The 72,089-nt window shown below is 31.5% G+C and overlaps 3 protein-coding genes across 3 annotated transcripts; all 3 read right to left on the reverse strand.

The window, feature by feature from the left end:
- Positions 1–1,821: 1,821 nt before the first annotated feature.
- Positions 1,822–15,487, reverse strand: LOC139860562 (uncharacterized). The gene is made up of 4 exons (XM_071849312.1): positions 15,458–15,487; positions 15,041–15,375; positions 1,872–3,128; positions 1,822–1,825 (listed from the first exon to the last, which is right to left on the reverse strand). The coding sequence occupies exons 1-4, from the start codon at positions 15,485–15,487 to the stop codon at positions 1,822–1,824; spliced, it is 1,626 nt and encodes a 541-aa protein (XP_071705413.1).
- Positions 15,488–25,721: 10,234 nt separating this feature from the next.
- LOC139858205 (acid beta-fructofuranosidase-like) lies at positions 25,722–28,881 on the reverse strand. Its single transcript, XM_071847058.1, has 6 exons — positions 28,376–28,881; positions 27,725–27,733; positions 26,763–27,619; positions 26,504–26,665; positions 26,169–26,404; positions 25,722–26,053 (listed from the first exon to the last, which is right to left on the reverse strand). Exons 1-6 carry the CDS (start codon positions 28,815–28,817, stop codon positions 25,789–25,791), a joined length of 1,971 nt encoding a protein of 656 aa, XP_071703159.1. The 5' UTR covers positions 28,818–28,881; the 3' UTR covers positions 25,722–25,788.
- Positions 28,882–30,318: 1,437 nt separating this feature from the next.
- Positions 30,319–43,872, reverse strand: LOC139858204 (beta-ketoacyl-[acyl-carrier-protein] synthase III B, chloroplastic-like). Its single transcript, XM_071847057.1, has 8 exons — positions 43,778–43,872; positions 39,495–39,643; positions 32,303–32,439; positions 31,567–31,672; positions 31,339–31,457; positions 31,183–31,247; positions 30,727–30,949; positions 30,319–30,627 (listed from the first exon to the last, which is right to left on the reverse strand). The coding sequence occupies exons 1-8, from the start codon at positions 43,831–43,833 to the stop codon at positions 30,406–30,408; spliced, it is 1,077 nt and encodes a 358-aa protein (XP_071703158.1). The 5' UTR covers positions 43,834–43,872; the 3' UTR covers positions 30,319–30,405.
- Positions 43,873–72,089: the final 28,217 nt, after the last annotated feature.

Consider the following 72,089-nt stretch of genomic DNA (forward strand, 5'->3'; position numbering starts at 1 on the left):
TTATAGTCGGAAAAATAAGTTACAAGTCGTTTTTGTAAAGGTAGTCATTTCAGTCGAAAGAACGACGTCTAGATGACCATTTTAGAAAACATACTTCCACTTTGAGTTTAACCATAATTTTTGGATATAGTTTCATGTTCATAATAAAAATCATTTTCTCAGAATAACAACTTTTAAATCAAAGTTTATCATAGTTTTTAATTAACTAACCCAAAACAGCCCGCGGTGTTACTACGACGGCGTAAATCCGGTTTTACGGTGTTTTTCGTGTTTTCAGGTTTTAAATCATTAAGTTAGCATATCATACAGATATAGAACATGTGTTTAGTTGATTTTAAAAGTCAAGTTAGAAGGATTAACTTTTGTTTGCGAACAAGTTTAGAATTAACTAAACTATGTTCTTGTGATTACAAGTTTAAACCTTCGAATAAGATAGCTTTATATGTATGAATTGAATGATGTTATGAATATCATTACTACCTTAAGTTCCTTGGATAAACCTACTGGAAAAGAGAAAAATGGATCTAGCTTCAATGGATCCTTGGATGGCTCGAAGTTCTTGAAGCAAAATCATGACACGAAAACAAGTTCAAGTAAGATCATCACTTGAAATAAGATTGTTATAGTTATAGAAATTGAACCAAAGTTTGAATATGATTATTACCTTGTATTAGAATGATAACCTACTGTAAGAAACAAAGATTTCTTGAGGTTGGATGATCACCTTACAAGATTGGAAGTGAGCTAGCAAACTTGAAAGTATTCTTGATTTTATGAAACTAGAACTTTTGGAATTTATGAAGAACACTTAGAACTTGAAGATAGAACTTGAGAGAGATCAATTAGATGAAGAAAATTGAATAATGAAAGTGTTTGTAGGTGTTTTTGGTCGTTGGTGTATGGATTAGATATAAAGGATATGTAATTTTGTTTTCATGTAAATAAGTCATGAATGATTACTCATATTTTTGTAATTTTATGAGATATTTCATGCTAGTTGCCAAATGATGGTTCCCACATGTGTTAGGTGACTCACATGGGCTGCTAAGAGCTGATCATTGGAGTGTATATACCAATAGTACATACATCTAAAAGCTGTGTATTGTACGAGTACGAATACGGGTGCATACGAGTAGAATTGTTGATGAAACTGAACGAGGATGTAATTGTAAGCATTTTGTTAAGTAGAAGTATTTTGATAAGTGTATTGAAGTCTTTCAAAAGTGTATAAATACATATTAAAACACTACATGTATATACATTTTAACTGAGTCGTTAAGTCATCGTTAGTCGTTACATGTAAGTGTTGTTTTGAAACCTTTAGGTTAACGATCTTGTTAAATGTTGTTAACCCAATGTTTATAATATCAAATGAGATTTTAAATTATTATATTATCATGATATTATCATGTATGAATATCTCTTAATATGATATATATACATTAAATGTCTTTACAACGATAATCGTTACATATATGTCTTGTTTAAAAATCATTAAGTTAGTAGTCTTGTTTTTACATATGTAGTTCATTGTTAATATACTTAATGATATGTTTACTTATCATAGTATCATGTTAACTATATATCTATCCATATATATGTCATCATATAGTTTTTACAAGGTTTAACGTTCGTGAATCACCGGTCAACTTGGGTGGTCAATTGTCTATATGAAACATATTTCAATTAATCAAGTCTTAACAAGTTTGATTGCTTAACATGTTGGAAACATTTAATCATGTAAATATCAATCTCAATTAATATATATAAACATGGAAAAGTTCGGGTCACTACATATAATTCCACGAATTGCGATAGGAATCATCTGGGTCATTAGTACATGACAATCATGTGACTTCATACCAAGCAACTTCAAATCTTTCATCGAAACCAACTTCCTAATGTTAGCAGAGTATCCTGATGGAACCTTAATACCATGTAAGCATTGACAAAATTTAGTTTTCTCGACCTTCGACATAGTATAACAGGCCGGAGGAAGAAACTTGGTGGACCTTCCATCAATATCTTTAGGTTGTAGCTCTGGTCTGATATTCATTAATTCCATGTCCCTTCTTACTTTAATTCCATCTTTTGTTTTTCCAGGAATGTTCAACAGTAACCCTATCAAACTTTCACACACATTTTTCTCAATATGCATAACATCAATACAATGTCGGACTCGTAAATGCTTCCAGTAGGGTAATTTCCAAAAAATAGACTTTTTCTTCCAAATACCTTTTGGAGGACCAAAACCTTTCTTTCCCAACATAACATTTATATTAGCAACTTTGGAGAGTGTAGTTTCTCCATCCAATGGTGGTGGTAGTTTTCTATCCTCTATAGTACCATCAAATATATCCGCCTTTTTACGATACGGGTGATTCTCAGCAAGCTCTCTCCGATGCCCCATAAATGCCGGTTTCTTACAATTTGTGAGCCATATCGAGTGAGTATTTTCCTCACAAATAGGACATGCCTTTTTCCCCTTCGTACTATATCCAGACAAATTACCATAAGTAGGAAAATCATTAATGGTGCAAAAAAGCATTGCCCGTAGTTGGAAGTATTCTTTATTGTATGCAAAATAAACGTGTATGCCGGTACTCCATAATTCCATCATTTCATCAACTAATGGTTGCAAATAAACATCAATGTCGTTTCCAGGTTGCTTTGGGCCTTGAATCAAAAGAGACATCATTATGTATTTTCTTTTCATACATAGCCAAGGCGGTAGGTTATAAATGCATAGAAGAACATGCCACGTGCTGTGAAGGCTACTCAAATATCCGAACGGATTAATTCCATCTGAACTAAGTCCGAACCTTATATTACGTATCTCATCCCCAAATTCTTCAAAATCTTTATCAAAATTTTTCCATTGATGTGAATCGGCCACATGTCGCATTTTACCATCATTTTTACGATCTTCAGCATGCCAACGTAATAATTTTACATCTTTCTCATTCGCAAATAATCTCTTTAATCTTGGTATGATAGGCAAGTACCACAATAATTTTGCAGGAGGTCCATTTTCCGACACATCACTATCAACATTATCAGTCAGTTTTCCACATTTATACCTAGATGTACTACATACCTTACATTGATGAAGGTCTTTGTCTTCATTCCTGTATAACATACAATCATTTGGACAAGCATGTATTCTCTGTATTTCCAATCCCAAACATTAATTTCTTTGCTTGGTATGTTGAAACCGGCAACTCATTACCTTCTGGTAGCATTTTGTTCAACAACTCTAACATGCTAGTGAAACTTGTGTCGCTCCAACCATTGTTTGATTTTAAATTAACCAGTTGTATCACGGCGGAAAGTTTTGTAAAATTCATACAACCTGTATATAAAGGTTTTTCAGCGTCAACAAATAGTTGTTGTAATCTGTCATGATACTTATCAGCAACATTATCTGTAATGACCCGGGAATTTCCGACCAAATTTAAACTTAATCTTTACATAATTCCAACACGATAAGCAAAGTCAGTAATGTTGAGTCTTGAAATTTTTGAAAATATGTTTATGTATACATTTGACTTTGACTATTTTCGACGATTTACGAACAGTTGTGTGCAAATAAATATGTATATATATGGTATAAATATAAATATAAGAATATATATATAATATTTTAAATTAGTAATGTATACTCTATGTAATTGAAATATAAAATGTAAAATGGTACTTAGATTAAATAAGCTATTGTTAATATAATATATATATATATATATATATATATATATATATATATATATATATATATATATATATATATATATATATATATATATATATATATAACTTGTTATATCTTAATTGCTATTCACATAATTATCAGATATTATTATTACCCTTATCGTTAACAGTCATTAATAGTGTTAATAATATTATTATTATTATTATTATCATTTTTATTATTATAATTATAATTATTTATTATTAATATTTGTATCATTAATATTATTATAACATATAATATATAGATATAAAAATTTAACCATGTAAATTTATATTACTAGTATTGTTATTAAATAATATCATTAAGAATCATTATTACTAAAAATTATTAAGATTATCATAATTATTTTTATTATTGATGTAACCTATTAGTAACATTATTTATACTACCCATTTATTAATTGTAATATCATCATTATATCTATAATTATTTAATAGTAAAATTTATATCAATTAACATAAATATATAAATAAAAACGAATCCTATGCCATACCTAATTCATTTATCTATTCTATATTTTTTTTTGGTTTTCTTCTCTGCTCGTGAGTTACCAGTGGACTTCCAACCACAACCAAACAAAATTTTTGTTAATTAATATTGCTAATTCCTTCAATCAAGTGATATATACCCAGCTAGCCACTCGTAAAAAGGGAAGACAGCAATATTTATTTATTTTTATCGGCACCTCTATGTGCTACACTTTTTTTGGCCAAAATTAAATATCGAATCAATTATCAAAATCTGGAAATACAGTTTTGTTAGGAATGGTACACTTAAACTTTCTTCAAAATATCATACTCCAATTCGTTATATCAAGCCCGAATTTCGGAGTCAAAGTTTAAACTTCAAAAAGTCAAAATATTGTTCTTCATGAAATTCGAATTCGTTTTAAAGTTTCTGGATTAATTAATGATTTAGGAAGTTTCTATGGACGAGTTATTACATATTTCATGTATTAAGTTTTGTCTAAAAATGTTCGGATTTCATAATCAAATGTTAAGTTCATCATAATTTTTTTTTATGAACCAGCTTCTGTCTGTTTTTAATATTATTATTATTTTTTTTTGGCGTCTGATGGTTTGAAATCCCAAATACAAGTCGTAAATATATGTTTCAATATCCAATCCTAAGTCAAAACATTTAATATCTGTTAATTTGGATTTTGGTTCGTGTCAAGTTAAGATTAGTGAGGAAGAAGATGAATTCGAGTTATGGGTTAAATAAAACTGAGAGGGAGATATATTCAGAAAATAGGCAACAGCCTAATGGTTTGAGTGAGGTTTTGGTGAGCGGGAGGTCTCGGGTTCGATTCCGGTTGGAGAATTCTTTTTATAAAAATTTCATAAAGAGGGTATATTCCTTAAACTTTAATATTATTATTATTAATATATTATTATTATTATTAGTATTATTATTATTATTATTATTATTATTATTATTATTATTATTATTATTATTATTATTATTATTATTATTATTATTATTATTATTATTATTATTGTTAATACTAATTATTATTATTATGATTGTTATTATTATTATATGTATTATTATTATTATTAACATTTATTATTATGATTATGATTATGATTATGATTACGATTATTATTATTATTAATATTAAGTATTAGTATCTTTATTATCATTATTATTATTGTAAGTAATATTATTAATAACATTAGTATTAACGTTATTAGCATTGTTGTTGTTAAAAATTATTATTGTAACAACTATATTAGTATTATCGTCGGTATTACTACTAGTATCATTATAAGTGTTATTATTATTATTATTATTATTATTATTATTATTATTATTATTATTATTATTATTATTATTAATATTAATAATATTAAGATTATCATTATTATAATTATCATTAGTGTTATAACTATAATTATTATTATTACAAATATAAGTATTAAGATAAAAATTATCATTTATTATTATTATAATGATTATAATTATTATTAGAGTTATTATGAAAATAATAAAAATTTCTAATTATTTTTATTAATATTAGTATTAGTATCATTTCTACTAGTATTATTAACATATTTGAAATTTTAATATCATTACTATCATTATTAGTAATATTAAGTATTACCAAAATTAATATTTTTACATGACAAATATCATTTAAGCATTATAATAATTACGAGTTTCACAAGCAAATAATATATATATATATATATATATATATATATATATATATATATATATATATATATATATATATATATATATATATATATATATATATATATATATAAACATATGTAATATACATAACCTAATTATACTAATATTTCTATATACAAAATGAATACATTTAATAATGAATATATATATATATATATATATATATATATATATATATATATATATATATATATATATATATATATATATATAAGTTATTAATATAAACATTATATCACTAATAATAATAAGTATATTTATTCGATTATTATATATATATTAATGAATATACAAATGATATAGGTTCGTGAATCCGAGGCCAACCCTGCATTGTTCTGTTGTTCAATATAGTCATATGTATTTTTACTACAAAATACATTAGGTGAGTTTCATTTGCTCCCTTTTTAAATACTTTTGCAATTTGCAATATATATTTTTGGGACTGAGAATACATGCGCTGCTTTTATAAATATTTTACGGAATAGACACAAGTAATCAAAACTACATTATATGGTTGGATTATTAACCGAATATCGCCCTTCAAGTCTGGTAACCTAAGAATTTAGGGAAATGGCCCCTGATTGACGCGAATCCTAAAGATAGATCTATGGACCTTGACAAGTCCCATTCGGGTACGAATGCTTTAGTACTTCGAGATTATTATTAAACAGATGAGAGGTTCTGTTTGGGGATATTCTATGCATTAAAGTTAACGTCGGTTGCTAGGTGTTCAATCCATATGAATGATTTTTTTTTTGTCTCTATGCATGGGGCGTATTTTTATGAGAACTGGAAATAGAAATCTTGTGGTCTATTAAAATGATGGAAATGATTATTTATGTTAAACTAATGAACTCACCAACCTTTTGGTTGACACTTTAAAGTATGTTTATTCTCAGGTATGAAAGAAATCTTCCGCTGTGCTTTTGTTCATCTTAAAGATATTACTTGGAGTCATTCATGACATATTTCAAAAGACGTTGCATTCGAGTCGTTGCGTTCATCAAGATTATTACTAAGTTAATTATAGTTAGATATATTATGAAATGGTATGCCTGCCGTCAACTTTTGATGTAATGAAAGTTTATCTTTTCAAAAATGAATGCAATGTTTATAAAATGTATCATATAGAGGTCAAGTACCTCGCGATGTAATCAACTGTTGTGAATCGTTTATAATCGACCTGGACTTCGTCCGGATGGATTAGGACGGGTCTCTACAGTTGGTATCAGAGCGGTGGTCTTAATGAACTAGGTCTGCATTAGTGTGTCTAACTGATAGTCGTTAGGATGCATTAGTGAGTCTGGACTTCGACCGTGTCTGCATGTCAAAAGTTTTGCTTATCATTTCGTTTCGAAAATCATCCGCTTATCATCCTTAGGAAATTACTTGCTTAGCATTCTTAATCTAGACATATCTTACTGCCTGGATTGCATGATTAATGTATAGACAAAAATTCATATCTTAGCGTATCTGTTACTGTAAACTTTGCCTTACATATTCCGTAGATTCCTCCGTAACTTATGGGATTTTAGTATTATATATGCATATGTAAATTATGTATTGCAGGGTACTAATCTACATCCTATAATCTATTTCTTATCAAAAATCCTTCATCTGATCGTACGAGATGAGTCCCTCAACCAGTTCGAGTCTCTTGGATTCCGATAACTATTCCGATAGTTATTCCGACAGCTATTCCGATAGCTATTCCGACAAGGATATTCACCTAAGCTCCGAAAGCAGTGTAAACGAAATGGGTCAACCAACTAGACATCTTAAATTCATTTGATGGGTTCGTAGTCTACTTAATCATTGGAGACAAGAAGAAGCGATCCCTTCCATCCGTTATATTGTCCGCCGGGCGAAGAACATGAAGCATTTACCAGCGAACCAATCCGAAATACCATTTTCACTCTCATTTCCCAAATATCTCGCCACGAGTATATTCTATTTAAAATTCTAAACCTTATTCATCCGCTCATTCCAACCGACAATCATCCCGGGATAATAGAAGAAGTCAACGAATTTCGCGCTCGAGTAATCAATTTGGAGAATATGGTGCAAAACTTACCAGCTTCAGCAACGTCACCAGCACCAACAGTATCACCAACATCAATACCAGTACCACCAACAACCCAAGTTTCAACATCACACGCCTCAATATCACCATCTGTACTTCGAGTATGATCTTCGTTCTACGTATCGTTCTACATCATTTATCTTCGTACGACATGACGATTATGTAATCTCTAATGTTCTAGAGATTATATATTCTTGTTTTAACGGTAAATCAAATGAGTTTAATATCATATTGACTCATTAAATCCATGATTACATCTGAAGAAAATATATATGTATATATATTTTCATAAAGATTGTAATTAAAAATTCTTTCGTACAAACTGTTAATGATGAAAATATTTTAACGGGTAGGTAATACCCGAGGAATATTTAGATTTCACATTAATAAGTTACACTGTACATTCTTCGAACCTGATTCAACGGTCAATTACCATCCTACTTACATCCACAGATATACGAATCTGATTCACCACAGAATAACCATTTTCATTCAATTTCATATTTGGATTTTGACCTATCAGAATCCAACAAGTGGCATAATGAAGAAATAATGGACACAATAAAAATTGATTAGAAACAGACTAATTAACAATATGAAATTTTGTTAAGAATCCACGCTAACAAGATCCTAGCTAACTGTTCCTAGCTAACTGTTTATTCCGTATTACATTTTATTTTATCGCAATTTATTTATCGCAATTTAATTATCGCAATTTATTTATCGCAGTTTATTTATCGCAATTTATATTCTCGCAATTTTATTTATTGTCATTTAATTTCTGTTATTTATTTTACGCACTTTAAATATCGGGACACGTATACAAGGTTTTGACATATCATATCGACGCATCTATATATATTATTTGGAATCACCATAGACACTCTATATGCAGTAATGATCAAGTTCTCTATACAGAGTTGAGGTTGATTCTAATAATAATATATATACTTTGAGTTGTGATCGAGTCTGAGACGAATACGGATCACGATACGTATTAATTAATTCGAATATTGTATATTAAACAATATATGAATTATTGGACTGTTAATTGTGGACTATCGACTGTGGACTAATAAAATTGGACAATTAAAAATGAATTAAAATATTGATTATAACATATAAAAGTAAACAATTCTTCAAGTTTGCCACTTGATTTCATCTTAAACTTCATTTGTATCTTGACGATTACAATTCGCGTTCAAACCTTTCATGATTCTTGAAAACACCTCAATCGAGAGGATGAACCAACCGCACTTCAACTATGGAAGAAAAGATTTGGTACATATAGTTATACACCTGAAAATACTCGGAACCTGAGTAAACATTTAACGCGCATCTGTGCTAGCTCCTTCGGCATTGCTATTACCGAAAATAACCATTCAATTCCTTTTCAAAGTAGCCAATTATGTCACAACTTCAGCAAACTAATTTCAACTTTTCATTTGAATAAACCTTATTATAACTTTGATATATAAGTTTACCGTTCGTCATCATTACCAGAGAACTGTTTATATTCCACCACATTAGAAATAAACTTGCCAGCAACTCCATTGATCTTTGATTTTTTGAAAAAACATTATAATCATTGAAACTCTATCAAATACTCATTCACATCTTATACCGAGAATTGCCATTCTAATTACCGAGAATTTGCAATCTGTATTTTGAAATCTCGCAGCATGTCTACATCAACAGTTATATGTATCCATATAACATTTATCTCTTAGAATTATGATCTTTTATTCTGAAATTCTGAAAAGCACCCAGCCTACGAATTAATACTCCAAATTTTGGGGAAGCTGAATGAAGCAGCAGAAACCGTAGACAACCGTAAACTACCTTAACCGTCGAAAGTTTAATGATAAATAATAGAGTATTGGAAACACTCAATAGAAAATTTAGTACCGAAAAGCGGATTATGGGAAACTATGAAGGAAGCCATGGACAAATCACAAAGAATAAGTTTGACTTCAAAGAATCCAAATGATTCAATGACTGCTGAAGTCTTTAGCGAATATCTTGCTCCTTACTCTAAACCCTTGCGGAAAATAGTTTCCATCATCCTCTGATCTTAGATATTCAAAGATATTATCATATCTTTCATTACAAATATCCTCCATATTTCTGAAGATATTTTCATAACTATTCGTATCTGAAATCATTAATCTCTTCGTGCTATCAGTGGTACATCATATAGAAACTGTTAGTTTCTATATTCTGTAAACTTTCGAATTTAAAATATGAATGTTTTTGAAGTAGTGTTAGTAACTGATGCATGAGTTAGTATAATATAATGACACTTGATCAACGTGATTATATTACAGTAAGTCATGCTGAGTTTCTAAATGGAATGTGATGATTCACAGATCATAACGTCATCATATGCCATATTACACGACTCTTACGTTCTATCTAATCTATAAACATATCAAGAACATATTTTCTTGATAGTCTTATCTTCTCCTTAAATTCTGGCAATTTGACAAGTCAGATTGTGCTATTACCATTTTCTTCTTAGAACATTAACAATGTTCATTCCGAAAATTTATATCTGCGAATTCTGGACCATTACAAGAGATGCCTAACCGCAAGAAGGAGAAACGAAGGGACAAAGCTCCGAAATAGAAATTGGAGTATAAATCGCAGCAAATCGGAGGGAGTATTAACTGTGGATGACAATGATTATAGGAAACAGAAATAGGAACATTGAAAAATAAGGGGAGATACAAAGCCCGATAACAACGTATAAATTACAAACCGTGGATATTAATAGGAATAGCAATATAAAGACACGGTATAATTAAGAATAGTATCACCTCAAGGTTACATTAAAAGTAAACAGATTTTTCTAGTGGAAGATTGAAGAGAAGGATGACAGAAATGATAATTAGGAAAATATTAGGGATTAGAACTGGACTAAGCATTTTCACAATCTTTTAAATGTATGAACTAAGAAAGAAAGTATAGGAATGGTGAAAATTATGGAACGGGAAGAGTTTAATTTATAATGGAAATATCAGACGGAGAAATCGAGGCAGATCACCGTATTTAATTATAGAGATCTTAATTTCCTTATTCGCTGAAGAATCAAATCTTTTAGATTTCGAAGATTTTCTTTAAATCCCTTGAATTCCGAAATTCAACCAAGACAACGTCAAAAGTTAAAACGAAACTTCATTCATTCATTTCACTCTTTTGTGATAACTTCATTCGTGCTCTTCGAATAATTGAATTATTTTATCTGTATTATTCAATAATGATAAAACTCTATTTATCAGCTCATATTCGTCAGGAAAACATATTTATTGTTAGTCATGACGACCTCACTCAAATTTTGGGACGAAATTTCTTTAACGGGTAGGTACTGTGATGACCCGGGAATTTCTGACCAAATTTAAACTTAATCTTTACATAATTCCGACACGATAAGCAAAGTCTATAATGTTGAGTCTCGAAATTTTTGAAAATATGTTTATGTATACATTTGACTTTGACTATTCCCGACGATTCACGAACAGTTGTGTGCAAATAAATATGTATACATATGGTATAAATATAAATATAAGAATATATATATAATATTTTAAATTAGTAATGTATACTCTATGTAATTGAAATATAAAATGTAAAATGGTACTTAGATTAAATAAGCTATTGTTAATATAAAATAGATATACATATATAACTTGTTATATCTTAATTGCTATTCACATAATTATCAGATATTATTATTACCCTTATCATTAACAGTCATTACTAGTGTTAATAATATTATTATTATTATCATTTTTATTATTATAATTGTAATTATTTATTATTAATATGTGTATCATTAATATTATTATAACATATAATATATAGATATAAAAATTTAACCATGTAAATTTATATTACTAGTATTGTTATTAAATAATATCATTAAGAATCATTATCACTAAAAATTATTAAGATTATCATAATTATTTTTATTATTGATGTAACCTATTAGTAACATTATTTATACTACCCATTTATTAATTGTAATATCATCATTATATCTATAATTATTTAATAGTAAAATTTATATCAATTAACATAAATATATAAATAAAAACGAATCCTATGCCATACCTAATTCATTTATCTATTCTATATTTTTTTTTGGTTTTCTTCTCTGCTCGTGAGTTACCAGTGGACTTCCAACCACAACCAAACAAAATTTTTGTTAATTAATATTGCTAATTCCTTCAATCAAGTGATATATACCCAGCTAGCCACTCGTAAAAAGGGAAGACAGCAATATTTATTTATTTTTATCGGCACCTCTGTGTGCTACACTTTTTTTGGCCAAAATTAAATATCGAATCAATTATCAAAATCTGAAAATGAAATTTTGTTAGGAATGGTACACTTAAACTTTTTCAAAATATCATACTCCAATTCGTTATATCAAGCCCGAATTTCGGAGTCAAAGTTTAAACTTCAAAAAGTCAAAATATTGTTCTTCATGAAATTCGAATTCGTTTTAAAGTTTCTGGATCAATTAATGATTTAGGAAGTTTCTATGGACGAGTTATTACATATTTCATGTATTAAGTTTTGTCTAAAAATGTTCGGATTTCATAATTAAATGTTGAGTTCATCATTTTTTTTTTACGAACCAGCTTCTGTCTGTTTTTATTATTATTATTTTTTTTTGGCGTCTGATGGTTTGAAATCCCAAATACAAGTCGTAAATATATGTTTCAATATCCAATCCTAAGTCAAAACATTTAATATATGTTAATTTGGATTTTGGTTCGTGTCAAGTTAAGATTAGTGAGGAAGAAGATGAATTCGAGTTATGGGTTAAATAAAACTGAGAGGGAGATATATTCAGAAAATAGGCAACAGCCTAATGGTTTGAGTGAGGTGTTGGTGAGTGGGAGGTCTCGGGTTCGATTCCGGTTGGAGCATTCTTTTTATAAAAATTTCATAAAGAGGGTATATTCCTTAAACTTTAATATTATTATTATTAATATATTATTATTATTATTATTATTATTATTATTATTATTATTATTATTATTATTATTATTATTATTATTATTATTATTATTATTATTGTTAATACTAATTATTATTATTATGATTGTTATTATTATGATATGTATTATTATTATTATTATTATTATTATTATTATTAACATTTATTATTATGATTATGATTATGATTACGATTATAATTATTATTATTATTATTAAGTATTAAGTATTAGTATCTTTATTATCATTATTATTATTGTAAGTAATATTATTATTAATAACATTAGTATTAACGTTATTAGCATTGTTGTTGCTAAAAATTATTATTGTAACAACTATATTAGTATTATCGTCGGTTTTACTACTAGTATCATTATAAGTGTTATTATTATTATTATTATTATTATTATTATTATTATTATTATTATTATTATTATTATTATTATTATTATTATTATTAATATTACTAATATTAAGATTATCATTATTATAATTATCATTAGTGTTATAACAATAATTATTATTATTACAAATATAAGTATTAAAATAAAAATTATCATTTATTATTATTATAATGATAATAATTATTATTAGAGTTATTATGAAAATAATAAAAATTTATTATTATTTTTATTAATATTAGTATTAGTATCATTTATACTAGTATTATTAACATATTTGAAATTTTAATATCATTACTATCATTATTAGTAATATTAAGTATTACCAAAATTAATATTTTTACATGACAAATATCATTTAAGCATTATAATAATTACGAGTTTCACAAGCAAATAATATATATATATATATATATATATATATATATATATATATATATATATATATATATATATATATATATATATATATATATATATATATAAACATATGTAATATACATAACCTAATTATACTAATATTTCTATATACAAAATGAATACATTTAATAATGAAATATATATAAAAGTTATTAATATAAACATTATATCACTAATAATAATAAGTATATTTATTCGATTACGATTATATATATTAATGAATATACAAATGATATAGGTTCGTGAATCCGAGGCCAACCCTGCATTGTTCTGTTGTTCAATATAGTCATATGTATTTTTACTACAAAATACATTAGGTGAGTTTCATTTGCTCCCTTTTTAAATGCTTTTGCAATATATATTTTTGGGACTGAGAATACATGCGCTGCTTTTATAAATATTTTACGGAATAGACACAAGTAATCAAAACTACATTATATGGTTAGATTATTAACCGAATATCGCCCTTCAAGTCTGGTAACCTAAGAATTTAGGGAAATGGCCCCTGATTGACGCGAATCCTAAAGATAGATCTATGGACCTTGACAAGTCCCATTCGGGGTACGAATGCTTTAGTACTTCGAGATTATTATTAAACAGACGAGAGGTTCTGTTTGGGGATATTCTATGCATTAAAGTTAACATCGGTTACCTGGTGTTCAATCCATATGAATGATTTTTTTTTGTCTCTATGCATGGGACGTATTTTTATGAGAACTGGAAATAGAAATCTTGTGGTCTATTAAAATGATGGAAATGATTATTTATGTTAAACTAATGAACTCACCAACCTTTTGGTTGACACTTTAAAGCATATTTATTCTCAGGTACGAAAGAAATCTTCCGCTGTGCTTTTGTTCATCTTAAAGATATTACTTGGAGTCATTCATGACATATTTCAAAAGACGTTGCATTCGAGTCGTTGCGTTCATCAAGATTATTACTAAGTTAATTATAGTTAGATATATTATGAAATGGTATGCATGCCGCCAACTTTTGATGTAATGAAAGTTTGTCTTTTCAAAAACGAATGCAATGTTTGTAAAATGTATCATATAGAGGTCAAGTACCTCGCGATGTAATCAACTGTTGTGAATCGTTTATAATCGACCTGGACTTCGTCCGGATGGATTAGGACGGGTCTCTATAATATCCTCCATATCCAAATCGTCAAACATGTCATCAAAATTAACATTATTGTCACTATTGTATGAATTTTCTTCATTATCGGTATCGTTATCCGAAACTGACGGGTTAAGGTCAGCTAATGACTCACCATGAAAAGACCAACATGTGTACCCTCTCATAAATTCGCGTGCAATTAGATGACTTTTGATATCGGTTGAATCAGCATACCACCGTGCATTTTTGCATTTCTTATAAGGACAACTAATTGCGGTGTTTCCTTTTTCTAGTTGATCAGTCTCAGCAACTGTAATAAATTCATCTACACTATCCATAAACTCAGAGGTAGCGCGACCTATCTCGTACATCCAAGTATTCCGATCCATCTACAAGCAACATTGAAAAAAGTTAATACATTATTAATAATTAAGAATGTAAAAAGTTGGAAAAGGGACTAGAACCCACGACCTCCTCTCTACCAAGCAACATCCTAACCATCTAAGCAATTGTGTTAACCTGACTGATTTACATTTATTTTCTATAAAAATATCACGTATCGTCTACTGTTAAAAAAAACCCCAAATCAAAATCAATTGAGTTTTTATCGATCATAATCCCATTACCTCATTATCATTTCTCTTTTGTTACGTCAATTGAGTTTTTATCTGTCCGTGTTCTAAAAAAACCGCGAAGTTACCCAAATCACTTGAATCTGTAAACCCTAATTGTTCGATACCCTATTCGATTTCTGTTCTATTTTAGATTCGGTCTCTGCACGATTCTACTTTGCTACCATTCCTTACACGAAGCAACTTATTACAAGAGAAAAAGAGTGTATTTCAAAGGTTAATTCCTATCATTAATTATAATTAATAATTAATTTTGTATATTTGATAATCTAAATTTATTACTTTTTTTTTATCAGAAAAAAACGTGAATATTATTGTCGCGCATTTAGTCTCTAAAATGGGTTTGGTTATGAGTTCGGTCAATTTCCTTGTTATTGCATATTGTGTATGTGTGATATGTTTGCTGGGTTATTCATAACACAATAATAAGACTGCATATGTTTGAAATGATATTAAGGTGTATAAGCATGTGTTTGTTGTACTATTATCTTAATTTGTATATGCAGGTGCTTAGATGTGTATCTTTTCTATTGCATTTGATGTGTATCTTTTCTATTGCATTTTGTGTACAGATGCAACAAAAAAATAAAAAAAGAAGTGTAAATAAACTGAAAAAGAAGTCAGCGGTTGTTCAGTTGAAGATTGAATTTGACGAGTTTGGCCAAGCTATTGAAAAAACCCAAGCTATTTTGTCGAGCAACATTGGCGTCTTAACTAGGAGCACTTGTGATTTCCTTGTAAAGGATTGGAAGCATGTGTCTCCTGATCAAAAACAAACTTTATGGAGCAAAATAAAGGTATTAAAATCTAAGATTTTATTTAATTACTTTTTATTTATATATGTTACAACATTCAACACTTACATTAGATTACGTTATACAGGAACTTCATAATATTGAAGACGATTTTGCACGAAAAACAACACTGCAAAAATGCAACACAGCATTTACGAGATTCAAGCACAAGTTAAGAACGTATATAGATGAAGGCAAGCTTCCTTATGTGGAAGTAAAAGATTACGATTTCATAACTCCAGAAAAATGGGAAAAAATTGTGAAATCGAAGATTCGCCTGCTAGACGAGTAAGTGCTATTCAACCTGATTTGTATCAGGTTTGGAGGTACATTGTGATATTGTAACGCTTTGAAAAAGGCATTTAATCGCATTAAAACTGTGTAGGAACTAAGTGAAAAAGGCAGGAAAAACGCTTTACCGAAAGAAAAAGAAAAGTATGCTCGAGTTGGTCGTTCGGGATATCGTGGGAAAAAAGCACAATGGGATACAGAAGCAAATGATCCTCATAAACGTACACCATACCACAATATCAAAGATCCTGCAGCGAGGTATTACGTGCTGGGTAGGATGAAGCCGGATGACAAAAGGAAGACGGCAGTAGAAACATTCGCGCAGCTTATAGAGAAAATTGTAATATATTTATATTTGAATTTTTAGACTAACCAACTCATACTTTTTCTATAATTGATTACTTGTTTTTTTTTTCCAGGTTAGGATGGATAAAGAAGGCGGGGATGCCTTGTTAACTCATGTGGGGAAGGAACACGGTGGTCTAAAAAGGGGTATAAGTAGCACAATAGGATACAGCAAAATCACAAAGAAACAGAAATCAGACGATAAAGGAACGAGGGTAACTGATTTAACTGATGTTATGTTTATTACAATATTTAAATGCTTACTTACTACATTTTATATTTCATGTTTGCTAATCAGAAGTCTCAGGAAAACCAAAAGCATGATGATGAAGAGAATGTTGTTGATGAAGATAATGATGATGAAGAAGAGAATGATGATGAAGAAGAAGATGTAGATGATGAAGAGAAAGAAGATGATGAAGAGGATGTTGATGAGAATTCTGATCATGAAAATGATGTTGATGATGAAGAGAAGTCTGATGATGAAGATGATGGTGATAATGAAGTGGAAGGTGATAATGGAGTGGAAGGTGCTAATGAGAAGTCTCAGGAAAAGGAAAAGCTTGATGATGAAGAGAATGATGATGATGATGATGATGATGAAGATGTTGATGATGAAGAGAATGATGAAGATGAAAAGGATGTTGATGAGAAGGCTGATAATGAAGATGAAGGTGATAATGAAGTGGAAGGTGCTGATGAATGGGCTCAGGAAAATGAAAAGAGTGATGATGGTGAGGATGTTGATGATGAAGATAATGATGATAATGATGAAGAAGATGTTGATGATGAAGAGAATGATGAAGATGAAAAAGATGTTGATGAGAGGGCTGATGATGAAGATGAATGAAGAAGATGTTGATGATGAAGATGAAAAAGATGTTGATGAGAGGGCTGATGATGAAGATGAAGTGGAAGGTGCTGATGAATGGGAAGTTGATAATTTAGTGAAAGGTGCTGATGAAGGGGAAGGTGAAAATGAAAAGGATGTTGATGATGATGAGGATGTTGAACATCAGAAATTCACCAAAAAAAATAGTGAAACAATCAAAACACATAAAGGTAACTGATTTAACTAAATGTTGTTTTTTTTCTAGACTTTTAAATTACTTACCACATTTAGTTATTCATGTTTGTTAATGAACAGGATGTTGAAAAATAAAAGCCTGATGAAAATTTAAATGTTCATGACAACATCAATGAAAAAGAAGATGCAATGATTGAAGAAGATGCAGAGTATGTTTCATATGATGATGTCCAGATGGTGATGAACGAAGACAAAGAAGAAAATGTGGATAAAGAAGAAGATTGTGTGGTTCAAGAAATAAAAGATGGAGTGTCTAAAAATATTAATGAAGCAGAAAAAGTTGCAGAGTTTTCTGACGATGTTGATGAAGAAATGTTGATGGAAGAAGTTAATACAGAGCAAGATTCACTGATTAGACATATTGATGCAGAGCTAACAAATTTCAGAATGAAATCCAGTCCTCCACCAAGAAGAAGGAAGTCTAAAAGAATCTTATTACGGAAGCTTTCAAAAAATGTTTTCGTCAAAGATGGCACAGGTATGAGTGAGAACAATCCAATAAAATTGTAATTTGTGATGAATATTATTGATGCTATTATAACTATGTTTGCTAATGTATATTTGTGATTCTACTTTATGTTGGAGCTAATGAATATTTGTGATGCTCCTTTTGTATGAAGTTTTGATCTGCTAATATAACTGTCTTTGTTTATGGTAATTTGCCAATGCAACTGTACTTAGGGTTATGATTAGGGTAAAGATTGTACTTTGGGTTATGATTGCCACTGAAGGTGGTTATAAGGTCAACATTGCTTATCATATTAGTTATTGGGTCTGATTTGACATGTATACTACCTCATGGGTTTTTTTTCTAAATTGGAGTGAGCTTTGAGTTGTTATTACTTCACCAAACGTAGGTTGGTTTCTGAATTAGGCATATATATATATATATATATATATATATATATATATATATATATATATATATATATATATATATATATATATATATATATATATATATATATATATTAGAATAGGTTTATATGTTTGGTTTTCTTTTGGTTGCCATATTGTGCAGCAGGTAAATAATCAGGTTATCCAGGTTTTGTTATCCAGGTTTTGAGTTGTTATTACTTCACCAAACATAGCGTTGAGTTGTTATCCAGGTTTTGTTTAAGCTGACCCGATTGGTATTGCTACTACTATCAGGTTGTGTATGCCTATTGTTACTATATAGTATAACTTTATTTCATTGCATAATAAGGGTTTATATGTTATAGGTTACATATAGTGTGTTTATATGATGTTAATAAAGTTAATATGTTGTTAATATAGTGTTGTATGATGTTTAGAATCGTGTTGTGTAATCTGGCGTGTTAAAACAGTTAGATGGTTGTGTGTCGTTTGTTTGTCCAGTTCTGCTCCAGGTCTGCACTACATGTCTAGAATCGTGTTGGGTAATCGTATGAATCATGGTGTGTTATATAGTCAAATTTTTGTACTATAGATCCAATCAAACATGTGTTATAAACCTGATTTATAAGCCTGATTCAAACATGTGTGAATCATGTGATATATTTATACAAACTTTCAGAACAAACGCCCAAGTGTATTAAAAAAATAAATATTCAATTACCTCTGATGATTTTGAAGCCTCCATTATCTTTGAATCCTGCGACGAAGCTAAACAAGCAAACAAGAGCAAGCCGGAAAAAAAAACTAAAAAATGTGTGTTTTTATATTTATGAAAAGATTTTTTATATTTTATATTATTTATAACTTCAATATAAATCTTATTTATTTAAGGTATATAAAATTTTATAATATTATAATTATATTATATATACTTATCAAAATCTTTTGTAACTAACTAACTTCCTATTAATTAGACATGCCTGTTTATTAACCCGTTCAATATGGAACCCTAAATAACCCGTTACATTGTTTGTTTAATTAGACGTGTTCGGTAATTTAGGTTGACTAATTAACAGAACTTTAAGGGTTAGGTTGATTAAACGGAGATCGTTAACATATATATCACGTTAACTTATTTAGACGTGTCACATGTAGTGACCCGAACTTTTCCATGTTTATATATATATATATTAAATGAAATTGTTATTTATATGATTAAGTGTTTCCAACATGTTAAGCAATCAAACTTGTTAAGACTTGATTAATTGAAATAGGTTTCATATAGACAATTGACCACCCAAGTTGACCGGTGATTCACGAACGTTAAAACTTGTAAAAACTATACGATGACATATATATGGTTATATATATAGTTAACATGATTTTATTATAAGTATGTATCTCATTAGGTATTTTAACAATGAGTTATATACATAAAAATGAGACTATTAATTTAAGAAACTCGAAAACAATATATATAACGATTATCGTTATAACAACGTCTTACTAGGTACATATGAATCATATTAAGATATTGATATACTTGGTTAATTATGTTAAATTATAAGTAAATATATTATTAAGTGTATTAACAATGAAATACATATGTAAAAAATAAGACTACTAACTTAATGATTTCGAAACGAGACATATATGTAACGATTATCGTTGTAACGACATTTAACTGTATATACATCATACTAAGATATATTATATATCATGATATCATGAAATATAACAATTTAACATCTCATTTGTTATAATAAACAATGGGTTAACAACATTCAACAAGATCGTTAACCTAAAGGTTTCAAAACAACATTTACATGTAACGACTAACGATGACTTAACGACTCAGTTAAAATGTATATACATGTAGTGTTTTAATATGTATTCATACACTTTTGAAAGACTTCAATACACTTATCAAAATACTTCTACTTAACAAAAATGCTTACAATTACATCCTCGTTCAGTTTCATCAACAATTCTACTCGTATGCACCCGTATTCGTACTCGTACAATACACAGCTTTTAGATGTATGTACTATTGGTATATACACTCCAATGATCAGCTCTTAGCAGCCCATGTGAGTCACCTAACACATGTGGGAACCATCATTTGGCAACTAGCATGAAATATCTCATAAAATTACAAAAATATGAGTAATCATTCATGACTTATTTACATGAAAACAAAATTACATATCCTTTATATCTAATCCATACACCAACGACCAAAAACACCTACACACACTTTCATTCTTCAATTTTCTTCATCTAATTGATCTCTCTCAAGTTCTATCTTCAAGTTCTAAGTGTTCTTCATAAATTCTAAAAGTTCTAGTTTCATAAAATCAAGAATACTTCCAAGATTGCAAGTTTACTTCCAAGTTTTCTAAATCCATTCCAAGTAATCATCCAAGATCAAGAAATCTTTGTTACTTACAGTAGTTTATCTTTCTAATACAAGGTAATAATCATATTCAAACTTTAATTCAATTTCTATAACTATAACAATCTTATTTCGAGTGGAAATCTTACTTGAAATTGTTTTCGTGTCATGATTCTGCTTCAAGAACTTTCAAGCCATCAAAGGATCCTTTGAAGCTAGATCTATTTTTCTCATTTCCAGTAGGTTTATCCAAGGAACTTGAGTTAGTAATGATGTTCATAACATCATTCGATTAATACATATAAAGCTATCTTATTCGAAGGTTTAAACTTGTAATCACTAGAACATAGTTTAGTTAATTCTAAACTTGTTCGCAAATAAAAGTTAATCCTTCTAACTTGAATTTTAAAATCAACTAAACACATGTTCTATATCTATATGATATTCTAACTTAATGATTTAAAACCTGGGAACACGAAAAACACCGTAAAACCGGATTTACGCCGTCGTAGTAACACCGCGGGCTGTTTTGGGTTAGTTAATTAAAAACTATGATAAAGTTTGATTTAAAAGTTATTATTCTGAGAAAATGATTTTTATTATGAACATGAAACTATATCCAAAAATTATGGTTAAACTCAAAGTGGAAGTATGTTTTCTAAAATGGTCATCTAGACGTCGTTCTTTCGACTGAAATGACTACCTTTACAAAAACGACTTGTAACTTATTTTTCCGACTATAAATCTATACTTTTTCTGTTTAGATTCATAAAATAGAGTTCAATATGAAACCGTAGCAATTTTATTCACTCAAAACGGATTTAAAATGAAGAAGTTATGGGTAAAACAAGATTGGATAATTTTTCTCATTTTAGCTACGTGAAAATTGGTAACAAATCTATTCCAACCATAACTTAATCAACTTGTATTGTATATTATGTAATCTTGAGATACCATAGACATGTATACAATGTTTCGACCTATCATGTCGACACATCTATATATATTTCGGAACAACCATAGACACTCTATATGTGAATGTTGGAGTTAGCTATACAGGGTTGAGGTTGATTCCAAAATATATATAGTTTGAGTTGTGATCAATACTGAGATACGTATACACTGGGTCGTGGATTGATTCAAGATAATATTTATCGATTTATTTCTGTACATCTAACTGTGGACAACTAGTTGTAGTTTACTAACGAGGACAGCTGACTTAATAAACTTAAAACATCAAAATATATTAAAAGTGTTGTAAATATATTTTGAACATACTTTGATATATATGTATATATTGTTATATGTTCGTGAATCAACCAGTGGCCAAGTCTTACTTCCCGACGAAGTAAAAATCTGTGAAAGTGAGTTATAGTCCCACTTTTAAAATCTAATATTTTTGGGATGAGAATACATGCAGGTTTTATAAATGATTTACAAAATAGACACAAGTACGTGAAACTACATTCTATGGTTGAATTATCGAAATCGAATATGCCCCTTTTTATTAAGTCTGGTAATCTAAGAATTAGAGAACAGACACCCTAATTGACGCGAATCCTAAAGATAGATCTGTTGGGCCTAACAAACCCCATCCAAAGTACCGGATGCTTTAGTACTTCGAAATTTATATCATATCCGAAGGGTGTCCCGGAATGATCGGGATATTCTTATATATGCATCTTGTTAATGTCGGTTACCAGGTGTTCACCATATGAATGATTTTTATCTCTATGTATGGGATGTGTATTGAAATATGAAATCTCGTGGTCTATTGTTACGATTTGATATATATAGGTTAAACCTATAACTCACCAACATTTTTGTTGACGTTTAAAGCATGTTTATTCTCAGGTGAATACTAAGAGCTTCCGCTGTTGCATACTAAAATAAGGACAAGATTTGGAGTCCATGTTTGTATGATATTGTGTAAAAACTGCATTCAAGAAACTGATTTCGATGTAACATATTTGTATTGTAAACCATTATGTAATGGTCGTGTGTAAACAGGATATTTTAGATTATCATTATTTGATAATCTACGTAAAGCTTTTTAAACCTTTATTTATGAAATAAAGGTTATGGTTTGTTTTAAAAATGAATGCAGTCTTTGAAAAACGTCTCATATAGCGGTCAAAACTTCGCAACGAAATCAATTAATATGGAACGTTTTTAATCAATAAGAACGGGACATTTCATCACAGTTAAAGGCATTAGTTACAAAGTATTTAGACGTGTGTTTTGAAACTTATTAGACGTGTTAAGCATTTAGACATGTTAACAGCAAATCTAATTAGACGTGTTGTCAATTAGACGTGTTGTTGTTTCATATAGACGTGTTCCTGGTAGACATAATTAGACGTGTTAGTTGGAATACTTTTTAGACGTGTTGTCAATTAGAGGTGTTCCCGGTAAAAGTAATTAGACGTGGTTACCAATTAGAGGTGTTAAACTTATTTAGACGTGTTGAAGATATCTAATTAGACGTGTTGCGAATCTTAATTAGACGTGTTCCGTGTTTTTTTAGGTAGAAATCTTAATTAGACGTGTTCCGTGTGATAAATTAGACATGTTATATAGTGAACACGTCTAAATGACGGGCTCTAAATGAGCCGGAATGTAGTAGTGTATGTCTATTGTTTATTATACATGTATTGATGTATTAATTGTAATTTGTCACCGAGTGTGACTTCAATTGAGAAAAGTACTTTATAATATATATATATATATATATATATATATATATATATATATATATATATATAAACCAATCTAAATGTGTAACGTTTAATATTATTAGTAACAATTTAATAATTGTAACTTTTAAACCCCATATTTTTGTTAAACTTTAAACTTTATAGGTTATATGTATATGTATATCGATATGTAGATTATATCCATATATATTTTAGTACGTATATATGTATGTATAGATGTATTTAAGATGATAATAGATATATCTGTGGATGATAAATTGTCATCAATATTCGATTCACAAAATATTTAGATAATGCATATCTATATCCATATCCATCATTCGTCCATTTAGATCGTCCGTATCCGTTATATATGAATGATCGGACGAACATTCATGAACGAAACATCTATTTCCATCCATAACCACCCCCACCCACTCACTGCCTCCGAAAAACCATACACACCGCCAATGACGGTTTGAAAAATGTTACACGCTACCACTGCCCACCCACCGCAGGGAAACCTACAAATCGATGGTTGTTGCTCCCAAAATTTCGCTACGATTTGCTTTCAATTGTCAAGAAAAAAGAGGCGTACCCGTTAGAATCGAAGTTTGAAGCAATCGATTTGAGCTTTCGGGTATTCTTCATCGGATCTGATCGGAGAGAATCTGAAACAATCGCGTTCGAATAGAAGATAAACCACCGCTCTAAAAGTTCGAAGGTGAGTATTCTTTCGGTTTAATTTGAATTTAGGGGAGTTGATGACAGTGAAGTAGGTGGTTTGAATGATTAAACTTGTTTATTAATTTGAGGGTAGGATTGTCCTAATATAAATCATAAGGCTAAATTTTTTTGATAATGAGTGTTTAATTTTCTTGAATTTCCTTGGTTTGAACCACATGAACATAGTATGACTTTCTTGAATTTCCTTGCTACTTGACGTGAAGTGGTATTTAAGGCTATGAAATGGAATCTTGCTAAGATTTATAAAATGGACTCATATTTGTATAAATGTTGTTGAACATGTTGTGAATTTGTGTTTGTGTGAATTTGATGGAAGTTAAGGTGTATAATTTGATATGGATAAAGGCCAAGCTAATGTCTGAGATCATAGTGTATTTTGTTTATAAGTTGTGATCAAATGTGATCGTTTTAAAGTTTCATTCCTATTCCCTTTTTATAGAAAGTTTTGGACCAATCATGAAATTTTTAGTTAGTAAAACTCATTGTGGGCAACAGTCTTAACACTTTATTATTTTGGGCCTTTTGAGTTCTCATAACCCACTAAATTAAATCAACATGGGCCACCACTGGTGTCTCAGTCCATCAGTAAATGGCAGCAGCAAGCCAGCAAACTCACTTCATGTCCCAGCCCAACAATCAGTGTTGGAACGATAAAGATGCTTGCCGGCGACCGGGCGACGATGCACGCCGGCGATTGGAAACAGGTAAATGTTTTGTCATTTTTTTTTTACATTAAAATTACATCTTATTATTTTCTTTTAAGTTTTTCTATTATTATTAATTAATTACGGTTAAAAAATGGTTGGCATTAGATTATAGTCGATGAGAGGTTTGTTTCAAAAAGTAAGTGTCACAATAAACAGCGTAATACTTTTACTATATACAAAATACAAGTGAAATGAAATGAAAAAGTGGTTAAAAGAAAACATATATAATCATATGCAAAAACATATATAATCAAATGTGAGCAGAATTCATCTGCCATAAATTAACTGAAGCTGTAACTTTTGATGCTGTAGCGTTGTTAAACAAGAACAACTGAGCGTCATTGTAAATGGCTTTTGTTGGATAAACTCTTGAAGTGATGCATACTCTCCCCTCTTGTGCAAAACTTTCAATTATCGAATGATCCACCAATATTCTCATACTTAATTTTTCACCTTTCAATACCGGAACCACGCTTCCATATATTGATTTATCCACATCAATTGCAGCAGATGACCTTCAAATTAAATAACATACAAACCAACAAAATAATTAATAATGAACATGTTATGTCAAAATAAATGTCAATCAAAACATTTTAAGCAAAAATAGAAAAAGGATAGAAAATAAACCTTGATTGATCAGAACAAAAGAATGTTTTAAGATTTCCGTCTACGTTTTTGGCAACGTAGAAATAAACAGGGGTGTGCTCAACGAGGACCTCATGTGCAAGTACTGAAAAGCCGAATGGCCCTAATGCGCCCCGTTTTGCAGCTCCACCACTTGTTGCACAATCGTACGCAACATCAGCCTCATTCAATCGTTGTACCGTCTCTTTGTCAAGCTCAAATTCAGCCACAATGTCCAACTGTAAACAATTTCGACCGAAAATCTTGTAATCAATAACATAAGTGCTACAAATAGACAAATTGATATCAAATTGGTCATCTGAAGACATTGTAATAACCTGAGATGCTGCAGGCAGGTTAAGTGGCATGAGTGAACCGGCTTCTAGTACAACATCCTTAAAAACTGTTAGGTTCGTTCGCAATCTGTTGATCTCTTCAACCGGCCATTGGATTATATTGCTTTGAGTCTTTTTATCCAACACAATTGTTCGAGGAACACCCTGTTAAATATATATTCATTTTATTAGTCTATATGCATATTGTTAAAACTACAATCACTGTATTAACTAATAAACAATGTTAAATGTTGTAGCATACCATTAGAGAAGCCCAACCCTTTCTGATGTCTGATGTTTCTGTATCGGTCTCCTTAATCCAACTCCAAAGAACCCTTCGTTGTTTGTTTTGGTCGTAAAATGTTTTGGAGGCGTAATAAATTCCGTAATCATATCTTAACCCAATCCCGACGTCTAATGTAGGATTATCGGGGGTCCATTTTCCGTTATACGCATCATAACTACCAATGGCATAATAGTCATTTCTATCATCATCCATACTAGCCTTCACTACATGTTTCACCTCGGGCCCATCAATGGACGTATCGAGACCATTTTCGCCACGTTTTGATACCGGGTAAAAATCCACGCATTCCCACATACCCGTCCCCGGGACCGCATGAAGCAGACCGTCTAAAAGCTCAAAGGTTTTAAAATTTTCAGTGTCGTAAACTAATGAGATACCGGTTTTGTTAATTTTGGAACCGATTGTAATCCGCCATTTGCCCTCAGGGGTCTTCCACGCGGTTGTGGGGTCACGAAAATCCTTGGTGTCAATGCCAGGTGGCGGGACAAGGACTGGGTTTCCGGGGTATTTGATCCAGTTGATTAGAAGCGGGTCAGACGGGTCAGCTGGATATGCTAGGTTTTGGACTTGGACTGACTCGTTGGTGGACCCGGTGTAAAGGACCACGAGTTCACCGTTTGGAAGGATGGTGGCTGAACCGGTCCAGACCCCTTGTTCGTCGTACCATTGGTCGGTTTCCATGGCGATCGGGAGGTGATGCCAGTTGATAAGCTCCTTTGAGACAGCATGACCCCACACAATTTTGCCCCACACGGGTGCATCCGGATGATATTGGTAAAACAAGTGGTACCATCCTTTGTAGAAAACTGGACCTGAAATATGATTTTAACATCAAACAATTGGATTCTGTTATGTGAAAGAAATTGAAAATAAATAAACATAAAGTTTGAAACCAAATAAAGTGACACAAGCCTTACCATTAGGATCTGTTAGACATTAATATCACCATGAGGAGCAAGCAACGCCAACACAAGTCCACATAAACAAGAAAATATATCAGATCAGATATAATAAACATAAACATCAAATTAAAAGTGTCAGAAACTCAGAATCTTATACAATAAAGATGTTCAAATGTTTAACCTTTAAGAAATAGAGTGGGGTAAAAAAGTTGAGTTAGTGTTTTATTTTTATTTTTTATTTTTTTCTTTTTCTTTTCTGTCAACAAAATCTGTGACTTTTAATTTTTTTTCACATTTTTTTACTAATTCATAATCCCTCCGTCCCAATTCAACTGTTATGTTTTGCCTTTAGGGGTCTTTTGTTTTCAACTTCGATTTTAAATAGTTGGCATTATGATATTTCACAAAATGTTTTAGGATCAACCTCACTAGTAGTACATTTTGGATTGACTAGGGAAAAAGTAGTCACATGATAAGCCGACTTGTACGTGTACATCTAAGTAAAATTAGTGACCCTCACGGGAAACCCCCTTCATTTTAGCCATTTACCTCTTAGCAAAACTATAGTGTCACACTTGTAAATGTTTATTAGGAAATGAAACTTTCACAGTCATTAACCATGTAAATTCAGTACAATATGAAGGGGTTTTATTAAATGTTACATACCATTCATCCAGTTTTTGGTTGGGTGGAAGTGAAAAGCGGTTCTCTGCCAATCTAACATGTTGGAGCTCCATGGATACGAATTATCCGCTTCATCACTAACCAACAATGACGACAGTGGATGAAACGTTTTTTCCGACACACCTTTCTCCACACCACGTGATAATGGGGTTACCTTTTCTGCCGCCTTCTCATAATCCAAAGAAGCCACGTCAATGGTGTCCAAGTTGTTCAGAAAAGCAAGCCGCCCTGTTCCAGCTATCATGCCCACTAGTAACACAACGCCCAAGATCACAGACACCAGCAAAAAAACTATCTTTCTGGGCCGGTAGACTGTAAGATCATCTTTGGAAGGATGTTCGCCGTCAGGCAATGGTGCGTAAGAGTTTGGAATGGTTATTGGATATCCAAAATCCGAAGAAGAAGAAGAAGAAGAAGAAGACATTCTGTAAAGAATATATTTAGCGAAATTTTGATGATTAATTTTGTAAAAATTAAACTAAGTAGAAGCTAGGAAGGATTGTTGAATTGAGATACATGTTTGATTTCCTATTTATAAGGAAGTTTGTGTTTAGTCACTAATGCTGATGTGGAACTCTGGTAGTTTTTATATTTGGATATGAGTGGCCCTGGGCCAGTCATGTTTATGAGAAGAAGATGTGTGAAATATTTAATTACAAGCTATGATTAAACAATTAAACAGATTCTGTCTCTGAATAATACAGTTAATCAACAACATGTGCACCGTCTACTCTGTGTCGTCAATTAACTTCTAATTTAACTTAAATAGTGAAAATAATGATGAAAATTTGTTACTAATAACCTCATGCATGGTGGATTATGAAGGCACTTAACTTCTGCCAAGTAAATTTTGTAGTCATTGTTTTCACCACTTTTAAGTAATTACCAGATGTGTGTATTATTTATGCTAGACTTGCTAATAATTGTATGTTTATTTTTCAATATATAAACACATTAACTTGTATTTCAACAAAATAATTTGAATTATATACTTGTTGAAAAAATTAAAACTAATACTGTAAAAACTTAAGAGTCACATGCAATGGCTTGTTAACCACAACTTATGGTTATAGGTAGTTAGATCTCAATAACATTCATTGTACGTGTGGATGAAAATTTATGTGGCCACAGTTTGTAGGAGTTGTAAGCTTTGTATTTAGGCTATATATGTTTGGCTGTTGATCTCCATCAATTCAATGGTACCATATATAAATACGCTTTAATACGACATTTAGGCAGGTGTACGTGTCTTGAGCGATTGTTTGTCAACTGAAAAACCTAACGTATATGATGATATATACAATAATAATGAATAACGATGCAGCATTTGGCGTATTAGTAATGACTCATTGTGCAAACTTTATTAGTTAGCTTTTGGATTAAGAAACTAATTCGGTTTTAGATGGATAAGTGTACGTTTATGTGAAACATGAATTTAATTAAGAATGAAGCCGTGTCCAATTACAACCACAAATGGTGGAAGAAATATGAAGCAAAGAAATGAATCAAATGATTGTAATCACAAATCACAAATTTGTGGTTGTGAATTCACAATCAGCAAGAGGTTACCTAATCCAATGTGTCATTTGGATTGATTAGTTTTCTCATTATGTTTGGTGATAACCCTGATTATGTACTTCAAACATCGGGCATAAACAAACAAAATTGAAAATTTCATGACTTGAAAATCGTAATGTAAATTGTTATAATCGTAGCATGGATTGGAACGGAACTAAAAAAAAAAAAAGCATCAAAATAAAGGCCCAACCTTATAACTTTTTAGGCCCAAATAATATTATAGTAACCCAGTCCACAATAGCTATTAGTAAAGATTATATAAACATCACAATAAGTGATATACCTATTCCTCATATCTATATTTCTTCTTCATGGATGCAATATAAATGAAAAATCATAAACTCGAGGTATCTAGTAATCTAATTCATATTTCTTATTTATTTATTTATTTATTAAGTTAGTGATGATATATAAAAAGCAAAAGTGGAGTACAGTTAGCCCCATCTAACAATGGCTGAACCCCATGTAAGACCAGCACCAAAACCAGCAGTCATGATGATTTCACCTTCCTTCACTTTCCCACTTCGGACAGCTTCGTCTAACGCCAATGGTATCGAAGCAGCGCTAGTGTTACCGTAGTTTTCTATGTTACATATCACTTTATCTTTTGGGAATTCAAGATTTGCCGCTATACGATCAATGATCCTCTTGTTAGCCTGTGCACACCAATGCTAGCTCATAAACCAATATGAGATCACAATTAAGTTCAACATAAAACAGTACTAGAGTAGAATAGAATTGAGTAGATACTGAACCTGATGGACAAGTAACCAATCGATATCAGACACCCTAAGATCAGCTTTTGCTAACGACGATCTAATGGTCTGTGGCACAGCTTTATCGACAAAACGAAAAAGCTCTTGTCCATTCATTTGCATATCTGAAATAGATGTGTTTGTAGGAGAAAATCCTAAGGTTGAACCGTCAACACCCACTGCAAAATTTGTTTCAGTTTGTATTATACCGGCATTCAAGTACCTACAGTTCGAAAGGAATATATTAATGGGTGATGATTCGTACACAATCAATTTTTATCCATACACAACCAAACATGCTTTGAAGTGTTGTACTGTACAACATCATAAAGTATGTTAAGTTGTGTATGAAAGATTTGGTTGTGTACGAATCAATACCCTATATTAATCTATAATGCTATGATCATGTTAACATTTTTCCAATATAGGATCAAGGTGGTAGTGGTGAGGGCTAACCTGAGGCCATCTCCATCAGAGTGTAAGTCAAAACTAATTAGACCATCTTCATCACCATTGCACGACTGCACCAACAGAGTGATAGACGGTTGTTATTTAATTAGTAAGCAAAATCAGTTGCATAAACATACATACACAACGACCAATTAAAGGAACCTGGACCAAGATAGCACCAGCAGCATCACCAAAGAGAATACACGTCTTTCTATCCGTCCAATCGACATAACGCGACAAACAGTCAGCTCCAATCACAAGGACGTTCTTGAAACCGCCTCCTGCAACATATATATAGGAGCACGTTCATTAATCATTATGCTCATGAAAAGTATTACTATAAATCAAACATACTTCAAAAAATTTTATTATAACTAAAAATCTTTTTACCCTGAATGTGACAGGAAGCTGAAACTAGGCCTAAGAGAAACCCGCTGCAAGCAGCTCTAATGTCATACGCTGGTGGAAATCTTGTACATCCAAGTAGTTTTTGAACCTGAGGAAAATATGATTAAAAAAAAAATCAATGAAGAAATAACTTAAGCCAATATCTATATGTGATAATTATGTACACAATCTCGAACCTGAGACCTCTTGCAGGAACTCATGGGTCTCAATCATTGGGCTATTTTGTGATGGTTCTTAAGTGTAACTCATTGCTTATATGATTGAAACTTTCAACTAATTTAAGGTAGTCAACTAGAATAATTGTGCATTTACGCCACTATGATTTTCGTTTTTTAGTTATCATGCAGTGGTGTAAAACCTTAATTAAGTTTTGCTATATAATCATGAACTAAACAAGTACTTGTTCCCCTTCAAGATCAATTTGTTGTTATTAGAGTATTAGTATTGGTCCAGCCCCATTGCATTGTGGAGTTCGGTCTATTAGGATTTTACCATTAGGGTTTCGCTATATAATTTATAAATACGCATCAATAATAAAGTAATCTTGACAGGTTCCATTATCTAACAGTTGTTTGCATGATACTTAGTTGAGCAAATGCAGTCAACAATCATGTTTCATCTATGAATACATAATAGGATCTTTTGTTACTTCACATTTCTATAAATAAATTACAATAATGAGTATTAACTAATTAATTATAAGTATTAATATATGTACCTGCGGTCCACCACCAAACAGATCGTCGGGTGAGGATGAACACAACAAGATGAGATCAACATCATCAGCTTCAACATTTGCCATTGCAAGCGCCTTTTTAGCAGCCTCCACAGCCAGACCCGTCAAGCTTTCGTTACCTGTAATTAATTAAGTCACTTGCTACAATATACTAATACCATCAAGTTTTGGTATATGAATTTAATATACGCTCTTAGCCACTTTTTGGGTGCATTACACTCTTTGTTAACAAAATCTTCTATTCTGATCATCATAGTATTATCCCTGATATCATGACATAATAGCTGAACTTGTCTCTGCATCATATCCCCCTCTTGTTATTTACCCAATTATTATTATCATCATAGTATTATCCCTGATATCATGACATCGGCTTGTTTTCACCAAGGCTCTAAGGAAGATTCTGTCGGAGCACAGTTAGGAACTGTGAAAGCTCATCGGTCAGGGACCAAGCTTATTGGACGTTGAACGTCATGATGGCAGATCTTGCAAGTACGAGCAGTGGAATCAAGAGTCTCAATAACCACAACTATGGTTATTGGCGGACTTGCATAGAATCCTACCTACAAGGACAGGATTTATGGGAAATAGTTGCTGGCAGTGACACAACGCCTCCACCGAAAGAAAATGCCGAAGCCTTGAGAAAATGGAACATCAAGGCCGGGAAGGCTTTATTTATATTGAAGACTACAATCGAGGATGATCTATTGGAGCACATCCGTGACGAGAAAACACCAAAGGCAGCTTGAGAAACTTTTGAAAAGTTATTTTCAAAGAAGAATGAAGCACGCCTCCAGCTCTTGGAAAATGAGCTCGCAGGTATCTCACAAGGAAGTCTATCTATTTCTCAGTATTTCACCAAGGTGAAATCTATTTGTCGTGAGATATCTCAACTTGCTCCTGAAGAGAAAGTGAGTGATGCAAGGATGAAGAGAATTATCATCCACGGCTTAAGGTCCGAGTATAATGGATTTATAGCCGCTGTGAGAGGATGGCCTACTCAACCATCATTAATAGAGCTGGAGAATTTATTGGTTAATCAAGAGGCATTAGCCAAGCAGATAAATGAAGTAACCATAAAAGACGGAGAAGATGCACTCTTCATCAATAAGAAGAAAGCAACATCTCGAAGACAAGATGCGATGAAAGAAAGTTAGACATATGGATGGAAGAGTCACCCAAAGTCAAAAGGCAACACTTCAGGGGGAGCTCGGGGAGCTCAACAAGGAAGAAGAGATCATCGCCAACAATACGGGCAAAATGATAAGAGAAATAATGGTGAATGCTTCAATTGTGGCAAGAAGGGTCATTTTGTTCGAGATTGTAGATTCCCCAGAAGGCGAACTTTTGAAGGAAATGTGGCTGCCGCAAGAGATGAGAATAAAGAGGTCACATTCGAAGCAACCATTAATGAGGAAACATGGGATGCAGAAGCAGGACTCTCCGTTGAAGCTGACATGGATGATCAAGCTCTTGCAGCAACCTTAAAGTCAAAAATAAACTACAAAGATGATTGGATCATCGATTCTGGGTGCTCAAATCATATGACCAACGATGGGACGAAGCTGCAAGAAATGGAGGATTACAAAGGAAAGAGAGTCGTGTTGACAGCCAACAATTCAAGGTTGTCTATTTCTCCCATTGGAAAGACAATAATTCCAAATGAAGGCGACTCTCATAAGCTCCAACTCGAGAAGGTGTATCTTGTCCCTGGCCTAAAGAAGAATTTACTGTCAGTACCACAATTGACAGCAGAAGGGAACTATGTGCTCTTTGGACCAGAAGATGTGTCCGTATTCAAGAGAGTAAAGGTGGTTAGCAATCCAGTTATGCATGGAAGAAGAATAGAATCGGTCTATGTATTATCTGCTGAAACAGCTTATGTGGATAAGACTCGAAAGAATGAGACGGCTGATCTGTGGCATGAACGTCTTGGGCATGTGGGATACAATAAGTTAAAGGAGATGATGGTGAAACGCATAGTAAATGGGCTTCCTCAAATTGATATCCGAACAGATACAATATGTGCTGGATGTCAATTTGGCAAAGCTCATCAATTGCCATTCAAGGAGTCAGAGCATCAGTCCAAGGCACCACTAGAGCTCATACACTCAGATGTCTTCGGCCCAGTGAAACAAACCTCACTTGGAGGTATGAAATATATGGTGACATTCATTGATGACTTCTCAAGATATGTGTGGGTTTACTTCATGAAGGAGAAGTCGGAGACTTTTCTGAAGTTTAAAGAGTTCAAGAACAAGGTAGAAAGTGAGCTCAATACTAAGATTCGATGCTTACGCACAGATAATGGAGGAGAATATTTATCAACCGAGTTCAATATCTATCTTGAGAAGCACAAGATCAGAAGGCAATTAACTTGCCCTAATACTCCACAACAGAATGGAGTGGCAGAACGTAAGAATCGTCATCTTGCTGAAACCTGTCGAAGTATGCTTCATGGTAAGAATGTACCAGGAAGATTTTGGGCCGAATGTATGAGGACGGCTTCATACGTGATTAACAAACTCCCACAAACAAAGTTGGGATATATTTCACCATATGAAAGATTATGGAAGATCAAGCCAACCGTCAACCATCTCAAGGTTTTTGGATGTGTATGCTACGTCTTCGTACCAGATCATCTACGAAGCAAATTTGATAAGAAGGCAATTCGGTGCATTTTTGTCGGTTATGATGAATCAAGAAAAGGATGGAGATGTTGTGATCCAAATACTGGGAAGTGTCATACTTCAAGAAATGTGGTATTTGATGAAGCTTCTTCATGGTGGTCATCTCAAAAGATAGAGCTTCCAGAATCTCATGGATTAGAAGAAGTTCCAGAAGAGAAAGAAAAACATAAAGAGCACATATCGGATCCAATTAAAGAAGGAGATGGATCGTACTCTAAGGAAACGAGTCCATGGAAAACTGGGGTACATCAATCTACATCCGAAGAGGTTCGTCCAAGCCAAATGGATGCCGAGGAGCATGTGCAAGAATTACGGAGATCAACAAGGCCGAGGCAACCTAATCCGAGGTATGCCAATGCTGCTCATGTGGATGAATCAATACCTATTGAGCCTTCCACTTATGAAGAAGCAGCACAAAGTCAAGAATGGCGAAAAGCAATGGAAGAAGAAATTAATGCATTAAAAGAAAACCAGACATGGAGTTTAGTTCCAAAGCCAAAAGATGTAAAACCAATATCTTGTAAATGGGTTTACAAGGTGAAGACTCGATCAGATGGCTCCATTGAAAGGTATAAAGCTCGACTTGTTGCTAGAGGTTTTTCTCAACAATATGGGCTGGATTATGAAGAAACGTTTAGTCCAGTGGCGAAGATCACAACAATTCGAGCTCTACTAGCTTTAGCCGCTAGCAAATCTTGGAAGCTGTGGCAGATGGATGTCAAGAACGCTTTCTTACATGGAGAACTTGACAAAGAAATTTATATGGAGCAACCAAGAGGCTTTGAGAACAAGTCCCATCCTGACCATGTCTGCAAATTAAAGAAAGCACTATACGGCTTGAAGCAGGCTCCAAGAGCTTGGTACGGGAAGATTGGCGAGTTCTTAGTACAAAGTGGTTTCACAGTTGCTCCTTCAGATTCTAGTTTATTTGTGAAACAAGATTAAGGAAAACTAGCCATAGTGCTAGTATATGTGGATGACTTAATTATCACGGGAGATCACTATGAGGAGATCCAAAGAACAAGAGAGAATCTGTCTATCAGATTTCATATGAAGGAGCTTGGAGAACTCAAACATTTTCTTGGACTCGAAATAGAGCAGAAAAGAGAAGGATTATTTCTGGGACAACAGAAATATGCGCGAGATCTTTTACAAAAGTACGGAATGTTTAATTGCAAACCTATCTCAACTCCGATGGATCCGAATATAAAACTACGAGCAGATGAAGGAAAAAGTCTTCAAGATGTTACCATGTATCGAAAGATGGTCGGAAGTCTTATTTATCTCACATTAAGCCGGCCAGACATATCTTATGCAGTTGGAGTGGTTAGTCGATACATGAGCAATCCGAAGAAGCCTCACCTTGATGTTGTACGACGCATCTTAAGGTATGTTAAAGGCACTATTAACTTTGGCATTTTGTACAAGAAAACAAAAGAATGTCACGTGACTGGATATTGTGACGCTGATTACGCTGGAGACTATGATACACGACGATCAACAACTGGATACATGTTTAGTCTTGGATCGGGAGTAATATCATGGTGCAGCAAGAGACAACCAACTGTATCCTTATCAAGCACCGAAGCAGAATATCGATCGGCATCATCAGCAACACAAGAAATTACTTGGTTGAAGCAGCTAATGGAAGATCTTCATCAATCAACAGATTATCAAGTAAAGCTTTTCTGCGATAACTTATCAGCTATACGTCTAGCAGAAAATCCAGTCTTTCATGCGAGAACAAAACATATAGAAGTGCACTATCACTATGTTCGCGAGAAGGTCCTTGAAGGGAAGATCAAGATGGTGCCAACAAATACAGATGAACAGGTTGCAGATATATTCACCAAGAGCCTAAGTAAACCGAAGTTTACAAAATTCAGAGAAGCACTTGGAATGGTCTGCAAGACATCGTTGGAAGAAAATTTGCATTGAGGGGAGTGTTAAAATACAATGCAAATTTAGAATGATATGGAATTAGTAAATGTATATGGGTAAAATATCTAGATATTAATATGTATAAGAAAATATCTAGATATTAGAATATGAGAGAAAAATCTAGAAATTGAAATGTAAAAGAAAAATCTAGATATTTGTAGGTTGTAGAAATATCTAGATATTTATATATCCATGGAAATATCTAGGTTCTAGAATGTTCCATGGAGTAGTATAAATATGGGAGGAGATTTCATTTGTGTTGTGTGAAGTTGTGAGAGTGAAATAAGAAGTGAGTTGTGAAGAAGAGAAGAAGAGTGTGAGTTAGCGAAAGTAGAGAAGATAAAGCTTGTAAGTAATATTGTAATTGTAATTTAATATAAGTGTTTTTGTTAAGTTTCCCGATCAAGCCTTAGTTTGTGTTTAAGTTCTTAGTGCACTTTTGTTGTTCTTATTATATGGTCGGCTCTGCCGCCTAAGTAATACATGGTCGGTTATACCGCCTAAAGATATATGGTCGACACTGTCGCCTAAGTACATTGTGCACTAAGGATTTATAAAATTAAAGGCTAACCAACGTCAAAGTGTTGGTGTAGTGAGTCTAGTATAGTCTAGATCCTCTATAGTGGTGTGTTGGGCTCGTCGAAGCTTCCAACATATAGGATCTTATAAATATGGAGTTGGTATTAGTCTGATATTATATATTAGGAGTAATTAGTTTTCTAATAAAGTGTGATTTGGAGAAGTTACACTTACTAGTAATTTGATAAAAAAAAATTTGGCAAAAATTATAACATCAAAATAGAGTCTTTCATCAATAAATGAAAAAGACGAACAAAGTTATAATTGAATCAAAAGTACTACAAAGTTCCAAAACATTAAACAACTCTATCTTAAAACACGGTAATCTGATAATTGATAATCTGATTTGTAATATAATAAGTATTTTTGCATCTCAAAATAACTGTATGAATTTAATTTTTAATTTTTTACTTTTTTATTTTAACTTTCAGTATCTTATTTCGAATATATAATAGTTGATTAAAAAAAAAAAAAAAACTGTACCAATAAATTCATGTTTAGTACTCAATACATTTTTTAAAAATTCATCAAGTATAATATAGTACAACCAAAAATTTTAATGTCAAATTTGAAAAATTAAGATTTTCAAAAATTGAAAATGAGACTGTCAATACATTTTTAAACCGTTACTTTAGAGTGTAGTGAGTAAATTATTGCGACTTCGTGTCATATATGATATATGGCTTCTATGATTTAATAATGACGGTGGAGAATTTTGATAGTGTATTCTAGTGTTGAAAGTTTCGTAAGCATATTCAAGTGTATCGAGAATTAAAATCATCAACTTGTAATATTCTTCATAAATTGCAATTTTAAGTGACCTACAAATAGTGCGGCTTTTACAAATTCTTTGAGAGGTTTTCCACATAGTAAGTGTGCATGTATATTTTTATGTTTCATTCGTTCGTGTTTAACTATTGACTTTACCGTTGTGTGATTTATTGTTGAAGTAATTAATCCCAGTAATTGATATAGATTGAGGTTCAAATATAAAAATTGCATAATCAGGAATAGGTAGAAACCCTCATTATCAAAAAAAATAAAACAAAATAAAAAATACATAGGTTAAATTCTAGCATATATTTATGGCAAGTCTAAGTTCTTAGCAATGACTATAAGTTGTTACCACTTTTCATATTGTATTACTCGAATTTGAGCAATGTTGTAATTATATACTCTTAACATATTACGCGCTCTAATATGAATTTCTAGCTCAGCTTCTAGATCCGTGCATTTTTTTTCTTCCCTAAGATGCCTAATGTCATTTTCTTAACGACAAGAAGTGGTCTTAGTAATTTTTAGACATGATTACACAGATAATCCTTTGGTATATTCAAATTTACGAATATAGTCCTCAAACTTCTTTTGCATCGGCAGTCTTTATAGTTTGTAATTCTTGCGTGGATAGTCCCCCGGCCTAACGATCGTTAAATGTTTACGTTAACTTCAGTCACATGCTAGGCACATGAGAGTATTTTTGTCTTTTTACCATAACCACTTCCCTTTCCCATACTTACCTCCTTCATTCACCATCTTCTCCATTTGACATTTACTACCTTCTTTTATCCCCAATTCATAAACCCCGATCACATATATATCAAAATCAATTTCTCCAACAGATTAAAGACTATATAAGAACCTATTTACAATTTTTGTAATGAAAAACCAATTCAATTCTAATAAGTTTGAAATCTAGACAAGAATAAGATTTAACAATGCCTTTACAACCAACTTTCAAACACCGAAAACGAATTGAAATCACCACATGTTCAAAAAATGAAAACCATAATGACTACCAATGCAGGAAAAGTTAAGGGATTATATCTATAAATTTGAACACACCATAGGGATTATATGCGTAATTATTTCTGTTTTTCTATGTAATGTACATATTGTAGTGGGTAGTATTGGTAGTAGAATACGGAGTAATAAAATTCATTGGCAGTTGAAGATGAAATCATAACCTGTAAGAATTCTGCGATTACGAATTCCTGTTCGACTAGATATCCATTCATCATTGGTATCAGCAATCTGAGCAAGCTCATCATTAGAGAACGTAATAGCTGGTACAGCTGAGCCACACCCAACTAGTTTGCACCTCTTGCCATTCACGCTGTAACGTTTTAGTTATATATAAATATAGAAGTTTTCTAATGACAACCCTTCATTAAGAAGTAATTGATGCATAAAATAGTGGTATAATTTGATTGTTGGAGGTGGTTATTTTCATGGAATGGGTGGTTAATTATAATGTACAAATACATTAAGCATGTCTTAATTTCTTAAAGACAACCCTTAGGGTTGTCATTAGAAATTTTCAATAAATATATACTCCATTAATTAATATATTAATATTAATAAATACTTAAAATTAAATATGTTACATTTTTTGCATAATAAATTGTATTTTGACAAACAATTCTATAAAAAACGGTTAGATGTTTATTAGGTATCTTCCTTTATATCATTAATTAATATAAATCGTATTTTCAATTGTTAATGTTATAAATTTTATTTATTAAGGTAATCTTTTAAAACTATTAATCTAATGTAATGTGTATTTTAACTATTTAAGTATTTAAATATAAATTAAATAATGAAAAGTTAGAGGTAATAGGAATGGAGGAAGTTTATTGAATGGTTAGTGAAAGGGCTGATACAAATGTGACGATGATATAGAAAAGAGAAGTTAAGTGAAACTTGTGAAAAAAATATGGAGTAATAATCTAACCAAGTAGAATTGTATAGTGTTTTGGGTAATCTTGTCTCACATCAGAATTAAACCAAACTAATATGTAAGTATTGAAGAATTAAACATCTCTATATTACTTACCGGTTTTAGAGTATTGGTGATCAAACTCATGAGCTTATATATTTGACATGTGATTGAGCTAAGAACGACCCAACAAATAGTATAAATCATAGCATAAAAAACAACACCGGTCAATTGGATAAGATCTTGGTATCATACAAAGTTGATTCTGGTTCGGATCTCTATCTTGCTATTTCATTTGATATATATTTTGTATAAAAAAATACAAGTCTCTCTCTAATCTCTATAGAAACCCTAAAACAAAAAAATCAGCGGCCGCCACCTGCTATTCCTCTCCTCCGGCAGTCGGTTTTTGCCGGCGGTCCGGAGTACCTCTCTCATTCTCCCTTCATCAGTTATATATGTTCTCTTCTATCCTTTTTCTTTTTTTCGCTTGGTAACTTTTTTAGGTTTTTTTTTAGTTCTCGAATCAAATTGGTAGACTTGTAGTTCGGGTCTGTTGTTTTTTGAGCTTTGGGTGGTAGTTACAGGGGTCTTAATTTTTGGTGATAGTATTTCAACCTCCTCATATTTTCAATCGGATGTTTTCGGGTAGATTAAAGTGATACTGAAATCAGTCGAGTAGTCTCATCAAGTATGAAGCTACAAAAGGATATCTAAAGTACTCTGTACTTATCTAGTAACCATTCTCAAGTACACGAATGTAAGCTACAATATCGATCGAGTAGTTCCATCAGGTTTCGTGGGTGGTATTTGGGTGGTTTTCATTCTTGTTTCGAGTAGTATTCGGATGTTTCCGGGTAGTTTCGGGTTGCTTTTCGGTAATTTCGGGCCGCTTTCGGGTTGCTTTCGGGTAGTTTCGGGTTTCTTTCGGGTAGTTTCGAGTAGTTTCGGGTTGCTTTCCGGTAGTTTCCGGACGTCTTTGGTTGGTTTTTTATGTTGCGATGCTTACTAACATATTGTCATCGTGTTCCTTCAAGTTATGGCCATTAAATTGAAGATGTGAGTTAGTTATTTTGCCTGATTATGAAAGCCATTTGAAAATTTTTATGATTTCAAGTTGAAACCTTTCTTTCACTGCTGTCTATATGCATTGAGCCACCTACGATTCTGTTGGTTATATTGTAGTAGCTACGAGTTAAAATTAAATTAATTGCTAACATGTGCTTTGGTTTTACTAAATAGCAGTTGATGCAGATTGTGTTGGGTCGTTTATAACGTGGTTTCAGATGATTTTGGATTGTAGCTTCGGATGAGTTTAGGTTGTGATTTCAGACGGTGACTACAAAAGGTTTGTGTTGGTGCGTTCGGGTTGTTTTAATGCTTTTTTGAGTCATAGTGTTAAGAGTGATCCGGATCGAGATGTGAGATTGTTATGGCTATAATCAAGGTTCGTGAACATTGTTTTTTGAGATTTATGGTCGTGATATTAGATTCGTGGCTTCAGGTTATTTCTATGTTTGGTTTCAAGGTTATTTCATGATTGTGGTTCTTGTTGATTCGGCGTTTAGGGGCAGAAATTCAAGTCGTGGGTATTGGTTATAATTTTGCATTCGTAGTTTCTTTCTCCGCTAACATTTCTACATTTCGCTATACCACCACTTTGTTAGATTGTGTGATCGACGGGTTTTATCTCAGTTTCAGTTTCGTGGTGTTAGTCGTGGTTAGTTTCTTTATCCGATCTCATGTTCTAACTAGTGTTGCCCTTATGTGGACTAGTGTGGTGTTGATTTGGGCGGCGAATAGAAGCTTAGATTGTTGAAATTGTAGTCATATGTGTTGTATTTTTTCGAGATTGGTAGAGTTGTGGAATCTTGTTTATTGAAGTTATTAGAATTGTTGTAACTACTAGCTTCTTGCTAGTTTTATTATATATATAAATTTATTGCCTTTAAAAAAAAAAAAATAGTATATATCATAGCTACGGTTGTAACCCGGATGTAGATGGCGCAATATCCATATTGGTAGCATGTTGAACGGAAGGAGATCAGGGGCGGATCTATAGCCTTAGCATCGGTAGCACGTGCAACCAGTGAAATACGCAACCTAATAGAAATTTTTTGGGGATTTTAACTAGTTACACCTTTGTGTAGTGTAAATCATATAGAGTGACACCAGTGGATCTGATGACTAGATTAGGAAATTTATTGAACACAATATAAATCTTATATTGGGTTTAATGGATTATTCTGGTTTTAATGGAAGAAAAAAGTTGCAGAAAGTGGTTGTGAGTAAGAAGATGTATTTGGGGAACATAATTGTATTGTGTGACATGTAAATACTTTTCCACTAATTAATATTGTTAGTATTTGGTTGAGTCTTCGTTTGTATACTTTTTTTCCTAATTAATATATTTTACCTTGTTTTTCAAAAAAAAAAAAAAAAAAAATTACTTTTCCACTAATAAAATACGGAGTATACTTTTTCTTTGTTTTAATATAATTTACCTCGCTCCCTTCCAACATATTGTTTATATTTAACCCTAGTACTATATGAAGTACAATTTAGCCCCCTATTTTTTCTTAAATTAATAATTTTAGGAACATTGTCATATATTCTTAGCAAATCTTATTTTGAATTAATATACAAAAACTTGAATCTTATTTTACGTTAAGTAATTGGTTTATGACTCTTAAAATATATATTTATATATTTGAAGAAACATATATCATGAACTATAATAGATAGATTCAAATGATATACTTAAATTACATATTGACAAATATTGACAACATTTATCGATTTATCTAATTATTTATTGAACACATTACTAAACAACAATGCACAAACTGTATACAAACATCAAATATACAATTAACATAAACCATTCCATCTTTGGTAGATAACTAGACAACCATTAATCCACAAAAAAAAACAAAAAAAAAAAAAAAGTTTACTTTTCAGAACCAATAACAACTTACGGAGTACTAGTTTTTCTTGTGGTAACGAAGTAAACAAAAAACAGACTTTTTAGAACAAACAAAGAGGAAGGATTGAGGGTTCATGACTTATTATGTAAAATCTAACATTAATGGGTCCAAAAAAGCCAATAAAATAAATAATCCGGAAAAGAAAATTGAGTTATTAGTGACACCAGTGACTATCATTCATAGATCCGCCACTGAAGTAGATACAATGCATAATATATTACCAATTAGTTATAGAGTATTTAGAAACATAGGCTTATGTATGTTGGACATGTTGGTTGACTTATTGGGCTAAAATTAAAACGATAGTACACATAGTATATGCAAGAGACTTTATTTTCAACTTATCTAATAAGATGATGATGATGATGATGATGATGATGATGATGATGATGATGATGATGATGATGTACCCAGTGCAACGTTCAAAAATCTCATACATGTAACTAGTGAGTAGTGTTTGACAGTAATACATATTCCTAGCTTTTTACTATATATATCAAGCTTTAATTCACGTACAATCGGTGGAATAAGATCACTAACTAACCTGTAGGGTGCTTGAGACATGTTGGAGCAACGGACGACGTCCCTTTTGGAAACCATATTACGAAAATAAAACTCACCAGATCGACTAATGCGTGATGAACCATTCATAGTTGGTTTCAAAATCCCATATGAATTTGCCATTTTGAAAAGAAAAAAAAAGAAATGCGAAATGAATTTCTAGGAAGGTTTATTTAACTTTTTAATTAATTAGTGAATGTTGAAGACGATATATACAGAGTATATAGTTTATAGTTTATATATATTTATTCATGGGGGCAGCTTAATTTGAACAGCTACCATGCCCACCTCTACGCTACATGAAGAATTGTCGTGTCGTAGGAGCACCTACCATAGTAACATTATAACCAAATTCTCCATTAAAAACATCTATCAAATTTAGTCTAGTTTCATTGGATCATTTAATTTCCAACCGTAAAGTCTGGTAACAGTAACGTGAGGTCAGATAGTGCACTTATAAAATCTGATAATAATGTGGAGTTAGAGAGTACACTTTTTAGCACCGTGACGTGTTAAATGTCATGGTGTGACATTCTCTAGTGGAGAACATCAATTTTTGAGTGAATATACCCTTCGAGTCTCTTTAATCTCATTTGAATTTTTTGATAATTAATTCGTGCTTTATAAAATAAGTGTGATTATATATATATATATATATATATATATATATATATATATATATATATATATATATATATATATATATATATATATATATATATATATATATATATATATATATATATATAAGCTCTAATTTGATAATGTTATAAAGATAACAATTCCCAAGCTTAAAAATAAAAAGAAAATTTCTAAGATATCCATGATAATGTCGTTAAAGTAGTTATTTATATTAAACAAATGTACAATATGGGAAAGATTATGTACAATCTTATTGTAAAACACCATCATTACCATATGTATAATATTTGAAACATTATGTACAACCTTATGGTAAAACATCCTCATAATCATATGTACAATATTTGAAACATTATGTATAACCTTATGATAAAAGACTCCAATGATCATATGTACATTCCTTAAAACAAATTGTACAATCTTTTACAAAACACTCAATAAACACGTATACAAACTTTGAAGCATATTGTATAATATTCATTAAATAATTGCATTTTATTTTTTAAAAAAAATTTCAAGACGCATTTGTTATTACTAATAAATCTTGTTAAAAATATAAATATTTAATTCTTAAGCAAACTTTATTATTATTATTATTTATTATTAATTATTAATTATTATATTTATAATTATAATTCTTATTATTAGTATTTAAATATAGGTTCTTTTTATGAAATTAACTATGTTACATATGTATGCTAAGTAAATATCTCAATAAAAGATTGTAATGTAGGTTTTTTATGACAATGAAAATAGTAATTGTGATAAAAATTGGAAGATGGTGGTGCGAGAATGAAGGTAGTTCATTTATTTTAACAGCGATTGGGATCACCCGAGGGGGACTAAACCACCCTTGCGATCATCTCCCGTTTTGACTATGCCGATGCATCGATAATAACCCGCCCCCATCGCTGCCCGGGAGAAAACCTTGAAACCGATCCAAATGCAAGGCCAAGTAACCCCCACCCCCACCCAAAACGTTATGGGAAAGGTGTCATGGGTGGATACTTCATGGCAGGGATGAAATTGTGTTTTTAATATATAGCCAACGGGGGTCGAACTCCTGACCTCCCCTAAAGGAGGCAGGTCACCAACCGCCGGACCACATCACAACTTCGAAGGTAGTTCATTTACCCCATCCAAGTTAAGTACATCAATATGTTATATGTTTGTAGTTTATCTTTGATTATTTCGGATGTATATGTTTCACAAAAAATATTTGTGGTACGTTTTCGTTGTAATTATAATCTATATGCATTTTATAAACTTTAGTGATTTAGTTCTTTTTCCCAGTGATTTGGTAAGTATTCTCCATAAAAGTATGTTTAAACTTGTATTATTTAATAAACCCGTGATTTCACGGGTTATTTAATTAGTATATATATATATATATATATATATATATATATATATATATATATATATATATATATATATATATATATATATATATATATATATATATATATATTGGTGATGTGCAAAAATGCAACCTAAAATAACTAGACAATTTGTCCTAAAACAGCAAAGAATACAGGCAACTAAAACTCGTTCGTATAGCACATAATAAGTAAAAGACTAGTTCGTTCTACAGAGAGTAGTTGAATTTAAGAATTTAAAAATTAATGATTATTGTAAGTAAATTAGGGAAGTTCAGCTCTCGTTTATTTTTGTCTTTTTACTTTATTTTGCTCATTTGATGCCCAAACTTGCCGAATTCGTCTGAAACGCTCTCCTAACAACCTCTTGAGCTGAAAACATTCTTTCTAACATAATCACACACCAAAATCTTCAATTCTCTCGAATATATAACCAAAAGAACCCAATATCGCGAATAAATAAATGCATAAATGAGGCGATATCAATTGGGTAAAGGGTTGTGTAGTTTATTACAAGTCTTAGATTATTAGCGTAAGTATATAAGCATATAAATAGTTAGAAAAATATATTAGCTTTTAAAACCGTGTTTACATGTCGAATTTAAAAACATTTTAATTTGTATTTTAGTTTGTGTTTGATTTTTTAAAATTTTATATACATTAATATTTATCCCTCAGTCCAAATTTATTTGTTCATTTTTTTAGTTGTGCAAATTATATGCTCATACTCATACATTAGAAAAATTTATAAATCTTTTTTTTTTTTTTTTTTTTTTTTGAAAAGCAAGAAATTATATTAATTCAAATAAGAGTGTACAAGAATGGTCAGGCCTAAATCGAGCCCGAACCCATAATACAAAGAGAATCCATCACACTATAGGTTTGTGAGTGGACAAACCTATGAACAAAAACATGCACCCACAATTACAATATCAATAGCAAATTACAAGGATCTAAACTATGAAAGTGTTAGATATGAATTCGGATTATTCAACCACGTGAGCCAATCCAACTTTTTCTTCTTTAGTCGGTGAGATATCCAATCAAAAGACTTGACTTTAATCTCATTCAACAAAACCGAGGTTGGACAATATTTCCCACGAAAAACTTTATTGTTACGATTTTTCCATAGATAATACACACATACCCATTCCGTTGCTTGCCAAATATTTTTCCCCGAGGAAGACATAGCCGCACCATTGTTCCCTTGAAGAGTCTCGGACACACTTAGATTAGAAAAATTTTCAAGATCCCACCATTGATACACCCGACACCATAGATCCATCGAGTATTTGCAAAAGATAATCGAGTGGTCCACCGTTTCCACGTCATCGTCGCATAATGGACATCTTACACTATGGAGGTCGATTCCTTTTTTATCAAGCTCACTCCTAACCGGAATTCGTTTTTTGATTGCTCTCCAAACGAAGATTTCCACTTTATTAGGAGCGAGATGATTACGAAGGGTTTCAGGGGTTGACCCGCTTAGTGCAATAAGTCCATCATCAATGAGAATCGAAAGAGACTTAACAGTAAAATTACCCGAAGAAGACAAACGCCACGACCAAGATTCACAGCTGCTCCGATTAAGCTGTAATGACTCGAGGATAGCGACCAGCTGATTGAATTCAGTTCCTGTTCGGCCCACAGGCTCACGGGCCCAATTCCACAAAAAAAATTCTTTCTGCTCCATTGTTGCTGACCCGATCTTGTACACAGCAGCACTTTTCGACTTCAAGTCTGTAGAGACGAGGAAATTTTCACGAAACTTGAAATCTCCAGCCCACTGTTCATCCCAAAAGAGAGTTGTCGATCCATCTCCAATAGTCTTCGCAAAAGAATTCTTGAAAGGGATGCCCAAATCTTCAATCATGTTACCTGCTAAAAAAATGTTATACCAAAGGTTCGAAGCCGGAGAGTGAAAAGAATCACGCCCCAACTCCAAACCACCAAAAGAACCATGAATGCTTTTAATGACCTTGACCCAAAGAGAGTTGGTTTCGGTTTTAAACCTCCACCACCACTTTCCTAAGAGAGCCACATTTTTACTTTTGAGTGACCCGAGGTTAAGACCCCCCTTTTCAAATGAGGAAATAACATTATCCCATTTGATCCAACACATTTTTTTCCCATGACCCGACCCACCCCAAAAGAAATTTCGTCTCACACACTCAAGTAGTTTTAAAACACACGGCGGGGCACGAAAAAGAGAGAAGTAATACAACGGTAGACTATTGAGGACCGATTTGATTAGCACAACTCTTCCTCCAAAAGGCATCATTCGCATTTTCCAATCCGCAAGCCTACATTTTATCTTTTCAATGACCGATTCCCAATCTTTTAATTTATTCATTTTAGAACCAACCGGCAACCCGAGGTAGGTGAATGGGAATTTTCCTACTTGACAACCAATACGATTCGCCACATGACAAACATCATTGTAATCAACCCCAATCCCATAAAGACAACTTTTTTGAAAGTTAACTCTTAAACCCGAAGCAAGTTCGAAACATTATAGAAGATTCCGAAGACTATATGCATTTTCCCTACTCCATTGGCCTAAAAACAAAGTATCATCCGCATATTGGAGATGCGAAATGAGAATATTATCGTTACCAATCTCCACACCCTTAAAGAGTCCATGATCCGTAGCCGCTTTAGTTAGTATATTCAATCCTTCTGCCGCAATAATAAACAAAAAGGGTGATAACGGATCGCCTTGCCTAACCCCTCGACTTGGTGAGAACTCCTTAGTGGGTGACCCATTAACAAGAATAGAAATCGAAGCCGAGCTTAAGCAAGCATGAATCCACTTTCTCCATTTTTCACCGAAACCCATACTTTTCATAACCTCAAGAAGAAAGTTCCAATTAAGACAATCAAAAGCCTTCTCAAAGTCAACCTTGAAAAGAATCCCTTTTTTCTTTTTCGCTTTTAAGAAATCAATACTTTCATTGACAATGAGTGCACCATCAAGTATGAATCTTTCCTTCAAGAATGCACTTTGCTCAGGACCAATCAAGGATGGAATTATCTTGCGAAGGCGATTTGACAAAATTTTGGCAATTATTTTATAATAACTACCAATTAGACTAATTGGTCGAAAGTCTCCAAGACCGAGAGGGTCGGTTTTTTTTGTACCAAAGTGACGAAAGAGGCTTTGCAACCCTTTGAGAATTCACACTTGTTCCAAAACCACTCAATTGCACTTACAAGATCACATTTGATAACGTCCCAATATTTCTTGAAAAACACATATTAAAACCGTCCGGTCCCGGTGCCTTCGTGCTACCACAGTCTAAGATTGCGTCGTGAATTTCTTTTTCATCAAAAGGTAGTTCAAGGGCCGCTGCATCATCACAAGAAATCGAAGGATAGTGTAAATCCTTAAGGCTCGGTCGATCACCATCCGGTTCGCTGAATATTCTGTTGAAATGGTTGAAGGCAGCAGCCTTGATGTCAGTTGGGCTGTCGTTCCAAACATCATCAATAATTAACCCTCTGATATTACACTTACTATTTTTCCTTCGAATTATAGAGTGGAAGAAGCGGCTGTTTTCATCACCGTCCGTTATCCATTTGATTCGAGACTTTTGTTTAAGCATTTTTGTTTTGATGGCTTCCTTATGTAGCCACTGTTTCCTTGAATCTAACCATAGCTTATGACCATTCTCGTCTAATAATCCAACTTCAGCTTGTAATTCCAAGTTGAGAGCGTTAGATTTCAGTAATTCGATTTCTCCATCTAGGCAATTAAATTTACTGTTACTCCACGCTCTTAACGCCTATTTGACATTTTCTAGTTTGTTCCGATACATACAATCTTTTCGATTAATGTTTGGAACTGGTTTTTCCCATGCTTCTTTAATGATATGATCACATTCAGGTTCATCGAGCCAGGCATCGAAAATTTTAAAAGGCTTTGGACCATAATTTTTCTCAATGTCGTTGATCATTAATGGATAGTGGTCAGAATGTTTTCTGTCCAGGGCCGTAGCAGAGAGATTGGGCCATAGACAATCGAATTTTTCACAGATAAGAAAGCGATCCAGCTTGCTGAACTTCAATCCATCATCACTAACTCGCGTAAAATTCCTGCCACCCAAAGGGATTTCCAACAATCCATTTTTTTTTAATGAAGTCCTTAAATCTTTGGGCCCTAGCAGAATTGAATTCACAATTGAATCTTTCGCTTGAACACCTGACCTCATTAAAATCTCCATACAGTATCCAAGCTTCATCATCACTGTTACCTAAGAGCCTAGTCAAAGAATCCCATAGGATTTGTTTTTTCGAATCATCATGAGGGCCGTAGATATTAAGAACATTAATTCTATCACCCGAATTTTGCCAAACACCATGAATCCCAATTACACAATCAAAGACGATAGGACTGATAGCTTCGAATTTGGTTGAGTCCCAGATGAGAAGCTGTCCCCCAGATTTCCCCACCATGGATTTTTGTAAAAATTTGCAATCACTTGATCCCCACAATGAACATGCCCATCTAAAATCAACCGAGTGGAGTTTTGTTTCTTGAATTGCAAAGAAGACAGGGTTTTCTTTACGAATCAGACTTTTTACCCACCCGAATTTATCTTCATCACCCCCAATTTTGAAGCTTCTAATATTAAAGGTAATTATCTTCATTGGAAACTAGGTTAACGAAATTATTTGGCCAGACAATACAACTTACAGAGGGGGAGGAGAAGATTTCTCCTTCCACTTTAATCCAATTCTTGACCCATATTCTTTGATGATGGCAGAGTCTTTTGAATTGAAGGAATTGCTTGACGAGCTCCTACCTTTACTTTGGCCAGAGGATTTACCTTTGGGAACTGTTTTCGCTGCACAGGTTGAACATGTCGACTTCAAAGGTTTATCTTCAATCCTCTGCTTTCGTGCTGAATTCTTGATATTAACCATTCATGATGATGATTTCCACCGGCGAAGACTAGACCAACAACAATCACGCTTCTTTGAAACTCCTAAAGATTTCGATTTTCCAGAGCTAGGTCTTTTTCTTTTATTATTGCTTTTACTTGTTTGGGGAGCCAAACTTGGTTCAGGTAATTTTTTAACAGGATCGTGATGGTTATTGTAATGACCCGTCCTAATCCATCTAAATGAATACATTACATTTGGTTACATCGCGAGGTACTTGACCTCTATATGATACATTTTACAAACATTGCATTCGTTTTTAAAAGACAAACTTTCATTTCATCGAAAGTTGACGACATGCATACCATTTCATAATATATCCAACTATAACTGACTTAGTAATAATCTTGATGAACTCGACGACTCGAGTGCAATGTCTTTTGAAATATGTCATGAATGACTCCAAGTAAAATCTCTATATGAGCAAATGCACAGCGGAAGATTTCTTTCATACCTGAGAATAAACATGCTTTCAAGTTTCAACCAAAAGGTTGGTGAGTTCATTAGTTTATCATAAACATTCATTTTCATCAATTTAATAGACCACAAGAATTTCATTTCCAGTTCTCATAAATATACGTTCCATGCATAGAGACAAAAATAATCATTCATATGGTGAACACCTGGTAACCGGCATTAACAAGATGCATATAAGAATATCCCCTATCATTCTGGGAAATCCTTCAGACATGATAAAAAAACGAATTCGAAGTACTAAAGCATCCGGTACTTTGGATGGGGTTCGTTAGGCCCAATAGATCTATCTTTAGGATTCGCGTCAATTAGTAGATCGGTTTACTAATTCTTAGGTTACCAAGCAAAAGAGGCATATTCGGCTTCGATCATTCACCCATATAATGTAGTTTCAATTACTTGTGTCTATTTCGTTAAACATTTATAAAAGCGCATGTATTCTCAGTCCCAAAAATATATATTGCAAAAGCATTTAAAAAGGGAGTAATGAAACTCACCTAATGTATTCTGTAGTAAAAATACATATGACTATATTGAATAACTGAACAATGCAGGGTTGGCCTCGGATTCACGAACCTATATCATTTGTATAATCATTAATACATATAATCGTAATCGAGCAGATATTTACATTATTATTAGTGTTAATTTCTATATTACTAACTTTTATATTTTATTATATATTCATTTTGTATATTTTAAATAAAGTATTTATATATTTAGGTTATGGTTATTATATTTATTTTTATATACATAATCTTTTGTTTACAAAATAATAGTTATAGTAATACTAGAGTAATATTAATAATAAAAATGATAATAATTATAATACTTAATACTATTAATTAAGATAATAATGGTTATGATTTCATTAGTGATAAAAATAATGATATTAATACTAATAATATACTTATTTTAATAGTAATGGTTGCAATATTTATAAAGTGATAATAATACTAATATTTATGAAGATAATTATAATTTGTATTATTTTCACAATATTAATAATAATAATAATAATAATAATAATCATAATAATGATAATAATACTAAAATGATAAAAATTAATAATAATAATAATGATATTAATAATACTTATGAAAATTTCTAATATTAATAACGTTTCTATTACTTATAAACATAATTATGATACTAGTAATAATAATAACTATAATACTAGCAAAGATAATAATCAAAATAATAATAATACTACTTAGAATGATAAATTAATCATAAAGATATCACTTGTAATATTTATACTAATAATAATAATAATGGTTATAATACTTATTATTATGATAATACTAATAATAATGCTTATAATACCAATAATAACAATAATTGTAATTATATTAATAATAATAATAATAATAAAATTTGGAATTGAAATCTACCTCAAAAACTAGCTTGCAAAAAGAAACGTCCAAAACGGGACTCGAACCCGCGACCTCCCACTAGTTCGACCAATACCTAAACCGTTTGGGCTGCAGCCCCTTTTCTGATTTATATCAGAAACAAAAATGTATTTAAACCGTATCAACTGTATTCCCCTTCTTTAATCATCTAATTTAATCACAACCTTATCAAATCATTATTGTGAATTTTTGTTTTAGGTTTAGGAATTAAAAATGAAATAGAAATGATATATTATCAGAAATTTGATTTAAACAGCAATAAAAAAAATAAAAAATACATATACAGACCATAAAGAACCCGTTAAGAACTGGAATTCAAAATCGAAGTTAGAGATTGTTATAGCCTACGACTTCTATATGAAAAATGTTTTAAATCTTTATTAGAAACTATCTGGGTCATTAATTAAACTTGAAACATCCAGGTGATTACGAATTTTGCAATGAACATAACGTTTGACCTTTTTGAACTATAACTTTGACCTCAAAATTTAAACTCGATATGAAAAATTGTACCTTGAATCTTTCCAGATAGTTTTAGTGGAAGATTTCTAATAAGACTGCATTATCAGATTTTAAAATAAGACTCTAATTCGATGAATTGATAAAAATAATGAAGAACAGAGTGATACGATGCTTTTACTTAAATTTCTGTTTAATTCTTCGTAATGTAGTGAATTGGAAATTGATAGTTGATATTGATGATAAAAGAACTGAATGTTTTTATCAATATCATTGAATAATTCATTTGCTAAATACAAATAACTGGTCGACCGTTTTCAACCTCCAGGACCGAAAATAAAATAAAATAAAGCTGAAAACATGAGTAACTGGATTTGATTACATCCGTGATTTTTGATTTTTGGCATATACTTCAATTGAGTCGACAACTAGTACAGAATAGGTAACGATTTTCCTACTAATTTGTAGTTATGTGAATTTGATTTATATTATCAATTAATGTGTTAATAATATTAATAATAATTATCTTCATTATATTTATAATCTAAATTTTTAATTCCTAATGTGTATCTGTTTATAACAGCACAAATATATATACCTGTATTTATGTCCATATTTTTTATACTGCTTATATTTATATATTTATATTTAAAGTTTATAATTAATTTTATTAATAAATATAACTATAATAGTAATAATACTCTTAATTATTATAACTAATAATAATACAAAATTATAATAATACACTAGTAAAAATAATATTACTAATAATAATGATAATATTGACCATATAATGGATATTGTTAATAACAATAATTATAATAATACTAATATTATTAATAATCACAAAAACATTAATAATAATAATATCATAATATCATATCAACTTTCATATTTATATATTATCTTTTGATATTAATAATATATTTAACACTAATTTTCAATAATGATAATAAAAATATTAATATCATTATTGGTACTAACAATATTAATTTTACTAAAAATAAACATATTATTAATAATAATAATATAACAATTCATACTTATCTAATTTCACATATATATATATATATATATATATATATATATATATATATATATATATATATATATATATATATATATATATATATATATATATATATATATTATATAATAATATTAATGATAAAAATATTAATCTTAAAAATAATAGTGAAAGTAATGGTAATAATATTAATATTACAATTATATTTAACTTGTAATTACATATAGTGTATTATCTTTTATCATATCATATCTACCATTTATATAATTTATTGAATCTTTAATATTTGTATATTACATTATATATAATATTACATATGTATAGAATTTATTTATACATATATTTTTATATTTATTTACAAACAATAGTTCGTGAATCGTCAGAAATAGTCAAAGGTTCACTGAATCCATATATATACAGTTCAAAATTTTAGGACTTAACCTTACAGACCTTTCTTATCGTGCCGAGATCATATGAAATTAAGTTTAAATTTGGTCGGAAATTTCTGGGTCGTCACAGTACCTACCCGTTAAAGAAATTGCGTCCCAAAATTTGAGTGAGGTCGTCATGGATAACAATAAAAATATTTTCATGACGAATATGAGTCGATAAATAGAGTTTTATCATTATTGACTAATATAGATAAAACAATTCAATTTTGTGAAGCGTACGAGTGAAACTGTTGAGATAGAGATTTTAACTTTTGACGTAGTCATGGTGGATTTCTGAAATTTAAGGAATTTAAAAGAAAATCTTTGGAAACCTATAAGATCTGATTCTTTGGCGAATAAGGAAATCATGATCTCTCTAATTAAATGCGGAGATCTGCCTTGATTACTCTGTCTGGTATCTCCATTATAAATTAAACTCTTCCGTTCCATTATTCTCACCATCCCTATACCTTCTTTCTTAGGTCATACATCCAAAAGATTATGAAAATGTTTAATCCAGTTCTAATCCTTGACATTTTCCTAATTATCATTTCTGTCATCCTTCTTTTCAATCTTCCACCAGAAAAATTGATTTACTTCTACTATTGCCTTGGGGTGATACTACTCTTAATTATACCGTGTCTTTATATTGCTATTCGTATTAATATCCACGGATTGTAACCTCCGTGTTGTTATTGGGCTTTATATTTTCTCTTATATTTTGGAGCTCTTTGCCTTTTTATTATCTTCTCGATCTCTAGTAAAGCGAGTAATGATCCAGAATTCGTAAGTATGGAGTTTTGAATGAACTTAATGTTCTAAACAAGAAAGAACGTAATAGCACGATTTGATTTGTCAAATTACTAGAATCACTGAGAATAGAACTATCAAGAATATACTTTCTTGATATGTTCAAAAGTTAAGCAGAATGAAAGAGTTATGTAACATGGCACATGATGACGTTAGGATCTGTGAATCATCACGTTCCATTAGAAACTCGACATGACTTACTGTAATATAATCACGTTGATCAAGTGTCATTATTTTATACTAACTCATGCATCAGTTCCCAACATTACTTCAATAACATTCATATTTTAAGCTCGAAAGTTTACAGAATATAGAAACTAACAGTTTCTATATGATATAACACTGAAAGCACGAAGAGATTAATGATTTCAGATAAGATTAGTTATGAAAATATCTTCAGAAATATGGAGGATATTTATAATGAAAAATACGATGATATCTTGGAATTTCTAATATCGATGGATGATGAAGAAGATTTGTCCGCAAGAGTTTGGAGTTAGAAGCAAGGTATTCGCTAAAGATTTCATCAAAAACAGAATCATCAGGATTCTTAATGTACAAGTTTAGTCATTGTGATTTGTTCAGAGACTCCTTCGTAGTTTGCTCAATCAGTTTTTCAGTACCAAATTTTCTATCGAGCGTTTCTAACACTCCTTTCTTTATTATCAACTTTTGGCCATTTAGACCATCTACAATTTTGCTGTTTCCTCTGCATTTAATGCTACCATATCTGAATCCTCATTTATCAATTCGAGGTGATTTCAGGAGAATTGTGTTTTTAGATGATTAAACGCTGATGGTAATATGGTGGAATATAAAAGGTTCTCCGGTAACAATAAAAGAGCACATATATATCAAAGTTATAATAAGGTTGTTTCGAACGAAAAGTCGAAGTTGACTTGCTGGAGCTGTGACAAAATTGGCTACTTTGAAGAGGGATTGTAAAGTTATTTTTGGTAATAACAACGCCAAAGGAATTAGCACAGCTACGCGTTAAACGTTTACTCAGTTTTTGAGAGTTTTCAGGTGCATAACTATACGCATCAATCTTTTTTTTCTGTAGATGAAGTGTGGTTGGTTCATCCTCTCGATTGAGGTGTTTTCAAGAATCATGAAAGGTTTGAACACAGATTGTAATCGTCGAGATACAAATGAGGTTTAAGATGAAATCAAGTGACAAACTTGAAGAAATGTTTAGTTTCATATGTTATAATCAATATTTTAATTCATTTTAATTGTCCAATGTCATTAGTCCACAGTCGATAGTCCACAGTTAACAGTCCAATAATTCATATATAATTTAATATATAATATTCGAATTAATTAATACGTATCGTGACCCGTGTACATGTCTCAGACTCGATCACAACTCAAACTATATATATTATTGTAGAATCAACGTCAACTCTGTATAGCTAACTCCAGCATTACTGCATATAGAGTGTCTATGGTTATTCCAAATAATATATATAGATGTGTTGATATGATATGTCAAAACCTTGTATACGTGTCCCGATATTTAAAGTGCGTAAAATAAATAACAGAAATTAAATGACGATAAATAAAATTGCGAGAATTAAAATTGCGATAAATAAAATGTGATAAATAAATTGCGATAAATAAATTGCGATAAATAAAAGGTAATACAGAATTAACAGTTAGCTAGGAACAGTTAGCTAGGATTTCGTTAGCGTGGTTTCTTAACAAATTTTCTCATAGTTAATTTGTTTGTTTCTAACAAATTTTATTTTGTCAAATGTTTTCTTCATTATGCCACTCGTTGGATTCTGATAGGTCAAAATCCAAATATGAAATTGAAGGAAAATGGTTATTCTGCGGTAAACTGATACGTATATCTGTGGATGTAAGTAGGATAGTAAATGACTGTTGAATCAGATTCGAAGAATGTACAGTATAACATGTTAATATGAAAGTTAAATATTTCCTCAGGTATTACCTACCCGTTAAAATATTCTCATCATTAACAGTTTATACAATAGAGTTTTTAATTACAATCTTTATGAAAATATACTTTCATATATATTTTCTTCAGATATAATCATGGATTTAATGAGTTAATATGATATTAAACTCGTCTGATTTACGGATAGAACTAGAGGACATAATCTCTAAAACATTAAAGATTACATAATCGCCATGTCGAACGAAGATAAATGATATAGAATGATACGTAGAACGATGATTATACTTGAGGTACAGAATGAGATGTTGAGACCTGGATTGTTGATGGTACTGGTGCTGTTTATTGATGGTACTATTGGTGCCGGTGATGTTGTTGAAGCTGGTAAGTTTTGCACCATATTCTCCAAATTGATTACTCGAGTGCGAAGCTCGTTGACTTCTTTCATTATTCCGTAATGATCGTTAGTCGGAACGAGTGGATGAATAAGGTTTAGAATTATGATAGAATATAATCGTGACGAGCTACCCTGGAAATGAGGCTGAAAATGGTGTTTCGGATAGGTTTGCCGGTAAGTGCTTCAGGTTCATCGTCAAGAGGTAAATTCGGTTGGTGAAAAGGATCGCCTTCTTCGCGTCTCCATTGATTAAGTTGACTACGAACCCATCAGATGAATTGGGGATGGATGATTGGTTGATTCATTCTGATGACACTGCTTTCGGGGCTTAGGTGAAACTCCATATCGGAATAGATGTCAGAATCCGAGGAATTCGAACTGGTTGAGGGATTCATCTCGTATGATCAGATGAAGGATTTTCGATAAGAAATAGATTGTAGGATGTAGATTAGTACCCTACAATGCATAATTTACATATGCATAAATAATTCTAAAATCCCATAAGTTACGGAGGAATCTACGGAAGCTGTCAGGCAAAGGTAACAATAACAGATACGCTAAGATATGAATTTATCTATACACTGTCTATGCAATAGAGGCAGTAAGACGTGTCTAGACTTTAAGGATGATAAGCAAATAATTTTCGACACTAAATGATAAGCAAAACTTTTGACATGCAGACACGGTCGAAGTCCAGACCCACTAATGTATCTAAACAACTATCAGTTAGATAAACTAATGCAAGACCTGGTTCGCTAAGACCACCACTCTGATACCACATGTAATGACCCGTCCTAATCCATCTAAATGAATACATTACATTTGGTTACATCACGAGGTACTTGACATCTATATGATACATTTTACAAACATTGCATTTGTTTTTAAAAGACAAACTTTCATTTCATCGAAAGTTGACGACATGCATACCATTTCATAATATATCCAACTATAATTGACTTAGTAATAATCTTGATGAACTCGATGACTCGAATGCAACGTCTTTTGAAATATGTCATGAATGACTCCAAGTAAAATTCTATATGAGCAAATGCACAGCGGAATATTTCTTTCATACCTGAGAATAAACATGCTTTCAAGTGTCAACCAAAAGGTTGATGAGTTCATTAGTTTATCATAAACATTCATTTTCATCATTTTAATAGACCACGAGAATTTCATTTCCAGTTCTCATAAATATACGTCCCATGCATAGAGACAAAAATAATCATTCATATGGTGAACACCTGGTAACCGACATTAACAAGATTATAAGAATATCTCCTATCATTCCGGGAAATCCTTCGGACATGATAAAAAAATGAATTCGAAGTACTAAAGCATCCGGTACTTTGGATGGGGTTCGTTAGGCCCAATAGATCTATCTTTAGGATTCACGTCAATTAGTAGATCGGTTTACTAATTCTTAGGTTACCAAGCAAAAGGGGCATATTCGGCTTCGATCATTCACCCATATAATGTAGTTTCAATTACTTGTGTCTATTTCGTAAAACATTTATAAAAGCGCACATATTCTCAGTCCCAAAAATATATATTGCAAAAGCATTTAAAAAGGGAGTAATGAAACTCACCTAATGTATTCTGTAGTAAAAATACATATGACTATATTGAATAACTGAACAATGCAGGGTTGGCCTCGGATTCACAAACCTATATCATTTGTATAATCATTAATACATATAATCGTAATCGAGCAGATATTTACATTATTATTAGTGTTAATTTCTATATTACTAACTTTTATATTTTATTATATATTCATTTTGTATATTTTAAATAAAGTATTTATATATTTAGGTTATGGTTATTATATTTATTTTTATATACATAATCTTTTGTTTACAAAATAATAGTTATAGTAATACTAGAGTAATATTAATAATAAAAATGATAATAATTATAATACTTAATACTATTAATTAAGATAATAATGGTTATGATTTCATTAGTGATAAAAATAATGATATTAATACTAATAATATACTTATTTTAATAATAATGGTTCTAATATTTATAAAGTGATAATAATACTAATATTTATGAAGATAATAATAATTTGTATTATTTTCACAATAATAATAATAATAATAATAATAATAATGATAATAATACTAAAATGATAAAAATTAATAATAATAATAATGATATTAATAATACTTATGAAAATTTCTAATATTAATAACGTTTCTATTACTTATAAACATAATTATGATACTAGTAATAATAATAACTATAATACTAGCAAAGATAATAATCAAAATAATAATAATACTACTTAGAATGATAAATTAATCATAAAGATATCACTTGTAATGTTTATACTAATAATAATAATAATAGTTATAATACTTATTATTATGATAATACTAATAATAATGCTTATAATACCAATAATAATAATAATTGTAATTATATTAATAATAATAATATTAAAAATAATAATAATAAAATTTGGATTTGAAATCTACCTCAAAAACTAGCTTGCAAAAAGAAATGTCCAAAACGGGACTCGAACCCGCGACCGCCCACTAGTTCGACCAACACCTAAACTGTTTGGGCTGCTGCCCCTTTCCTAATTTATATTAGAAACAAAAATGTATTTAAACCGTATCAACTGTATTCCCCTTCTTTAATCATCTAATTCAATCACAACCTTATAAAATCATTATTGTGAATTTTTGTTTTAGGTTTAGGAATTAAAAGTGAAACAGAAATGATATATTATCATAAATTTGATTTAAATAGCAATAAAAAAAATACATATACAGACCATTAAGAACTCGTTAAGAACTGGAATTCAAAATTGAAGTTAGAGATTGTTATAGCCTACGACTTCTATATGAAAAATGTTTTAAATATTTATTAGAAACTATCTGGGTCATCAATTAAACTTGAAACATCCAGATGATTACGAATTTTTCTATTAACATAACGTTTGACCTTTTTGAACTATAACTTTAAGGTAGAAGGTTTTCCCTGTTCGGGCTACCCGGGAGGGCGAGTAATCCGACCCCATACTCTGATGTACGCAGCCCAGCAGGAGTACTCCCTGGCTGTTTCCAACCCTTCCCTGGCCACCACTAAATATTCAAACCTGAGACCTCTTGCAAGGAACTCAGGGCCCCAACCACTTGGGCTATCTAGTGATGGTTAATTGTTTTAGTGGAAGCTTTGACCTCAAAATTTAAACTCGATATGAAAAATTGTACCTTGAGTCTTTCCAGATAGTTTTAGTGGAAGCTTTCTAATAAGACTGCATTATCAGATTTTAAAATAAGGCTCTAATTCGATGAATTGATAAAAATAATGAAGAACAGAGTGATACGATGCTTTTTCTTAAATTTCTGTTTAATTCTTCGTAATGTAGTGAATTGGAAATTGATAGTTGATATTGATGATAAAAGAACTGAATGTTTTTATCAATATCATTGAATAATTCATTTGCTAAATACAAATAACTGGTCGACCGTTTTCAACCTCCAGGACCGAAAATAAAATAAAATAAAGCTGAAAACATGAGTAACTGGATTTGATTACATCCGTGATTTTTGATTTTTGGCATATACTTCAATTGAGTCGACAACTAGTACAGAATAGGTAACGATTTTCCTACTAATTTGTAGTTATGTGAATTTGATTTATATTATCAATTAATGTGTTAATAATATTAATAATAATTATCTTCATTATATTTATAATATAAATTTTTAATTCCTAATGTGTATCTGTTTATAACAGCACAAATATATATACCTGTGTTTATGTCCGTATTTTTTATACTGCTTATATTTATATATTTATATTTAAAGTTTATAATTAATGTTATTAATAAATATAACTATAATAGTAATAATACTCTTAATTATTATAACTAATAATAATACAAAATTATAATAATACACTAGTAAAAATAATATTACTAATAATAATGATAATATTGACCATATAATGGATATTGTTAATAACAATAATTATAATAATAATAATAATATAATGGATATTGACCATTATTGGTACTAACAATATTAATTTTACTGAAAATAAATATATTATTAATAATAATATAACAATTCATACTTATCTAATTTCATATATATATATATATATATATATATATATATATATATATATATATATATATATATATATATATATATATATATATATATATATATATTATATAATAATATTAATGATAAAAATATTAATCTTAAAAATAATAGTGAAAGTAATGGTAATAATATTAATATTACAATTATATTTAACTTGTAATTACATATAGTGTATTATCTTTTATCATATCATATCTACCATTTATATAATTTATTGAATCTTTAATATTTGTATATTACATTATATATAATATTACATATGTATAGAATTTATTTATACATATATTTTTATATTTATTTACAAAAAATACTTCGTGAATCGTCGGGAATAGTCAAAGGTTCACTGAATCCATATATATACAGTTCAAAATTTTAGGACTTAACCTTACAGACCTTGCTTATCGTGTCGAGATCATATGAAATTAAGTTTAAATTTGGTCGGAAATTTCCGGGTCATCACAGTTATCGTCCAGACCAACTGATGTTTTTGGCCCCCCACAATTATTTGCCCCCAAGACTACAGTAGGCCCGCAAGTGTTATCTTCCATATCCTTATCATGTTGGGCCAGCCCAATTGAATTATCTCCAGATGGCCCAGAGGAGTAATCCTGGTCCACATCATCCTTTGAATCTGCATCAACTATTGGAGCCACGTCAACATGTGGGTCATCATCTGGAATGGCAGTTTTGAAAGGACCCGTTCATATACATTATAAACGATTCACAATAGTTGATTTCATTGCGAGGTACTTGACCTCTATATGATACATTTTACAAATATTACATTCGTTTTTAAAAGACAAACTTTCATTTACATCGAAAGTTGACGGCATGCATACCCTTTCATAATATATCCATCTATAATTGACTTAATAATAATCTTGATGAACTCGATGACTCGAATGCAACGTATTTTGAAATATGTCATGAATGACTCCAAGTAATATCTCTAATATGAGCAAATGCACAGCGGAAGATTTCTTTCATATCTAAGAATAAACATGCTTTCGAGTATCAACCAAAAGGTTGGTGAGTTCATAGGTTTAATCATAAAACAATAAAATTCATCATTTTGATAGACCACAAGATTTAAATCCTGCATGGTACAAATGGGCCCGAATCCTATACCCACCTGTAATGTACATGCGATATTTTTTAAATACAGTACACCTTTCTCGTGTACGAAATCATCTATCATAAATCTTAGTAAGCGTACACATATCCCGTGCACAAAAATAACATACACATAACCTGTGTAAAAAATCATTCTATAGATACATAACATTCACTTTTCATTGCTTTCATAGCTTGGCTTGGTAACCGACCTTAACATATAATGTGCATAAATAATATCCCCAAAACAGAACATCTCGTCTGTATAATAATCATATAAACTTCGAAGTACTAAACACCACGCCCACTAGCCCTTCCGTCTAGTAAACATTCTAGGTGGGGGTGTTAAACCCGGTAGCTACCTTTAGGATTCGCGTGAATTAGGGCCATACCCGATTCTAATTCTTAGGTTACCAAGCAATAATAATCAGGGAAAAATATTCACAACAATTAGTGGCAATTATCACGTCCAACTAATATAATAATAACCCACAGAACTTTTGTCTGCATAATAATTCATTCGAGGAATGTTTTACTTGTGTCTATCTCGTCAAACATTTATAAAAGCATCTCAGTCCAAAAATATAGATTTCAAAGGCATTTAATAAAGCAGTTGTAAAACAGTTATAAAGCAGCGCATGTATTCTCAGTCCCAAAAATGTAAAGAGTAAAAGTGAATCAAATGAACTCACGATATGATATTTTGTAGTTAAAATATGCATACTACTGAACTGATCAATGCAAGGTTGACCTCGGATTCACGAACCTATATATATATATATATATATATATATATATATATATATATATATATATATATATATATATATATATATATATATCAACACATAAAATGGTAATCGAACAAACTTATATATCATTAGTGATTTAATTGTTATTTTAATTATGTGTTTCGTTAATAACCTAATTAATTACATTTATTAATATTTATTATAAAAGTATTAATATAGTTATGTTATATGTAGTAAATATATATAATATTTATTTAGTACATTAATAATAATAATCTTAATATAGTGATAATGAAAATAATAATGTTGATAATAACAATAGCCATTTTGTTTGTAGCAATAATAATAATGTAATCATAATAATATTAATGATAATAATAATGATAATAAAATAATGTAAATAAAATTATATAAAAATCATATTAATAATAATACTAATACTAATAATAATAATAACTTTACTACTAATGATAAAAATGATAATAATAATATTAATAAAATAATGAGTAATAAGTAAACTACCTCAAAGAAGTAGTTCTAAAAGAAATTGCCCAAGTCCGGGTTTGAACCCGCGACCTCCCACTAACCCGAATCACCTCTTAACTATTCCCTCTGCCTTGCTTTTCTGATATGATTCACCACCTAATTTTATTTAACCCATTTTCTAACTTCATCTTCTTTCTTCATAATTTAACTCGGCATCTTCATTATCGAAATGACTCACCATTAACATCTCATCATCATCTCTTAATCATCATCATTAACTTAATACCCTTACCATCATCCTTTCTTAATTTAACCCGTTATCATCATCAATATAGTCACACATGTACACCATGGTCCTTATCATCATCAAATTTGATCTATCTATCATTTTCGTTTATAATTACCATCATCATCTTTTATCTTTGATAATGCTAAAAACAAACATATATTTCATAGCATTATCCCTCAAGAAAGATAAGCTTTTAGTTGCAATTGTCCTATTTACAAGTGATATTCGTTTAAATAATAAAAGGTGAAGACAAAAGGCAGATTCGATAAATTGAAGACGCAAACGACCAAAAAGCTAAAAAGTACAAAGTACAATCAAAGAGGTTCAAATTATTGATGAGAAACGTCTCAAAAGTACAAGAGTACGAGCCACAAAACGCAAAGTTCAAATTATTAAATCGTACAAAAGGACGTTCGAAAAACCGGAACCAGGACATGAATCAACTCTCAACGCGCGACGCAACGGCCCAAAAATTACAAGTCAACTGTGCACAAGAATATAATATAATATATAATTAATTATATATATTATTATATATATTAATTAAAAGCCGCCCACGTTTTGGATCATAATGTGAGCTGTATTTAAGACATCCGCACTCGCGGAGTTTAGAAGAACAAAAGCTCCGCACTCGCGGAGCTGCACAGTAAAATGTGGGCCTATAAAAGCCATCGAATTCTGCACGAAAAATACACATCTTTTTCTTTTCCTTACTCTTACTCTCAAAAAAAATATATATATATATATATATATATATATATATATATATATATATATATATATATATATATATATATATATATATATAATTTTAAATTTAATTTAAGATTAATAATAATAAGGTTATGTTAGCGAATGTTTTAAGTTTGTAAGTCGAAATTCTGTCCTTGCAACGCTACGCTATTATTAATCATTGTAAGTTATGTTCAACCTTTTTAAATTAATGTCTCGTAGCTAAGTTATTATTATGATTATTTAATGCCGAAGTAATCGTGATGTTGGGCTAAATATTAAAATTGGGTAATTGGGCTTTGGACCATAATTGGGGTTTGGATAAAAGAACGAAACTTGTGAAAATTAGACTATGGGCTATTAATGGGTTTTATATTAACTTAACGATACCTCGTTAATTTAATATAAAGGTTATAATTTGACGTATCTATAAATAACCACATACGCTTAATCGGGTACGGTGGGCGGGATATCTATAAATACCAATAATTGTTCATTTTACCGGACACGGAACTGGATTAATAGTTAATGGACTAGTTGAAACAGGGGTGGATTACATTCAAGGGTAATTGATGTAATTGTTAACAAAGTAATAAAACCTTGGATTACACGCAGTCGATAACCTGGTGTATTCATTAAACAAAGTATTAAGACCTTGTTACAATTCGAATCCCCAATTAGTTGGAATATTTGACTTCGGGTGTAAGGATAATTTGATGAAGACTCTCGCACTTTATATTTATGACTGATGGACTATTATGGACAAAACCGTATGGACATATCGAATAATCCAGGACAAAGGACAATTAACCCATGGTAATAAATTAAAATCAACACGTCAAACATCATGATTATGGAAGTTTAAATAAGCATAATTCCTTTATTTCATATTTCATCGCACTTTTATTTACTGTCATTTTATTTAATTGCACATTTAATTATCGCACTTTTTAATTATCGCAACTTTTATTTACTGTCATTTTATTTTATCGCACTTTAATTTATCGCACTTTAATTATTGTCATTTACTTTATGCTTTAAATTAAGTTATATTTAAATTTTTTTTACATTAGGTTTTAACTGCGACTTAAGACATAAAATCTACAAAACGGTCATTAAACGGTAAAAATCCCCTTTTATAATAATAATAATACTTCTTATATTTATATACAAATTTAGTTTTAAAAATATAGCGTTAAACTTGGCTAGTTCCCTGTGGACGAACCGGACTTACTAAAAACTACACTACTGTACGATTAGGTACACTGCCTATAAGTGTTGTAGCAAGGTTTAGGTATATCCACTCTATAAATAAATAAATAACTTGTGTAAAATTGTATCGTATTTAATAGTATTTCCTAGTAAAAATATTATAGTATTTAGTACCCCTTCGCTTTAACATCAAGTTTTTGGCGCCGCTGCCGGGGAACAACACTTAACGCTGAAGCAAGACGCTCTTAAAAAAAAGTATTTTTAGTTATAAAATACTAATAAGTAATTTTTATTCATAATATAAGTTTTAGTTATATTATAAAACATTTTCTATAAAATAAAAACAGAAAATTAAAAACAAAACAAAAAAGTAAAAAAAAATAAAAAAATAACTGAACCTGTAATATTTCGACCTGCACTTCAACTAAACCTGCATCCTTCGCACTCGCGGAGTTTTTGAACAGCATATATCCGCACTCGCGGAGCAGTCTGACAGGCTGAAACATAGTACGTAATTAATGCGAAATTAGGGTTAAATTATTTATTATTAATTATAATTAGGGTTTATATTTAATATTAATTAGTTAATTAAATTTGTATTTTTAAGTTTTATTTAGTTTTATTAATATATAAATTAATACTTTTATAAAACAAAAAAAATAAAAATAATATTTTTATAAAAAATTGTATTTTTTACAACTTTAAGTTTTATTTTTATTTCGTACGTTTTTAATCGTTTATTCGTAATATTTATATTTTTCGCTCGTAATTAGTTTTAAGACTAGTATTTGCCGTAGTTTATTTTTATTTTTAGATTCTTAGGCTTTGCCGTAAAATCCCTTAAGTGCTTTTTCTTTAGACTAAGATTTAGATGCTTTAGAATTTTGCGACGCTGTTTATAAATTTTAAGTTCCTCTTATTTTTCGACGCACTTTTTCTTTTTCTTTTCGACGCTCTAGTTTTTAGGACTTAGAATTTTCTCTACTTCTTCTCTAATAATTCAAAACGAAAAATTATTTTAAGCGGTTAAATTGATAGACATCCAAAATTTTCTGGTTCGTAGTAATAGTTGGATTTGTTAGTGGCGAGTTGTGGGCTTCCGATTTAAAGGGTCCTGGCTACCTGCTGCATCTATTGGCTATTCGAAATGTGGGCAAAATCAGAAAAGTCTATTAATTTGATAACTTATATAATTTTTATTTTTATAACTAATAGGATATTCAGTGAATGCACCGAGCAAAACGTTCACCACCTTTTATACGTTCACCACCTGTAACTCGATCAAGACATCTAGCCAATATTGTCGCCGTTGATTTTTCTTTAGAATCGTCATTAAGTCGACCAAGTACTCCAATTCAAATTTCCGATAATCCATTTTTTGAACCCAACCTCATAATTGAGAATCCAGAGGATATTCAGGGACAATTCAGAGATCCTGAACCATTAATTTTTCCTCCGGAACCACCAATTATTCAAACAAAGATTTTCGAGGAACAAACCATTAAATCAGAATCCTCTAGTGATTCAGATTCAACAAATTCAATCATGGAAAATCTGGAACCTCTAAGTATGGAAGACCGAATGAGGGCTAAACGCACTGGCCAAGGTCACACAATTACTCAACCAGACATTAATGCGCCAGATTATGAAATCAAAGGACAAATCTTACACATGGTAACTAATCAATGCCAATTTAATGGTGCGCCGAAGGAATATCCAAACGAACATCTTCGAACCTTTAATAGGATCTGTACTTTATTCAAAATAAGAGAAGTGGAGGATGAACAGATCTATCTCATGTTATTTCCCTGGACTTTAAAGGGAGAAGCCAAAGATTGGTTAGAATCGTTACCTGAAGGGGCGATTGATACATGGGATGTCTTAGTTGAAAATTTTCTTAAACAATTCTTTCCGGCATCTAAAGCCGTAAGACTTCAAGGAGAAATTGTTACGTTCATACAAAAGCCAAATGAAACTCTGTATGAGGCGTGGACAAGATTTGGAAAGTTATTGAGAGGATGTCCGCAACATGGTTTAGACACTTATCAAATAGTACAAATATTCTACCAAGGATGCGACATCACTATATGGAAAGACATCGATATAGCAGCTGGTGGTTCCATTATGAAGAAAACCGCAGCTGAAACTTACAAAATTGTTGATAACACTGCTTCCCACTCACATGAGTGGCATCAAGAAAAATATATCGGTAGATCATCTAAAGCAGCTAGAGCCGATTCTAACCATGACTTTGATTCCATTTCCGCAAAGATAGATGCTGTCGAAAGACGAATGGAAAAGATGACTAAAGATATTCACTCAATACGAATTAGTTGTGAGCAGTGTGGAGGACCACATTTGACAAAAGATTGTCTCAGTATTGAACAAACAATGGAATAAAGAGAGAATGTTTCATACATGAACCAAAGGCCTGAAAATAATTATCAGAATAATTATCAACCGCCAAGACCAATCTACAATCAAAACCAGAATTATAACCGAAATGTTCCATACAACAACCAACAAGGTCCTAGCAATCAACAAGTATCCAACAATACTTACAATCAGTAAAGACCTATTTTTCAAAATAAACCACCACAAACCGATGATAAAAAGCTAAATTTAGAAGGTATGATGTCAAAGCTAGTTGAATCTCAAACTCAATTTTTCACATCTCAGAAACAAACGAATAAACAAAATGCTCAAGCATTTAGAAATCAACAAGCTTCTATTCAAAATTTGGAACAAGAAGTAAGCAACCTATCAAGGTTGATAGGTGAAAGAAAATCGGGAAGTTTACCTAGTGATACAAATGCTAACCCCCGGAATGAAACAGCTAAAGCCATTACCACAAGAAGTGGTATTACACTTAAACCATCGGAAATACCTGTAATTTCTGATGACTCTGTTCCTACTCCACAAGAACAACAATCTAAGCAAGATAAGGAAAAAGAACCGGTAGTTGAAAAGGTTAATGAAGATGACATAGTTAAGGGAAAACCTTATGTTAAACCATACCAACAACCACTTCCTTACCCGAGTAAAATGAGAAAAGAAAGACTTGAAGCCGAGCAATCTAAATTCTTGGATATGTGTAAGACCCAAATATTTATTGTACATAATGTATTTATGGTGTACGATGCGTGTATGAAGTTTACGTGTTGCTTGCTCGAACGCCGAAGGAAACTGGACGTTGTCTGAAGTGACAAGGTGTGTACGTATCCTTTTAACCCCAAATAAAGTTTGTGTTGATGTTCCAAAGCCTTACCATTGGAAAGGAAATCTTATCACGTTTCCAACGATATTTGATTCATCGAAAACGGAGCTACGGTCAAAAAGTTATGGCCAAAACAAGAAACTGAAAACTAACCTGAAGGTTGGAGCGGCGCTCCACCTTTCGGCGCGGCGCGCTGAACCCATCTGATGCAATTTTCAGCCTTTTTAAAAGGTCTAAATGAGGGGTACTTTGGTCTTTTCACTTGAGGTCGGTTTGGGGTCATCAAAACTGATCCATTGATCAGTTTGGATCACATCTCACTCATCAAACACTCCCATCCTCAAACCCTAGAGTGAGATTGAGTTCTAGTGAGAGAGAACTCCATTTGGAGAAGAAGGAGGTTGTTTCGGGTCAAACCTCAAGCATTAAAGTTGTTCTACTCGTCAACGGCATCATTTTGGCGGTATTGGTAAGTTCTAACTCCGAATTTCATTTTTTTTTTGCTATTCAAAGTTAGGGTTTGAACTTGATTTGTTGATAAACCCATTTAGACTCATGAAGTGGGTTTAGTGATGCTAGTAATCGGGTTTATTGTTAGTGTTGGTGGATTTTGGGTTGGTGAACAAATTGGCCTTGATTAGGACTTGTAATTGGGTTTAATCACTAGGTTTAGTGATTATGGAAGTGTTGGAACACTTTTAGGTATGTTGGTTGACTAATTTTGACTTTGGGTCAAAATTATGGTTTGGTGATGATTATGACCCAATTATCGAATTAATAAGGTTTATAAACTTAAAATGGATTAGGTTGAAGCATATAACCGAGTTAAATATGTTTTGGTGTCAAAACTTGCTAATGGCGTGATATTGACTTCTTATGGGTCAAAATAGGGTTTAAGTGTCATTTTGGGCAAGATAGGTATTTAACACCTATGATGGGGTTTAATTGGCGTATTAAGACCATTCTCACTTGTGTTAGTGATTATTGGTTAATTTTGGGCGCGGTTTGTACTTGGAAGTGCATTTGGGTCAAATTTGTACTAAGTGTCAAATTGGGTTGGTTTGTAAATCCAATCTAAGTGTGTTGTTGAATTTGTGATAATGGAATAGGTACTTTCCATTGACGAGTTGCAAATTATTCGGTAGCATTCTTCAAGGCGACAAGGTGAGTGTTAATATCCTATGTGCATATGTATGTGTAGGATGGGTGCGGGTCGGGTGAAGTGATTCTCGGCTATAGAGCTCACTTCACATATAGGTGGATTTGATGGACTTGTGTATGGGTCCAATTGGCACGATTGTGCGTTTTGGTTGACCACCTTTGATGAGGTGCACACTTTGTGTGTACGTTATCACATGGGCGTGTGATGTGGATTATATAACCCCAATGGCGAAGGGTTGATATTGTGAGTGGGATAAATATGCGTTCATGTTTATGGCGTATTTGTTTGTGGATGTTATGGTATGAACCACGTGCCGGTAGTACCATAACATGTATGTGACGGAAGTAATTGATGTGAACCACGTGCCGTTAGCATCGAGTGTGAACCACGTGCCGGTAGCACTATAAAATAATTGATGTGAACCACGTGCCGGTAGCATTGAGTGTGAACCACGTGCCGGTAGCACTATAAAATAATTGATGTGAACCACGTACCGGTAGCATCGAGTGTGAACCACGTGCCGGTAGCACTATAAACGAGTGAGACTCAAATGCGTATGGTGTGAATCACGTGTCGGTAGCACCATAGCGTTATGGTTAACCTTGGGTGTTTTTACACATTGTTATATATGTATATGGTATACATATAATGTTGTATTGTCGTAATGTAGCTAATCTTATGAGTGTAGCTTATTGGCATTGTTCACATCGTTGCTTGTGAACTCACTTTATTTATTGTTAGCTTGTTGCTTAGTGATGTTACGGTATGCTTAGACTAGCTTGCCTTTATGCTTGGATGCTTCGGTATGCGGTATTTGATATTTGTGTGGCGTGTCCATTTTATACATATATATGTATGTAGTATGTTATCATTCACTAAGCGTTAGCTTACCCTCTCGTTGTTGACTTTTTTATAGATTGCATGGATGCGGAGGCTCGGGTAAGCGGGGACTAGTGGACTCGCGTAGTTGCTTTAGAAGGCTTGCTTTTGGATTGATTAGAATTGGGTAGCGTATCCCCAATCGCCATGCTCGACCTTTATTTTGTATTACAAATCATGTGGTTGAAAACTTGTATTTTCGTACGAAAGTCGTAAAACGGCCGATGCGGGCCAGGTCTCGTAAAACTTATTTTATAAATGGTACGTGTTAGTTTTTCATATATGAATATGATGTGAAAAGCGTTTTGTCTAAATACGTCGGGAAGTGGTCAATCTTTTTCGCGTTTAAAGATTTTTTGGACAGACCCGTTTGGCGCGCCGTGCGAGGTTCTGGCGCGCCGCGCCAGTAGCTGAACAATCA

The sequence above is a fragment of the Rutidosis leptorrhynchoides genome, chromosome 7 (genome assembly GCF_046630445.1).
Source record: "Rutidosis leptorrhynchoides isolate AG116_Rl617_1_P2 chromosome 7, CSIRO_AGI_Rlap_v1, whole genome shotgun sequence".
NCBI lineage: Eukaryota > Viridiplantae > Streptophyta > Magnoliopsida > Asterales > Asteraceae > Rutidosis > Rutidosis leptorrhynchoides.

Coding starts and splice junctions, on each gene's coding strand:
- LOC139858205 (XM_071847058.1), bottom strand. CDS start 28,817: ATGTCTTCTTCTTCTTCTTCTTCTTCTTCGGATTTTGGATATCCAATA. Junction 26,666..26,762: donor AGGGTTGGGCTTCTCTAATG/GTATGCTACAAC, acceptor TATATTTAACAG/GGTGTTCCTCGAACAATTGT. Junction 26,405..26,503: donor ACCTGCCTGCAGCATCTCAG/GTTATTACAATG, acceptor AATTGTTTACAG/TTGGACATTGTGGCTGAATT.
- LOC139860562 (XM_071849312.1), bottom strand. CDS start 15,487: ATGGTTAGGATGTTGCTTGGTAGAGAGGAG. Junction 15,376..15,457: donor TGTTGCTTGGTAGAGAGGAG/GTCGTGGGTTCT, acceptor TGTTGCTTGTAG/ATGGATCGGAATACTTGGAT. Junction 3,129..15,040: donor AATGTTAATTTTGATGACAT/GTTTGACGATTT, acceptor TATGTTATACAG/GAATGAAGACAAAGACCTTC.
- LOC139858204 (XM_071847057.1), bottom strand. CDS start 43,833: ATGGTTTCCAAAAGGGACGTCGTCCGTTGCTCCAACATGTCTCAAGCA. Junction 31,458..31,566: donor AGCTTCCTGTCACATTCAGG/GTAAAAAGATTT, acceptor TATATGTTGCAG/GAGGCGGTTTCAAGAACGTC. Junction 30,950..31,182: donor TCTGATGGAGATGGCCTCAG/GTTAGCCCTCAC, acceptor TTCGAACTGTAG/GTACTTGAATGCCGGTATAA.